This window comes from Citrus clementina, unplaced genomic scaffold (assembly GCF_000493195.1).
Source record: "Citrus clementina cultivar Clemenules unplaced genomic scaffold, Citrus_clementina_v1.0 scaffold_5, whole genome shotgun sequence".
Classification (NCBI taxonomy): Eukaryota; Viridiplantae; Streptophyta; class Magnoliopsida; order Sapindales; family Rutaceae; genus Citrus; species Citrus x clementina.
In genome coordinates this window covers 27,770,150-27,842,238 of record NW_006262201.1, presented here as the reverse complement: position 1 = coordinate 27,842,238, position 72,089 = coordinate 27,770,150, and the positions used below count along the sequence as shown (strand labels likewise).

The 72,089-nt window shown below is 34.6% G+C and overlaps 4 protein-coding genes, 1 long non-coding RNA gene and 1 pseudogene across 7 annotated transcripts; 4 read left to right on the top strand and 2 right to left on the bottom strand.

The window, feature by feature from the left end:
• The first annotated feature begins 5,229 nt into the window (after window positions 1-5,229).
• Window positions 5,230-6,957, top strand: LOC18042072. Its single transcript, XR_002905659.1, has 2 exons — window positions 5,230-5,407; window positions 6,737-6,957. It is a non-coding gene; the product is annotated as an uncharacterized LOC18042072 (long non-coding RNA).
• A 1,895-nt stretch (window positions 6,958-8,852) lies between these two features.
• LOC18042071 (trihelix transcription factor GT-3b) lies at window positions 8,853-11,346 on the bottom strand. Its single transcript, XM_006432764.2, has 2 exons — window positions 10,844-11,346; window positions 8,853-10,179 (listed from the first exon to the last, which is right to left on the bottom strand). Exons 1-2 carry the CDS (start codon window positions 11,069-11,071, stop codon window positions 9,595-9,597), a joined length of 813 nt encoding a protein of 270 aa, XP_006432827.1. The 5' UTR covers window positions 11,072-11,346; the 3' UTR covers window positions 8,853-9,594.
• Window positions 11,347-21,915: 10,569 nt separating this feature from the next.
• LOC18042116 (F-box/kelch-repeat protein SKIP25) lies at window positions 21,916-23,567 on the top strand. Its single transcript, XM_006432763.2, has one exon. The coding sequence runs from the start codon at window positions 22,049-22,051 to the stop codon at window positions 23,210-23,212; it is 1,164 nt and encodes a 387-aa protein (XP_006432826.1). The 5' UTR covers window positions 21,916-22,048; the 3' UTR covers window positions 23,213-23,567.
• Window positions 23,568-24,543: 976 nt separating this feature from the next.
• On the bottom strand, window positions 24,544-27,988 carry LOC18042115 (phytochrome-interacting ankyrin-repeat protein 2). Its single transcript, XM_006432762.2, has 3 exons — window positions 27,252-27,988; window positions 25,196-25,367; window positions 24,544-25,064 (listed from the first exon to the last, which is right to left on the bottom strand). Exons 1-3 carry the CDS (start codon window positions 27,399-27,401, stop codon window positions 24,850-24,852), a joined length of 537 nt encoding a protein of 178 aa, XP_006432825.1. The 5' UTR covers window positions 27,402-27,988; the 3' UTR covers window positions 24,544-24,849.
• Window positions 27,989-29,796: 1,808 nt separating this feature from the next.
• Window positions 29,797-44,064, top strand: LOC18042145 (mediator of RNA polymerase II transcription subunit 34). Of its 3 annotated transcripts, none has more exons than XM_024184466.1 (20): window positions 29,797-29,948; window positions 30,024-30,253; window positions 30,492-30,638; window positions 30,717-30,932; window positions 31,564-31,668; window positions 31,767-31,871; window positions 31,950-32,072; window positions 33,588-33,676; window positions 33,864-33,900; window positions 33,978-34,011; window positions 35,096-35,148; window positions 35,245-35,322; window positions 35,410-35,475; window positions 39,081-39,147; window positions 39,247-39,300; window positions 40,294-40,401; window positions 41,416-41,480; window positions 41,998-42,076; window positions 43,129-43,349; window positions 43,611-44,064. In XM_024184466.1, the coding sequence occupies exons 1-20, from the start codon at window positions 29,885-29,887 to the stop codon at window positions 43,815-43,817; spliced, it is 2,148 nt and encodes a 715-aa protein (XP_024040234.1). In that variant the 5' UTR covers window positions 29,797-29,884; the 3' UTR covers window positions 43,818-44,064. The 3 variants fall into 3 exon arrangements, with proteins under 3 accessions (XP_024040234.1, XP_024040235.1, XP_024040236.1); XM_024184468.1 differs by having other exon boundaries at window positions 29,917-29,948; window positions 30,029-30,253; XM_024184467.1 differs by lacking the exon at window positions 39,247-39,300.
• Window positions 44,065-49,270: 5,206 nt separating this feature from the next.
• LOC112098102 lies at window positions 49,271-54,399 on the top strand (annotated as a pseudogene).
• Window positions 54,400-72,089: the final 17,690 nt, after the last annotated feature.

Genomic DNA, 72,089 nt, shown 5'->3' with positions numbered 1-72,089 from the left:
ATTTATTTAAGGATAAAATTAATATAGATGGATGAGTAATCAAATTATAGATATTAAGATTTTATTAAAAAAATTTACACCCTAATTATGAAATTCCAAAATTACATTTTAAAAAGTTTTTTGAAGCTATTTTTATAACGATAAAATTAGAAAGTTACAAGCAACTAAGCAAGTATACAATAGTATGTAGATTCACTGTTTTTTTTTCCTAGAAGGATAATATATTTTTGAAGTGAAGGTATGATTGATAATGGCTAACGGGAATGCCCATGATGAGTGGGACCCACGCCACCGATTGCAGAAATTCTGGTCTACTCGTCACTGAATTTCCTACAAACAAATTTTTTTTGGGCGGACAGTAATATCCTTGACTGAGTGGGGCTTACAAGTTACGTCATCTTGCATCTGAAAAGAGATTTTAATTATACAAGGACAAAAGCGTCATAGAAATGTTATTGACCGAGCAGTAGTGGCTAAATGGCTAGTGGCTGCCACTACCCGCTACTATAATCCAAGCAGAGAGCAATAATCCTGTGCAACTTACCCGTTGATTTACTTTACATCACATCACTCGTGGCTTGGGCTTTCAGGCTTTCTGATGATTGAAAACGAACGATGCCCATTGCAGATGTTAGTGTGATACTGTGATATGATTTGCATTTTTGCAAACGTCGCGTTGCTTGTTCTTTCTTTTTAAAGAAACGGGGCGTTTTGGGTGTACCTTTTCGCTTCATCAACCTAGTGCAAGGTAAATAGGGATGGCAAAAATTCCTACGGGGACGGGTACTCACGGAGATTTTTCCCATTTGGGGAGAGTATGGGGATAATTTCATACCCAATTTCTTATTCGGGGAGGGGATGGGGAAATTTTTTTACCCAATTTCTTATTCGGGGAGGGGACGAGGATGAGGTGGAATCCCCATCCCCTACCCATTTCCCCATTTTAATTTTTAATTTTATTTTAATTTTTTGAAAATTACTAGTAAATAAATAATAAAATTTAAATTATAAAATTATAAATATTGGTAAAAATAAAAAATATCAAAATATTTATATTATTAAAATTTTAGGCCTAATTAATTAATTAAAGTCCTAAATTTTTATTTAGGACATTAAAAAAACCGAGTAGATTCTATTAGCCAAATATTTTTTTATTTTAATATTCTTTAAATATTTTAAACTTAAATCTATTTTTTTATTTATTTTTAGATGTTATAATTGCCCACAGCGAATCACAATTTTAATATCTAATCTAATCTAATCTAATCTAATCTAATCTAATCTAATATTTGCTTTTGATTTGCTCCAATTTAACTATTGTGTTGTAAAGGGAATAGTTCACATTTATAAAGTGCCCACGCCACCATTGAAAAAGTTAATTTTGAATCTAAATTTGATTTTATTTGTAACAATTTTGTATTAAACTATTAATTTGTTCATGATAGTTTGTAAAAGAAGTTTGTATTCCTTGCATGTTGCGTTACTTACTAATTTAATGTATGTGACTTTTGTAATAGATATTAATGTAAGATATATTTCGAACTTTACTTTTATTTGAATTTTTTATTTTAATATGATTAATTCAAAATTAAAAAAAAATGTATTAGTTATTCGGGGATAGGGGACCCTCGGAGATCCCCTATTATTATTCGGGGAGGGGATGGAGATTCTCTCAAATAATTCTGACGGAGATGGGGAGGGAACGGGGACATACGCAAAATATCGGGGATGGGTACGGGGAGATCGGTCCCCTCCCCTCCCCTCCCCTCCCCATTGCCATCCCTAAAGGTAAACAAAATAGCATACTCTCAAAAAGGGGAAAAAAATTATATTGAAGAAAAATAATTATTATCAATAGAATTTACTAGTATTACCAGTGACTATAGGCATGATAATTATTTAATTTTTTTATTTTTAAAAATATTGGGGCAAACAAAGTCTAAATTTGACTTTTTTAATTACTTATTTTTCCTGAAAACTTGAATTCATGAATCACGTAGTCAATCAAATAAAACTACTTGAAAATCAATAAAAAAAAATAACCATCATTAAATGTTATTTTGACTTTCAATATTTATTGGATCGCTTGAAATCAATAACTCAAGATTTGTGTTAAAAATTTAAGTTAAAACAATCCCACCAAATACAAATATAATATAGTCAACTCCAACTTATTCAATTTTAAATAATCAAGTGCAACAGAGCAAATGTACCTTACAAATCTACTCAAATTATTTTTCCCTTTTTTTCCTAAAAGGTTTGGATTTGGATAAAAAAATCTTACTCATTAAACATCAACTCGACGACCCCTACCTCTAAAAAAACAAAAAAAAAACTTGTATTAGAAATAAAATAATTAAATAATTTTATCAAAATACACAAACTATTAATTACTATTTCTTTTTCAAGATTGAGGTGGAGATGAGAAACTTCATCCACTAAATTTAAACTCTTATCCCTATGATTACTCTAATTTAGGTGACCATGAGCATAAAATGCATTTACAACCAGCTGAACCACTCTCAAGGGGTAAACTTTAATCATCATTATCACAGCTATATATTGCATTAGTAATAATAAACTTACAAGGTTGTTAAGCATGTAAATGTAATCAAATAATGTTTTTGGAATTTGGGATACGTCTGTCCTAGTAAAAACCCTTGCCAAAGCTACAACACATTGCCATTTATTGCTTTAAGATATGAATATGAAAAGCAAATAAGACACATATCATATATATTTCTAGAACTTCATACCAAGCATGCATGTTCCCAATCGAAACTCTAAATACCACCCCCCTTAATTGGCATTTGTTTCAGTTTACTCAAGTGCACCAACTTCGAAGCAAAAGAGGAAAACTCGTCGACTGAAATTGGCTTACTTGGCTGCTCTTCTATTACATATTAATTACTTCTTTTGGGGTGTGTGCATGTGTGTGTACATTTACACTAATATTAGAGTAATGATACAGCCACAAACTCTTGTACAAATTTATTTTGTACAAACTGACGTGGCATTAATTCATTGGTTGAATGAAAATATAAATTAATAAAAACAAATTATGTGGGCCAAGTGATATTTAATTCAACCAATCTTATCATGCCACATCAGTTTGTACAAAATAAGTTTGTACAAGAGTTTGTGGCTGTATCATTACTCATAATATTATCTCGTTTACTTGTTTCAAAATTTTTAAGAGCACGTGTTTTTTTTTCCAAAAATGCTTCTCGCAAATAATTTCAAAAACATTATTTGGTTATTTGGAGTTTCGAAAATTAAAAAGTCTATCTTTAGTCGTGGTTGATAAAAGTCATAGCTGTCGTTTAAAAAAATTATAATTATAAAATAAAAGTTGATAGTAAATATTATAATTTTTTTATCATACAAGTAAGAGATAAAATCAACTCAATTTTTAAATCAACGCGGTAAATATGTTTATTAAATATTTTGGTGTTATAATTTTTAAGCTATAAATATCAATCTCTGTACTAAATAGGACCTTAATTATGAGATGTCTAAACCAACGTGAAATCAAATATTTTTAATTTAGATTTAGTCAGAGGAGCAGCAAAAGGGCTTAGTCCTTGCATATTTATTTGATCAAGATTGCGTCATAAGATGTGGTGGAGTTCCTGGTAGTATGGCAGGTGCATCGACGGAATATGTAAATGTCCACGTGAAAAGTTACAAAACAAAAATTCTCTTATGATCGTCGCTCCAAAAAATGATAATGTTATATGTATTTGGTGTTATATGTTAAGTATCAACATGCCTTCATAAGGAATGTTAAATCCAAATTTGCATTAAATTTTTTTTCCATTGATTTAAGCATTGAGTAATGATAGATATCCCAAATTTTTTATCTCAAATTCCATCTTAAATGATATGTCACTCATTAATTGGTTGGTAATTCTTTATAAAATCTAAGTGAATTAATTATATTATCTTTACTAACCAATTGATGAATACTATGTCATTTGAGAAAATTTTTTAAAATAAATAACTTGAGATATGTAGCACTGCTCTTTCAGCGTTTCACTTTTTAATGCTGAAATGAATGACCTTTCAAAATCCTAAATAATTGTTATATATCAACTGATTGAGTTTAGAAATTACTTTATATAAAATTCATTAAATTTGCCTTCGTGTAATGTGAAAGTGTCAAGGAATTGGATGGTATCTGATCCCATATTATTTCACTAAGAAAATCGGAGTGTCATTGTGTTACGAGATAAGATAAATTGTTACAGCGAGTAATGACAGCTAATTAGATATTTGCATAACAGCAGAGTTTATGTAAGCGATTGTAGGTGTGATCAACGTGTGATCTCCATAATATATTTGTTTGTAATAGATACTTCTTCATTTACAGTAATCCTTAGAATGTTGGCTGATATAATTTGTGCCCCTTGTATATTTTGTCAATTTTTAGGATTAATTTGGTAAATTAATTTTTTTCGTCTCATTAGTGTTCCCAATATTGTTGCACCGGCTCACATCATCTATTAATCAACATGTAAAAGATATCATTGTAAAACTAGATAAATAAATGACTTTGGACTATAATACTACTAATAATAAGAGTGTCTCAGAATATTTTTGTTTCTTAAAATATAGAATTAGACCTACATTTAATTCAAAATATAAGAACTAAATGAATATTTATCTTTACTCTTTCATTCCTCACATATTGAACAAGTATAAACAAAACTACTAACAATTCCTTTAAAATCAATGGTTCAAGTCTCCTATGTAATTAATTCCCTTACATAAGAAAAACATTATACTTAGTTAAAATTCCTAAATTTATACTCTAATTGATGTGGTAAATGATGTGTCACTATTTAATTAGCTTAAATGATAGTTAATTATTAAAACTTATTATTTTTAATTTAAATAATAAATTTTTATTGATAACATATCAATTAAGATACAAACTAAGTATCTCAATTGAATAAGGATATCATTACTTCGTATATAATTGTGCAAGTTAATTTTCATTTTTTTAAAATTGGGCTTCATTTCTAATGGGCTTTGCACGTTCGGCTTCTATGGTGGGCTTTTACTTATTAATACCATGATGTATTATTGAACAAATACAACCAAAACGATCAAGCATCACGACATGCGGGGGCACGTGTCGAAAGGAGACGAGTCGTGATCCATCATCAGGGGGACCCGCCTTCATAAAACCCGCTCCAAAACATAACCCAAAACTTAAAGGCTGGATAATATTTAGGATTTGGCGTTGGATTTGGTTACGCAAATAGAGAGAGACAAAGAGATGACGAGAGGAAAGCAGAAGATTGAGGCGCAGAAGAGAAACGCAGAGAGGAATCAAAAGCCGAAGGGATCTCAGATCGAGGCCAGAGCTGTTGCCCTCAAAGTTAGCTGCCCCATCTGTAAGGTGCTGCTGTTGCTCCTGCTCCCTTTTTTAAATTTATTTATTTTCAATAGATTGATTGATTTGATCTGATTTTGATTTTGATTTTGATTTCGATTTTTTATTTTAATCATATCTTGATATTACATTGACAAACTCACAAATCTTGTGTTGCTTGTGTACACTTTTATCTTGATTCAGTGGGTATGCAAATTTTTTGTTTTTGAAACAATTATGCTGCAAATTATGGAGATTTAAGCGTATGTCTAAGGTTTCCTTATTTTCAAACTGAACCATTTTTCTTATTCCGCACTTGAAGTGAGTCGAAATTGAGTTCAGATCAATTACAAGAACTGACTCGAGGTTGAAGTTTCCTTGTGTTGTTGTGCAAGCTATTGAGTATATCATGTGTAACGAGCAAGGCTTGAGCACAAACTCAATCAATTTCAGCTTATTTGCAGTTCAAATTTTTCATTGGTTATCTTATTAATGTTCGTTGGTGGAAATAACATAATGACTCTTGGAATACGAGGAAATTTAGGACTGAGCTTATGTGTGACGTAATTTACAACGGGAGTTATGTTCTGCAAACTGTTGGTTTTCTCTAGTAGCTACTACCATAACCTCATGAACTAAACGGATACACACATTGTCTCAATATTGAGAGATATTTTGGCTTTCTTGGCTTCCCTGAAGTGGCCAACTTTGAAATGTCCACTGTGGGTGACACTTCAAACTATTGATTATAATATTTATTGAGGTTTCAGTACTTCTGTTAATTGTCTTTTTTGTTGCTGGTGTTGTTGTTTTATAGGATTAGAAACATGTTTAACAGGCATCAGAATAGTTAAAAGGAGGATTAAGGTGATGTTATATTTAAAAGAAAATCCAATTGGAGTACAATATGTGCTTCATCATCTTGGAAGAACTGTGTCTTGCCATATGTGTTTCATACCTTTCCATATGTAAGTAGTCTAGTCAAGATACACCTCTTGAATTTACGGATTTACATTCTGAGATGGTAATAATTGTGCTGAGTGGTCATACTTGGGAATCCCAGTGAAGGACTTTATTTTTTCACCCTGGCCAGATCAAACACACATATCACCAGTAATATTGCATTATTGGCCATTTTATGTGAAAAGTTTCTCATTCAGGGCTTTATACGTGCTTGTTATAATCTCTATTTCATATGCTATCATTTAGTTTGCCATTGTGATATAAATTTGCGTCATTTTTAAAACCAATCTGCTTGCTGTAGTATATGGTATATCAGTACTAATATGTAGCTTGGCTGATACAATTTTTGTATGTCCAATGGCATTCTAAACTTGAGGCAGTTTGCTGTTTCAGGCACAGCTAGCGAATCAGAATCAAATTGGTGATCATTATGCTTCCAAACATCCAAAGGAAAAGCCTCCTACCGAATCAAGTTGATGGACTTCCCATTGATGTAACATATGCCAAAAAAAATTAAAAAAAAATATGGAAGAAAAAGCTGCTGTTGTCTATTTTCTGAAAATCTAATGTGTGCCAACTTTTGTTATCTAAATAGAGGAATTTGTTTAGAATTATTTATGCCTCTATAAAGAAACCTTTGTATGACAAGATAGTTTCTCCTCTGAGTGCTGCTATTTACCCCGAATTTGCGCCCCGAAAAACAAAACACACCGTTTGGTTTTCCGTCTCCACACGTGTTGCTTCATTTGCTTTCCACTTAGCTTTCACTTTCCACTTCCTTCATTTGCTTTCACTTTCCCTTTTCCACTTAGCCCGAAAAGGTAAATACGAACGGGACCACACTCCGGCTCCGATTTTCTTCAGACCTTCCTTTTTCAGTTTCCAAACCAAATCGTAAACTTAGGGTTTTTCACTAGCGCTACAATGAACTCCGCTTAAATCTCCAGACCTTCCCGAAAAAGCAAAGGAAAAAGCAAAGGAAAGGAAATAAGTGCTGCACAGCTGGAACGCAACAAATGAAATAAGTGATGCGCGTTGACTGTCCTTCCCTTTTACATAAAGCAGCTAAAGAAACACGTGCTTCAAAAGCAAATGGCAATCAAATTACCAAACGGTGTGTTTTCTCTTTAGGGGAGCAAATTCGAGGTGCAAATTCGGAGTAAATAGCTTTTTCCTTCTCCAATCCTTTACTTGCTCTTCTGGTAGTTTCTTTTATGGAAAAAGCTATTTACCCTTAATTTGCACCTCGAATTTGCTCCCCGAAAGACAAAACGCACCGTTTGGTAATTTGACTGCCATTTGCTTTTGAAGCACGTGTTTCTTCAGTTGCTTTATGTAAAAGGGAAGGACAGTCAACGTGCAACACTTATTTCATTTGTTGCGTTCCAGCTGTGCAACACTTATTTCCTTTCCTTTGCTTTTTCGGGAAGGTCTGAAGATTTAAGCGGAGTTCATTGCAGCGCTAGTGAAAAATCCTAAGTTTACGATTTGGTTTGGAAACTGAAAAGGGAAGGTCTGAAGAAAATCGAAGCCGGAGTGTGGTCCCGTTCGTGTTTACCTTTTCGGGGCTAAGTGGAAAAGGGAGAGTGAAAGCAAATGAAGGAAGTGGAAAGTGAAAGCTAAGTGGAAAGCAAATGAAGTAACACGTGTGGAGAGGGAAAACCAAACGGTGCGTTTTATTTTTTGGGGCGCAAATTCAGGGTAAATAGCAGCACTCTTCTTTTATCCTTGTCACTTTCCTACTAATTTTTTATTCTTCTGCATAACCCAAATAGATGAAAGAAGTGCAGAAAAGGCTAATCGGTCCATGACCATGAGTGATTCACCGGTAATATGAAGCAGTTCAGGTAGCTTCTTGAGATGGAGCTACAGCTGGTTTTCAACATCAAGGTTCCTTTGCATGCATTGAGAGTAACAGAATATGTTCGTGTATTTATTATAACTCCTGGATTTATGCAGGCTGTCCTGAATAAATTTCACCATCTTCGACTTACCGTACACTTGTACATATCAATTAGGATTTAGGATCTGGTGCTTGAAGACAAGGGTTAATTCCTGTATAATAATTAAATTAAATTCTTGTGTTGGCAAACTAACCATTGGTATGTTAGATTCTAATCTCTAACTATATCCGCTTGCTAGAGAGAAAAATTGCAATCTTCCCCTGATGCGGAACCTTGTAGCAATATTTGATAAATGTTTGCATCCAGTGGCAGCGTTAATTCAATATTTACCATTGTTGTGGAAAAAGTTCCGTAATAAAGCATTGTCGTGGAAATTTTGAAAAGCATGAAAATTGAAAATTCTTATCGTCATCTTTTAATGCGCTTCTTAAGAACATAAATAGTTAATTGAAGGAGTCTATATCCAGTAACTGTTCTGAGCAATCCATTTTTGTTTTCTATCTCATCTGGTACGCATGCTCAAGTTAAATCAAAAGTTAATCAGGAGAACAAACTTTGGAATATTTCAACAATAAAACATCTAAATTTCAATTACCAGTCGCCGTGCATTTGAGCCACATCTTGGATTTATAATACATAATCTGGCAAATATAACATCATTTGCTAGAGGCAAACAACATCAATACAAGTCTGTCTGATTGATCCTCATAATTTGGTTCTAAAGTTTGACTAATATTCCACGACATTCCAAATCAAAATCTCTTCAGCAATTGCCAGTTCTAAAAATTTGCGACAAAGAAAACATCCCCACAACTGAGCAAAGTATCTGACATTTTCAATTGTCATTTCCATGTTTTGAATGAAATAAATTCAAGACCACATGCCAGAATCATCATAGGTGCAATAAAATATGAAAAGAAGACCGAATATTCTGATTTTCACTTTTCTTAGACCTGGCACAGTGGAACATACAACATCAGAAACCCACCAGACGCTCACAATCAACCTTCAATCTGGAATTTCTTTCAACCCACACTATAACTGCCTTCATGAAATAAGTTACAACATTTAAACCAAGACGACTATAAATAATGCAACCTCACAGCAATCTAAAGAATGCGGACTCCTTTTACTGTCTACATACATGAAAATGGAAATTTCACCTCTTCATCACAAAAGAATCTTTAGATGTTTAAGTCAAACTGAAAAATAGTTGACTTCTTTGTATGCCAATATACATAGCAACAATCCATATGTTAACCGTATATGTCTCTTCCTTTGTTTTCTTTGCAAGCAACAAACAACCTTTTTCTGGTAGTTAATGTCTGAAAAAGGAAATTTTTTACCTTAGGGATTATTTTGATTGATGAGTTTGGTCAAGAGAGTCGTTAAGAGGGCATCCCTCCTCTCAGCTCGGCTCTCTTCTCTGATCCTCCTCTGCTCCTCCTTCTCCCTCCAAGCCTGTTCTACCAATAGCCTCTCCCTCTCAAGCTTCTCCATTCTCTGCCTCCATTCCTCCTCAAACAATTGCCGCTCTTGAGCACGCCTCTCCATCATTTGCCTCCATTCCACCTCCATCCTCTGTTGCTGGTCAAAGAATGCCTTAAGCATTTCGTGAATACCAGCAGTACCACTAGTTGCTCTAGGGGATTTGTCTGAGACATTTCTTTCAATCTTCCTCTTCCTAGAATTACCTCGAGCAGGCCTCTCCTCCTCCTCCTCCTCCTCCTCACTTTGTTCTTCATCATCATCTTCTTCATCGGACAACTCATCTGCATTCAATCTCTTAAACCTTTTCTTTGCCTGCATAGAACCAGCCTCAGATTCAGCAAGTAATCTCTGCATATTCTTCGCTCTTTCAGTGAAGACAGCATGCAATTCATTAAAGAATGGGCATTGCCTCCCACTATCTGGATCAGATGTCTCCTTCCCCTGCACAGATATCACCAAATCTATCACCACCTCTTATCAAGTACAACAAAGAAATCACAGGCATACATGCTAAAATCTCCTAACCACTTAGGGTACATATTGTCTCACTCATGCTTAACTTTAAAAGCGCAACGGCTAAATTATTTTATCAATAACTACTTCTGTTTGGCCATTAAGGCTCCATTTGGTGTTGTTATCTAGCAGTAGTGTTGCCAAAGACAAATTGCTAACTGTTTTGATAAACACTAACCACTATGGTTTTTGAAATTATAATGTAATTTAACAAAATACAAATGAATTTTTATTCAACATAATATCAAAATAAACTCTTTCCAGCTTCAAAAGTATTCAACTTGTACTTGAAAGCTAGATTTTCTATTTCACAACCACAGCACTATGATTACTAATCATTCGCTCAGTTGACAATAACTGACTCCATACTCCAAGCATCTCAACCAAATAACCTCTTCGCCCATACAAGTGAGTTGCGAACCCAGATTCATTAACTCCAAGATATATTACCAATTGAATTAATACACCCCCCCCCCCCCCCACAAGCTTCTCAATTTCACTGACATTAATGAAGTTTTTAACGATTAAAAAAAAAGAAATTGGTAAAAATAAAATAAAATAAAATTTGGAAGCTGGGTAATTTCGAGTTTACCTTGTAGCGATTAACGAGATTTTTCCATTTGCATTTACATTGATCGGGTGTCCTTGAATAGCCCCTCTCTCTCAATTTAACACTAACAATTTCCCAAATCGTCTTGTTGCGTTTGATTCCGACCAAGTCCCTCTCTGTTTCCCCCCGAATTACAATCAAATCCCGAGTCTCTTCATTACCCCACTGCACAGCCTGTGCATGTGCTGACGACGACGAAGATGTCATCATTTCTGGTTACAAAGCACAATCTAAATACGATTTCCTTCTTACCAGGGTTTTATGAGGTGGAAGAAGATAGGGCCCCCGCTAAAACGACAGCGTTTTCACCTAATTTTGTACGCTGTGATTGCTCTCGTGGTTTGCCTTTACCAAAAAGCCATTGATTTCGACAAAGACAAGACAAATGACGAGCCCGTTACTCGTTATTTGCATTTCATGGAAACCGGGAAGATAGCTTTGCTTCGTCAACTTTACTTCCCAATTTTAAGTTTTTATCCTTGAACTTTCTGGCCTTCACTTTGAAAATTTGAACCTCATCAGCCCTCACTAATAACTTTTATATTAATATTTATTTTATTTTTATATAAAATAACTTAAAAAATAAATAACTTTTAAATACATTCACATAATAACTTTTATTAATACCTAACTTAATTAATCTAATTTCTCAAATCCTAATTTTTTTAAATTTTAAATTATTATCTCTTCTCAAATATTGTATACTATTTTTTAATCATAGAAGAAATTAATTTACAATACTAAATAGAGGATATGAATAGGTATCAAATCTTTTTTTATAGTTATGATAGCAGTAAATAAAATATTTAAAAGAAAGAAAAGATATTATAGCGATTATGAAATTTTTTTTTTTAAATAGATTTTATAAGTTTGATATGGTGAATGCCTAGAAAAAAGATAAAAATTATAATAAGGGTAAATTTGAGATTAAGTGGGGTATCTTAAGAAATAAAAATTAGTTTAAAATTTTTAATGTGATTAACTGAGAGAAGTAAGACTTATGAGATATAACGAGGGGTCTAATATTATCGCCCTACATTATAATATAGACCAATAATAATCTCCCTTTTTCGTTTGGAAGAAAATTGGGCCAGGCTACCTCTGGTGTAGTACTACAACTTAGCTCTCAACATTAAAAGACGTAATTCGAGTCCTGTCAAAGACCATTCTACTACCAAATATTTAGATTAGATAGATATTATTGGGAGCAGATTTTTAAATTATTGTTCAATAGATTTTTAGGTTATACCATACTATACATTTATATATAGGCAGATTTCAGATTATACTCCTTGTAAATGGCCTACTTTCAAATCCCTTCATTTACTTTTGAAAATCTCAAATTATCCATACTTTTAATCAAAGGACAAGAAAAAATGGCGATGGAATGATAAAACCTTTTTAGCTCTTTTTAACAAAAATGAGAGTAAATTGAAATTTTTAAAAATGAAGAGAGCGATTTTGAAGATAATTGATTCACAAGGGTAATTTGAAATTAACCCTATGTGTGTGTCCTAAGAAATATTATATTATAAAAAAATCATTATCCGACCTGCCTAATTGTGATCTATGTTCCCAATTTATTTGGAAGAAAGCCTCCTTCCATATTACAAATGGAGGGAGACTTTAACATCACTTCCCCTAGGATGGAGTAAGCCACCAAGATTATTGGTCGCAATTCTTTATGGCAATAGTAGCGCTACTTATGGTGAATGTATGGTATAAATTGTTCTTGTAGTCTTATTTTTTAATATCAAATTTTCTATTACAAATTAAAAAAAAAAAAATTGGACAGCAAAGAAGACAAACTTCGTAACACAAAAAACTCCAATCAAGAGATTGGGCAACGGATGGCTATAACTTATCAGTTATCACTAATAAGTTCAGTACCATGCATTCAGCCGTACCATAGCATGACCCAAAAGCAAGGGTCACATAAATAAGGAACCGTCCATATCTGCTCAACCACGGCCTCATAAATGCAAAGCATTTAAAACTCAATAAAACTTGGCTTTCAATTTTTAAAGGCACGTGGTGTGAGAATGGGTCCGGGTTAGCGTTTGCTTGCCATTAATTCCCAAAAGCTGGTGCCTGGTAGTTGCTGTATCAAATCACTGCCTTTGCTTGAACAGCTTGACCATTCTCGTCACTTGAGTGTGTTTTTGCGGATCATATTCATTGTTCAAGTTGGTTTAGTTGGCTCTTGCCCACTTTTCTCCCTACTGCAATGCTACTTTTGGCCCAAGGAGACTAGACTACTGCTTGATTACACCAAGGAGTTAATTAGTCGTTCACAATTTTCAAAAGCGGCGTGAAAGAGGGTAAAATAAATAATACAAAAAGCATGCCAATTTATGAAACACATAATTGTTGGGTTACCAAACACCAACCGACGAAGAAAGACTTCTCTATCAATCAAGTGACTATTTCCCCAAATAAAAAAAAAAAAAAAGTTGTAACACATGTACATTAGAGTTTTCTAACACTGTTTATATGCCATGTTTTGACTATTTTCTTCGAAAGTATCTAACTAGGATTAAAGATTATGTCTCTTCGGATTTTCAATTGGGAGAACTCTCAAGATGCAGGACTTTGCCGCTAAGGGTATAGTCGGGTTGGTAACAGATGAAGTTTGTAGCAAATGACCACATGAAATTGAGTCTTAGGAGAGGTAAGGAAAAAATAAAAATTATTTAGATATGACTCACTCTTATCTTTAAAAGAAAAAAAAAAAAAGCAGGACTTTTGTGTCGGGATGCCTAAGGCTCGAGATATTTAGAATCCCAGAGCTAGAATGTGAAAGCTCGGTGAATATATGTGTGTGTTGCACTTTTTAAGTAGATTTTTTGTACTGTTGTATGTGTGATTATGTGTAGATCGTAACGATTAGAAAAGAAATGTTCGATAAGTCTTGTCGTTAGGACAGGGAATCGGATCAGATTCGGATACTCCAATATCCGATCGGATATAATTTGAGAAAATAGCATAGCATCTCTCTTTTTGACAAAAAGAAGATGGCAGCATTAACGAAAGCTCGGGCTTGCTTGGCAAAATTGGCCAGCCGTTCAGCTTTTGGCAGCTGGAACCTTTTCGAGCAAAATGACAAAATTACCTTTTTCCGGCTTGCTTACGTGTCATTGTTTATGTGCTAAGATTCCTGAATGTGTTGTGTCCCCACCACCACCATACCGCCAGACCGTGCCCACTCATTTTCTCTTAATCACGACATGAATGTTCGATATTTTTAGCCAGTTCATATCACGATATATAACGATGGTTTGTGCCTTTCGTGGGTTGGATGGCACTGTCATAGCCGGACCCAACATTTAAATTATTAGGGTATATATTATATTACTAAGTTTTAAATTATTCTCATTTAAATTTTTCACTTAAAAGTTTGAGTCATGATTTAAAGAACTCCGGTGGTAGATAGAATAGTTATCATTAAATATTATCTTGACTTTTAGTATTTATTCTAGTATTAGACTGTTTGAAATTAATAATTCAAAATTTATGTCAATTTTTTAAGTTAAAAATTTAAGTTGAACAACCTTATCTTGTTATTAATTTGTAAGGCTATTAAACTATTTAGACCATTGGTTGTGTTAAAAACTATTTTCTTATTATGCAAGAACTAAATTCTGAGTGCGAGTTCAATTACTTATAACCAACTCATTTATCTCTTATAAAAATTGTTATACTCGTATTTTTATTAAATTCGACCCAATGACATAAACAAATAGACCCTTTGAGTCCGAAGACCAAAATCCAATGACATATCTTAATCTAAATATAATAAAATAATACGACATCGTTTTACCTAATTTTGTGTGTCTTGATTGCTTTCATAGTTTGTCTTTGCCAAAAAGCCATTGATTTGGGCAATGGAAAATAACTTAGCTTGACCAAATCAATGTCTTAACTTTGTCTACTTTCGATTTCATGGAAAGATAACTTAGCTTGGTCTACTTTTACTTTCCATGTTGATATTTCTGACTTTCACTTTGAAAAATAGAACATTGTTATGTTACGTTACATTATAATGTAGCCAAATTATAATCTCTGCTCCCTTTACGTTTGGAAGAAAGTTGGGCCAGCCCATCGCTCGCCCAGAGGCCCAGAGGTAGAACTCCCTTGGAAGAAGATTTTTAAATTACTCGGACAGATTTTTAACGTACTATAAATTTGTGTATCTAATATCCGAAGAAATATCGTATTACAAAGAGTTGTGATATTTGACTCTCTCAGTATATTTTATCAGCCCCTGCTAACTATTTTTATGCTAAAATCTACTTTATCCTCATAGTAAATGACTTTAAAGGGTAAATAACTTTTAAGTGCACCTACATGATAATTTCTATTAATATCTAATTTAGCTAATCTATTTTTTTAAACCCCAATTTCTTTTAACATTTTAAATTATTATCTTTTCTCAAGTATTATATATTCTATTTTTTTAATTATGTAAGAAATTAATTTACAATACCGAATAGAGGATGATGAAGAAGTATCTAATCTTTTTTTTATTGTTATGGTAATAGTGGATAAAGTCTTTTGAAAAAAGAGAGAGATTATAGTGATTATGAATTTTTTTTTTATTTCTAAGATATATTTTATAAGTTTTATGTGATGGGTGATTGCAAAGAAGATAAAAAATATAATTAGGGTAAACTCGGGATTAGATAGAATATGTCGATAGAAAAAGATTAGTTTAAATTTTTTAATGGGGTTAACTGAAAAATGTGGGCTAGTGAAATATGATGAGGAGTTCAAATATCACCACTTTGTAATAAAAATATCTATAAATTATAAAATTGTGGTAACATTATATATCACCAATCCTTATTTTTTAGTTAACCCTATTAAAAATTTTAAATTAATTCTTATCTGAGCATACTCACCAAATCTCGAATTTACCCTTATTAGAATTTTTATCTTTTTTCCTAAGCACCTATCATATAAAATTTATAAAGTCTATTTTAAAAAGGAAAAAAAAACTCTTATAATTACTATAATCTTTCTCTTTCTTTTTAAAGGTTTTATCCATTATTACCATAATTATAACAAAAGATTTGATACTTCTTTATTATCCTCTATTGAGTATTGTAACTTAATTTCTTAAATGATTACAAAAGTAGAGTATATAATATTTGAAAAGAGAAAATAATTTAAAAAGTTAAAAAGAAATTAGGGTTTAAAAAATTAGATTAACTAAATTAAATATTAATAGAAATTATCACGGTGATGCATTTAAAAACTATTTACCCTTTTAAAATATTTTATAAAAAGGATAAAAAAGATATTAGTATAAAATTTATTAATGGGGGCTGATGAGATATAATGCGGGAGTTAAATACCATAACTCGTCATAAAAACCATTACCCTACAAGCCCAATTTTGATGTATATTCCCAATTTGTTTGGAAGTGAGCCTTCTTCAACATTTACAAATGGAGAGAGGCTTGACATCCCTTGCCCTAAGTTGGAGTGAGCCAGCAACAAATTATTATTGATAGCAATTCTTAACGGCAATAACAGCGATACTTATGGTCAACGTATGGTGTAAATTGTTCTTATAATCTCATTTTTAAATATCAAAATTTTCGTTATAGATAGCAAATAAAACAAGCTTTGTAACAGAAAAAGCCCCAAGCAAGAGATAATTAGCAAATGAAAATTTATAAGTTCAGCATGATGCATTTGACTCCCTAGCTGTACCATAGCATGACCCAACAAGCGAAAGGCAAAACCTGGGGTCAGCCTTTCTGTAAAAGTAAAGAGTAAAACTGGTGACTTTTGAGGAGAACACATAAATAGGGAACCGTCCATGTCTGCTCTACCACGGGCTCATAAATGAAAAGCATTTAAAACTAAATAAAACTAGGCTTTCAATTACTTAGGGTTAGGGTTTGTCTTTACATTAACTCCCAAAAGCTGGTAGCTGTCATTAGTAATGGCTGCCTCGCCTGCTTATACTTTGTCACATGACATGAGTCAGCTGAGTGAGCTTTTGCGGATAGCAGCAATGCATCTTCATAATTCATTCTCCCAGTTGGTTTGGTTGGCTCTCGCCTCTCGCCCACTTTCCTCCACTACTTCAAGGGCTCAAGGCCGCTTTTGGTCAAAGGAGACTAAAGTTAATCAGTCATTCACAAATTTCAAAAGTGGCATTAAAGAGGGAAAAATTAATAATACAAAGAGCATGCGAATTTATGAAACATATAATTGCTGGGTTACCAGACACCAACCGAAGAGAGACTTTCTATCAAACAAGTGCATCAAGCACATTTTTAGATTGAAAAATACTAGGTAGAGAGAAAGTTGAGAAAACACTGAAAGAAATAATTAAAAAAATGATAGAGAGAGAGAGAACAAATTTTTCTCACCGTTCTCTCAGCTCTCTCTCTCTACTTAGCACCACTCTTTTGATTTTTTTTAAATGTGATTATGTGTAGACTGTAACGATTGAACAAAAAAAATCCAAAAACTTGTGTGCTGGGGCCGTATTACGATTTACAAGGCAAATGTGTCTAGACACTCGAGATCAAAGCTTAATGGGAAGACTAACAAGTTTTAAAACTTAAGACTTGGACCGTACACAAAAGAGTTGAATTGTGTGTGGGTAGAAATAAAATTTTCTCCTAATTTGAATTTTATTAATCACTTTTTACGTGTCTTTTCATGATAGTATATTGGTAATATTTAATTTTTTATTTTTTATTTACTAATTATTAACTAACACTTGAATTATTTATTCAGTGCATGACCGTATTAGAATTCGTTAGTAAATATTGTATTCAATTCAAAATCATTCAACACTAAAAGATTCATATTCGCAGTGTGTTGCATTGCACTTGACAATAGCATAATTATTATCTTATTATGATAATTAATTACAATTTGTATTATACATTTATAAATGTATTATTAATTTATGGGGATTATAAATATAACAAAAATAAATGGTAATAAAATAATAATAAAAAGACAAGATTAAAAAAACAAATCAATAAGAGCCGACAAGAAAACACCAACGGAGTTCAAAGGCATGGGCATGGCACCGCATCGGTTGTCATGGACCACACGTGCCAAAAAAGGCCAACCTTACGGCTTTTGGCAGATTCAGCCTTTTACGAGCAAGATGACAAAATTACCTTTTCCGCTTCACACGCTAGCTTAGGTGTCATCGTTTACGTAGTAAGATTCGTGAATGTGTTCTGTCCCCACCACCACCGCACCACCAGACCGCGCCCACTCATTTGCTCTAAATCACGATATGAATGTTCGATATTTTGACCATTTCATTACACGATAAATACGCTAACATAAAATTGGTCTGCGCCTTTTGTGGGTTGGAATTCGATAAAAAAAATTAGAATATGTATATTTAAAATTACATTATTGGCTTTAAGAAATTTAATAGCCGGTGAATAGTCATCATTCGATACTATTTTGACTTTTAATATTTATTATTAAATAACTTAAAATTAAAGTTAGGATAACCCTTAACCCTACGCTATTAGTAAACTACAAAGATAAATTAACTAGTTAGACTATTGGTTGGGTGAAAAAAAACTTTTATCTTAAAGAATCTGAGTTTGAGTACTTATTACAGATTCATTATTTTTTTTTTATAAAAAATATCTATAAGTGTGATGGAGATTACATACCTGTTTGGGCCAGCTGCACTGCCACCGCGCAGCTGCTCCCTAAGCCAATTCTAGGGGAATACATCTATATTAGTTATAAATTTTTAAAACATGCTAATTAACTTTGGACTATGTTCTAAATGTATTTGTTAATCTTATTATAATATCAATAGAGTATAATGTGATATTAAAGATGATTAAAATAAGGGTTTGATTATGTTGGAGTTCACTTACAATGGAGCACGAATTTTGACCACACACGTAAAGTGATAAATAATAAATAATGACTTATAATGAATTTTTTACTATTTATCACTTTGAGTGTGTGACTGAGATTCGTACTCTACCATAAATAAATTCTAACGTAATCATAACCTTAAAATAAAAAAGGCGTCTGAGTAATATGCACTAAAATGGACACTTTCAACGAGAAATTTGTCACATTTAATTCATTCTAACCTACAAGCTTTTGTAATTCAAATCTTGCTCTCTGCTCCATCCACACACCCACAAACGTTGACTCCTAAAGTCGACCAAAACGTCTCCGTTGGCCTCTTGGCCTGTGATCCTCGCGCATGCCACGTGCTGTTGCTTATGAGCCAACTCTTATATGACTGGAACCGCAATGTCATTATTTGTTGATCAAAGATATTTAGTGTGCACTTCAGGAATTGTCTGCATAAGCCATAAATGACCACATTTATACCAATTTAGGATTAAGATTCAGAATCTTTGAAGGATATGCTTGAGCTTGTTGTAAAGTCACGATTATGATTCAGAAAAAAATTGACTTTACAAAATAAAAAGATGATTACAAAACATGCACTACATGCATATCGGTTCTAAAGTATTAGTGACTTTAGGTAAATTTTTTTTGTGAGATCGTTTTAAATTTAACAAAAATTCAAAAAATTCAAAATTTAATCAGTTTTTAATTATATCTTAAATCTTAGTAATAATCAATAAGATATGAGAAATTTCAAAAAAGAAAAATAATTAAAAGATATCCTTTTTACTTTCTTTAGAATCATTATTTTAAGAAATTTTTTTTTTTACTTCAAAAGTTAGCCAATAAATGTAACAAACTAATAATTTATTTCTAGATAAAAGTGCAAGAAATTCTTTAATATTAAATAATTAAGTTTGTTTTAAAAACTTAGAAAGATAAATAATTTAATTTTTTATTGGAAAAACTAATAATAAATGAATTAATAATTAGACAATATAATTAATTATAACTCTTTAACATTAGACTTACGGACTATAAAATTTGCATACAAAATCTTAATTTTATAATAATTATTAATTAGATAGAGACTTAGGAATAAGCATTTTATTATATGTAACTTATAAAATATATCAACTTTGAGTATTATTAGGAAAAAAATAGGACCTTCCTAAAATATGAGTCTTAGACAACCACCTAGTTCACTTATGTTTAAAATATGGGTTTTATATAGCTAAGAACCATATCTTAGAAAGACCCTATTTTTTCCCCAACTAATACTAAGAATTAATATATTTTTTGATACAAATTTTAGATATATGGCTACCTTAAGTCAGTAATTCTTCATAATGCTTATACAAATATTTTTCCTTAGTAATACTTAGAATTAATATATTGTTTTTATACAAATTTTAGAGATATGGCTACCTGAAATTAATAATTCTTCTGAAAAGCTTGCAGCAAGTGAAATCAATTTCGACTACAAGATTTCAAGTTAATCAATCATTAAAACTCTGCGCTTGACAAAATCGCAACACTTTTGAAGATATGTGGAAAGAAAATCACCAATGAAGATGTGTTCAAGAAAACATGCTCAACATTTCATGCTTCAAACACGATTCTGCTGTAAGTATATTGAGCTCGTTAACTTGATTGGCACCGGTTTCTAAAGCAAAATGCTTTTAGACAGAAGCGTGGCGAGAATCACTGACATGGCAAGGTTACAGTCATGCTAAAGATCACGGTTAAAATCATAATTGTGATCACGTTCTTCAAGAAATCATTATTGATATCGCGGTGATGAGAAATTCTTGAATACACTTTTTGTTCATCATCATTGCAATTGATAACGGTTCATCAACCTAATATTTTTCATTTACACACTTTTTGTTGCGATATATAAGTGCCGGTTGCACTCTTGCAGTACAATGAGATAGAATCTAGTATCGTTTGAGAAATTTATCCGAGTTTTATTAACTCACCATATATCATCCAGTATCTTGGGCGCATAACTAGTGATCTGTTCACCATACGTCTCATTCAATGAGACAAAGGTCTTCATCAAGAGTGAGAAAAAGCGGCCTCATGATGTTAGGTGAGAACATTCATGGCATGTGATGTATATGACCCGTCTTGATTCCTGCACCACTCGGATTAAATATAAAGTTTTGAGGATCATTTGTGGAGAATTACAAACACTGGCTAGATGCAGCTACAGTTGCATTTAGAGAACCCAAGTCCATGTATGCCAATTGCGAAATAAACTCTAACCGAGTAGTTGCTCTTATTGAACAATCTATTTAAATGGCAGGCGATGAATTGTCTATTAGCGGGGTAGAGATATCGGTTTACTGATATTGTTTTCTCGAAAGGAAATATATCATTCTCCTGAATTTACTTAGGACAACAATAAAATGTTTCTGGTCTTTGATGAGACCGAAAAGTTTTGAAAGACCTCATGTGGAGGTATATACCTTAAATATGGCATAAGTCCTTTGAAGCGGTTCAAAATCAGATACTTCTATTTAGTTTTTACTAATAAAGATTTTTATTAAGACAGTTTTTAAGCATGTTCAACATCTCTTATGTATTACTTTATTTTTGTTTTCGTCCCACTAGATTTTTCCTTAACAAAATATAAAATACTTATAGCTTAACCAAGGTTCTCGATTTGAGGTTTGGAAATGCAGCTGCATTAAATATTTGTTGGAAGAGTTTTGCCGCCCTAATGGTCCTACCCAGCTCGAATTTGAATTAGTCAGGGTCCAATATAATTTTCGAATACCAGATAATTTAATATAAAAAAAATACAGTTAAGATGGTGGATATATTTATTTATTTTATTTTATTTAGAAAATGTGAAATAATAACTTTATAACAAAAGCTTGATACAATTCCTCCATTTATTATATATTTATTTTACTTATTCTTTACTTCTTGTTATAATTCTACATTTACATTACTACATATATACATATGGTTCAAATGGATTCTCAAGAAATAGTGGTAGCACCGGCTCCTCGACAAAAGTAACCAAACTTCAACTTTTGCCTTTTTAAGTTCTAATTATGGACCACACACTCCACACTCCACCTCACATTCTGAATGACCTCTGCAAATGAGAATTTCCCTTTATCTTCCAGAGAAAGCAAAAAAAAAAAAAAAAAAAAACAACAACAACAACAAAAGCAGACAAAAATATGGATAACCAAATCAACTAACGACCCTTTTAAATTCCCCCCAATCCCACATTCCCAGTTCTCAAATTCAGTAAACCCCCCCCGCCCCTCTTCCCCAACCCTTTCCCCTTGCCATGTCCAAATACCGGCTCACCATTTCTTCTAAACGCCAAAAACTAACACAAACACTGACAACGCAACCTCAAGCTCAGGATCAAGATAAAGCTCAAGATGATGATGGCGATGATCATCAGCCACTGCTTCCGGGCTTACCCGATCACATAGCTCACCTCTGCCTCTCCCACGTCCACCCCTCAATCCTCCACAACGTCTGCCACTCCTGGCGTCGCCTCATTTACTCCCCTTCTTTCCCTCCTTTCCTCTCCCTGTACGCCCTCTTCTCTCCTAAATCGAACTCTTCTTCTACCCCAATCCATTTATTCACTTTCGATCCCGTCTCCTCTACCTGGGACCCGCTCCCTCCTCCGCCTCCGGACCCGCCTCTCCACCTCATTCTCCACCACCCTTCTTTCCTCTCCCGCAACCTACCCGTCCAGTTAGTCTCCCTCTCCGGCAAGCTCATCCTCCTCGCCGCCACCACCCACAACTTCAACCCGGCACTGACCCGCCCTCTCATCTTCGACCCCATTTGCCGGACCTGGACGTTCGGCCCCGAACTCGTCACCCCGCGCCGGTGGTGCGCGGCGGGGTACTCTCGTGGCGCGGTGTATGTTGCCAGCGGGATTGGATCCCAGTTCTCTAGCGACGTGGCGAAGTCCGTGGAGAAATGGGACTTGATGAACGGGGAAAAAAACTCGAGGTGGGAGAAGACGGGGGAGCTGAAAGACGGGAGGTTCAGCAGGGAGGCGATAGACGCGGTGGGGTGGAAGGGGAAGCTGTGCTTGGTCAATGTGAAGGGTGCTGAAGGTGCCGTCTACGACGTTGTCGCGAACACGTGGGACGACATGCGGGAGGGGATGGTTAGAGGGTGGAGGGGGCCGGTGGCGGCGATGGACGAGGAGGTGCTGTACGGTATTGACGAGAATAGTTGCACGTTGAGCAAGTACGATGAAGTAATGGACGATTGGAAGGAGGTTGTTAAGTCGGACCTCCTTAAAGGAGCGCGGCACGCGGCTGCCGGCGGCGGTAGAGTCTGTGCTGTTTGCGAAAACGGCGGCGGCATTGTGGTGGTGGATGTGAAGGCGGCGGCGGCGCCGACGATTTTCGTGGTGGATACGCCACTTGGGTTCGAAGCTTTATCTGTTCACATACTGCCACGGATGAGCAAACTAGGGTAGACTCGAATGTTTGATACGGTGGTTTTCATCTCCTCGTCTTATTATTTTTACGTAAACACAATTTTCTTAGGATTGATTCACGAATTAAATTTTAATTATATACATCATGTTAGGTTTTAGTTTTCAGTTAGGCCTTTGTTACCTTTAGACAATAAGGTAACAAGGTCCTTTTAATTAAAACATTATAATTCTGTTCATATGTATCATTCTGCTCGTATGTTTCAATATTTTTGTCACCACAGTATCACCCGAGAGCTCCTTGTCATTTTTTCTGGTAGATAAGTGTCAAGTACAGATCAATTCATTCTTGTTTTGATACAACTGGTTCAATCAAATGGGCGGACGGTTAGCTTTTGTTTTTTCTTTCTGTTGAGGTTGAATGAGATTTTTTTTTTCCCCCCAATATCATATGTTGAATTTTGAAAGTGAAAATTTGTCTTTTTAGCACACTGTGTGTACAACTCTACATGACGTGGATGTTGATCCCTAACCGTGTTTGAAAGGTCAAGGAAGAGAAAAAAAAGGATTTGATGATCCATATTAGTTGCTTCGAGTTAAAGGCACAGACAAGACGTTAAAGCCACCACTAAAACTGTGCCGATATCTCGTGAGAAAATACTTGTATCTAATCAAGGAGCGGACCCCAGAGCATTGGTTGCTTTGCGCGTCGTGACAATGCCATATTTGCCAATTCTACTAGATTTTAATTTAATTTAATTTAATTTTTTTCCGTTTTAATTCTCAAACAACTTAGCTGGTCACCCCTGCTCAAATCTAAAGACGAGATAAGGGGCTGTTCAAATCCTAAAACAAGGTAAGAGATTTAATCGAGTTTTATTTATCCACATTCCACCTTTGAAAAGGACACCGAATATTTTTGTCACCATAAGCTTGAGTGTATAAATAATTTTTGTTTTTTTAGATTAATCATTCCAATTTCAATCCTGGGAAAGTTTAAGTCCTTCAGATTGCTAATACTACTAACTGCTGTCCAAGTCAACTTCAGAAAGGTCAACAAGGTAATTATAACTTGTACATATCCTAAATTTTTATCATCCCAAATAACATCTTAAATAATGCAGGATTCATCCATTAATTAATGACATAATATAATTAATTTATAAAAAATTATCAATTAATTAATAAATATCACATCATTTAAAATAATTATTTAGGATAAAAAAATTTAAAATGTCTCTCTACCGTTTAGCCAAAAATTTAGTCAATGAATATTGCAGTACGAAATGGTTGGCAATGAGTGTGATCGCCGAAGGGCGTTAGCAGTTATTCTTCTTTTTTCTTTTTTTTTTCTCCTTTCCAGGTCCTGCATATACAATAATATATAGAACCAATTAAGTAAACAAAACCCAACAAGAATTCAAAACCACAAGTTCACACCGCACATTGTATATATGTCAACAGATGCGAAGCCAAGTGACAAACAATACAACAGACACTTTGGATACAGGACCAGCCTGGTTTATTATTATTATTATTTATAGTGGTGGTCAACTGATAAAACAGCATCAGATGCCAAATCCAACCAAAGCAGTGGCATCATGTGAACCAGCAGGCGGGAGAGAGCATTTAACTCTCAGAGCTGTAAGCGGTCTCGCCTGCTGAAAAGCTCTCTGCATTTAACTCTCAGAGCTGTAAGAGGTCTCGCCTGCTGAAAAGCTCTCTCTTTGAAAACGCATCATCTCCTCATAGGCCCATTCAAGACTAGGGCAATAATGAAGTGGCGGATTGAACCTGCTATCGTTGATGTCATCTGGCAGAAAAGCTCCATTCTCAATCAGGAATCTAACAGCTTCCTTCTTTCTTTCCTTGGCTGCAGTGTGAAGCGGGGTCCCTGCATTTACATGAGGAAGACAATAACAGTTGAGTAGCAATAAAAAGAGTAATTCCTTTTAGTATGTCAGAAGAGAAAAGAGTGTGAGGTGAGAGGTGCCAATAATATGGTTTCTTATAGGAGATACTTACAGCCGCAAGCACCCTTGGTTCTAGCATCAATGTCAGCGCCTCGCTCAAGCAAAACATCCATGACTTCAAGGTGCCCACCCTGAGCAGCAAGGTGGAGTGGAGTCACCCCTTTTGATTTGGGGCCCCATGCTGCCACATTCACATCCATTCCTTCATCAAGAAGTTGCTTTACCTATACAAAAAATCCATGCTTAACTGCTATTTCCCATAATGAAATGCTTAACAAAATTATCCACAATGAGTAGTTGCAGCTATCTTCAGTCATAACAAACTTAAGAACTTCCTCTTCCAAGAATATAATGATGTTATAATAATGTAGCACAAAAAGGAAACAAAATGTTTCCTGCAGCCCACGGTGAAACCATCTTACTTCATAATGAGCTAGACAAAGACCTTTAACATCATCTGAGTTCCAATAACAAAAATAATGAAATACTAACATTCTGTTGAGTCAAATGATTGAAGGGAAATGAGGGAGGAACACCTAAACACAGCCCCTTCCATTCACTTGAGTGGAAAGAAGAAAGCAGAAGGAAAGGAATAAGAGCAAGAATATTTATCTTCCTAACTCTCCATTTTCGTCCACGTCTGGCATGTAGAAATGTTGTGCTATGTTGGTGGATTCAGAACGGATCCTAATCCTTCCAAAATCATTCTCTCAACCCAAACAATGGATGTACACTTTGTGAATCAATACATATTTTACAGTTGTCATCATGGTCACACAAGCATTCCTAGTAAGTTCATCAGAACATGTAGGGTAATGCCCTTACAATTTCTATTAGTGGTAACAATTCATCAACATACCAGAAATGGATATCTCCTAAAATAAGGTGTATCTGCAAAAGTTACATTGTCAATCAAAAGCATACAAAGCATTTCGAACACAAAAAGATACTAACAAATTTGTCCGACTAAGAAACAAGCTCCAACAGGGTTATAATACAGCATGTGGAGACAAGTGGAAATTACATTTAAAATTTTATCAGAGGCGCATAAGAAAGTATTCACATGTCCATGTACCTCCATTATACACAAGTATGGACAATAATTTTAGCCCAACAGTCCATTGATACGCTAGGCATCAGAGCATACAACAATTGTTTCAAGAAAAACATGTATATGGTATATCCCAAATGATTGAAAACAAAATACTTCTGTGGAACAATTTTGAAACAACATATTCTATTGTCAAAAAACAAGGTGCCAAACCCATTATCCACTTTGTGCCCCCCCCCCCCCCCGGGACAACAACAAAAAAAGAAAAAAACCCAAACCAAATGGGCATGTACTTCTGTCATATGAATGAACGAACGAACGAAAACCCAAAAGCTACTATCTTTAACTGAGTAATGCAAACCGATCCAGCATTTATTTGATTGTTTGATGGAATCTACCGGCGGTGTTTTGCCTGACAATTATTGGTCTTTGTTAATACACATTGTTACAACCCTTAGAACAGCAGGTGATCGTAAATGAAACTAGTGAATGTTCATAATTTTCCCTCAAACACAGTACCCCAACCCTGAATCCTCCCATTAACCTTACCCCTAAAAAACAGTCCAGAAAAAAAGGCAGATAACAGCCCGGCAATCTATATCATAATACATAGATGCATTCGCACTCTGCCACATTCCCATCATGCACAAGAACCACAATATGCTAGCAGAACTGTATGCACGGAAAAACTAAATTTAGCAATATGGATGACTAAAAAACAATTTGTTTTTCAAACTGTACATATAAATACATTTATTTAACTATTTCCTATGTGTTAGGAAGACCTAGACAAAATACTAGCAATAACGTCAGATAAAATGACAATCACCAAACGAACAATAAACAACTAAAATAAATAGGCCAAACACCAAGTGCAGGGTAAACAAATTCTATAAACAACTATCAGCAGCTCCAAGTGAACCATATACAAATTCAGAAACTGAGGGTGATTGTTGGCACACATATAAAGATAAATTTTAGGTCTTCATTCAAACTAATAACTATATCAAACGAAATGGAGAAGAGTAAATTAGGATGAAACATAACAATAACCTACCAGTTTGATATCACCTTTACGGGCACCGATATGAAGAGGAGTCCAGCCCCTATCGTCAGTATCGATCACTGACCTAAAGAACCGCTTCCTAGAAGCCTTACGCTGCAGCGAAAATGGACCCAGTTGCTCATGCACCATGCTTTCTATCATCCTTCCTTCTTTCTTTTTCTCTTAGTTAGTTAATTAATTACTTATATATCAAATTTAAGCAAACAAAGAAAGTCTTGATTGATTAATTTTTGCTTACGATTTAGAAGCAAAACGAGAAAAAAGAAAACACGAAACGACACCGTGAGATTGGCTTACATGATAAAGAAGAAATACGCAATTAAAAAAAGGAAAAAGATTTAGCGGGAGTGATTGGCAATGCAATAGGGAGAGAAAGGATTCAGGCCAGGACCGAACACGCGAAGATTCTGGCGGATTGTAATTGAGGAAGTAGCAGATGAAGATAATATAAACATAGTAATTGATTCAAAACCCTAACGAATTTTAAAATTTATGTCGAGATTAAGTGAAACGCACAGAGAGAAAGAGGGAAATCGATTTCGAATTCGAAGAGAATAAGGTGAGAAATTAGACGAATCCCGGGTTGATTTGGAGAGAAATTGGAGGAAACATCAATAAATTTGTTGTGGTTTTCTGGCTTTTCTTCGCTGTTCTTTTGCCCTAGACGGCGAGGAAAGAGATGATCAGAAAGAGAGATTTGAGAGAGCGACTTGAGGTTATGAAATTTTATAAAGGGCCAGAAGATATTTATTTATTTATTTTAATTACCATTTTGTATTCTTCTCATCCTAGTAAATATTTTGATGTCTTTTTTTTTTTATATAAATATTTTGGTAATATATTTTTGTTGTCATTAAGGTACAGCTTAGTTGTAATTAGAATTCTATTTATATTTTTAGGTTTTAACTCCAGGTACTAATAATTGTTAAGATGTTATAACTTTTAAGTTTAAAAATTATAAATAAAATAAAAGTTAGTGGTGTGTATAAATATGACTTTTAAATAATAATTTTAATAAAAATATTATAAATTTTTATGATTTTGGTAATAGATCAAATTCAGTTAGGTTATGTTTAGTATAGTTTTTTAAATAGAGTTTATTTAATTAGAATTTTTATTTGTAGAGCTTATATAGGTATAGTTTTTACTGAAAATATTTTAGCTATTTAGTTATCAATGAAAATCTTTATTAAATGTTATAAAGTTACTTATTAGACAATGTTTTTTAAAGTTATGTTATGAAATAAATAAAATAAGATTGTGAAATAAATTAAGAACATTACAATTTAATTTTTTTTAAAAATACTCTACAATCTCTAGGCCAAAAAATCTAAAATTTGAGTATTTTAATAGAGCCAAAATATCTTATTTTATCTCTAAAAACTTAATTCAAAATACAACCAAACAATACTAAATTTTTTTTTAAAAGAAGTTATAAAATTAAGGGTTATTATCATTTCACTACTTCAAAATTTGACAAATATCAAATAACTACAAGAAATATTATCCTCTATCATTTTCCTACTGGCTACTATATCTTTACAAAAAAATCATTTTACTATTTTTTCGTTACAACCATTAGTTGACTAACAAAATACTAATTTTACCCTTCATGATTTAAAAAAACACTTAAAACTTATTTACAAAATCAGCTCTTCCACATTTATTTGATTATCTAAGTTTCATTTTCAACATTAGGAAATAAATATGGAATCATTAATAAGACAATTTTGTAATCCATTTATCATAATTCCATAAAAAAAAATGTTGATATTTTTTATCCATTTTTATAAATAGATTACAAATTCGTCTTATTAATGATTCCATTTTTATATCCTAATATTGGAAATGAAACTTAAATGATCGAATAAATGTAAAAGAGCTGATTTTGTAAATAAGCTTCCAGTATTTTTTTTAATCATGAAGGGTAAATTTAATATTTTGTTAGTCAACTAACTGGTCAACTAACAGTTGTAATGGAAAAGTAATAAAATAATTTTTTTTGTAAAGATATAGTAGAAAAATGATAGGGAACAATACTTCTTTTAATCATTTGATATTTGTCAAGTTTTGAAGTAGTAAAATGATAATAACCCTAAAATTAAATAAATACTTTTAACCATTAGATAAGCCATGCTAAATATGCATATAGTTTTCAAACTATAATAATTAATATTTATTAAATACTTTAAATATTATATCTTTTAAATTACATCTATTCCATTTTAATATTAAATAGAACCTTAAATTATTTTCATTCTAAAGGTTATTACTTTTATTATTAGGGGTAACAGATTTGTCACTTATAATAAAGTTTAATTAAACTATATCGTTTAAGGAACGACTTTATTAAAATTTACAAAAATCTTAAAGCAATAACAGATAAAATATATTCGTTCGAGCCCATTATGTCTATTGATGTAATTGGGCCACTTCGGCCCTTTCATTGGAATTTACTAATTTTTAAAAAGAAGTTAACTATTTTTTATTAAATAAAATATAAATCTCAAAATAAATGAACGACCAAAATCCCATCTCTCTTGTTAGGCCTGAGAAGGTGCGACTGATAGACAGACCTTTGTGTTTCCACTGATGAAGGGGAAAAAAGGGGGGAAAAAAACGAAATGGAAACTGAAGAGATTTTACAAGAATTAGAAAACGTGGAGGCTGAGGTGCGACTTGTACAAGGTACATTGATAATAGATTTCTATTAGCAAATACTTATTCTATAGCTTTAATCATCTCTTAACTTAACATTTACAGAGCAGATAAAGCAACTGGTTGATAGACAAGATCAGTTGTATGAGAGGCAATCAGAGTTAAAGTCTTTGTTAGAAGCATTTGAGGCATCACGTGGAAGCCCTATTCAGTATGGTGGCTCAAGTTCAACTGCTGTTGAGAATTGGTCCGGGACATTTGAGTGGGATTCTCGAGCTGATGATGTTAGGCTTAATGTATTTGGCATTCCAGCGTATCGGGCAAATCAGCAAGAGGTGATTGCTTTGCCCTTTTTTTTTTTTTTTTTTTTTCTTTTGCTTGCGGCATTGAAATCTTAGCTATTGTATGCATCATGGGTTTCTGAGTTGGGAGTTGATTGTTAGTTTTAGAATCGGAGTATAGATGCTTGTAGCTTGAATGCAAAACTTTCGCGGGTGGTCTGGGTTCGTTTAGTATTTTGCTCCGTAACAATGATTTAGAGAATTACTGATTAATTGTCGGTCTTGATATCAGATTATAAATGCTGTCTTGAGTGGAAGAGATGTTCTGGTGATTATGGCTGCAGGTGGTGGCAAGAGCCTCTGTTATCAACTCCCAGCTGTCCTTCGTGAGGGAATTGCTCTTGTTGTCAGTCCATTGCTTTCTTTGATTCAGGATCAGGTGTTGCTATTATTATAGACACTATCATCATTGTTTAGGTATAAAACAAAGCGCTCTAATGACCACCTATTTGTTTAGGTAATGTGCCTGGCTGCTTTGGGCATTCCAGCCCACATGTTGACATCAACAACTTCTAAGGAAGATGAGAAGTTCATATACAAGGCCCTTGAGAAAGGTGAAGGGGAGCTCAAAATGCTTTACGTCACACCAGAAAAGATATCAAAGAGCAAGAGATTCATGTCAAAACTCGAAAAGTGCCATCATGCCGGTCGTTTGTCTTTAATTTCTATTGATGTGAGCATATAGTTCAACATGCTACTCATGATTTTGAAGTTAATATACTCTGCTTTCATCGTTGATTTTATAGTCAATGGCTGTTCATCCTGTTATGTTTCTAAATCCTTGCTCAGTAGTCGCATTTTTGTGATAATTCTAGGAAAGTATTGACAGTCAGAAAGTTCATACGAGGATGAGTATGCATTTGGTCAATGTTTTCCGCATTCATCTTACACAATAAGGTTGTCACGATAGTAAATAGAAGGTTGCCAGACATGGTATGGAGAAATGGGTGAGAGCTGTTAAAGAAGCTTGGCATACAGCAGAAGATGTTAAAATCTTTTATTAAAATAAAATTAATGTTATACCTGTTCATCATTATGTGTCATTACAAAGGGACTTACCTGAAGTGTACTTTGTTGATTAAAAAGTGGAACTGGCCTTTTTACATGTAGACCTAGCTGGAGGGGTGCTTTCTGATTTTTACTCGAAATACTTTCCAACCTATTATATGATACCAATGAACTTAAATGTCATATAGGGCAGCATGCTAGGTATTCTTGATGTCAGTCTTCAAAAAATGATGATCTTTATAACATGTATATGGTAAATGTCATCACAGCTGTGTGTATGATTCATTGGTCTGCAGGAGGCACATTGTTGTAGTCAGTGGGGTCATGATTTTCGCCCTGATTACAAGAACCTTGGCATTCTCAAGACTCAGTTTCCCGATGTTCCTATGATGGCTTTGACTGTATGTCATTAATTTTTAATCCTTTATTTTTTATTTTTTGCTTTAGTTGCAATTTTGGGCCAATTTAAAAAATTTTACTTTCTAAAAATATATTGCAGGCAACTGCCACCCAGAAAGTCCAAAATGATCTGATGGAAATGTTGCACATTCGAAAATGCATTAAATTTGTCAGCACAATCAATAGGCCAAATCTCTTTTATATGGTATAGTTTTGATTCTCAGGAATTTTGAACTTGAACCTAACAGTTTAAGTGCTAATATGATGATTTCTTGAGTTACAGGTAAGAGAAAAGTCATCTGTTGGTAAGGTGGTTATTGATGAAATTGCGAAATACATACAGGAATCTTATCCAAATAGCGAGTCGGGGATAGTATATTGCTTCTCCAGAAAGGAATGTGAACAGGTTTGTGTCTGCTGTTATTTTCAACCTTCCTGTCTTGTCTTGTCCTGTACCATCCTTTCCTTTTATTTTTATTTTTTTCGAGTTTTTATCCTTCTGGAGATCAGTATATCTTGATTGTAAAGTTTTCATTGCTTTTATTATGTGCATGGTATTTATGTATAAATGACTTGCTCTGGTTTTGTCTACTCAAGTGGACATTTAAACCATTCATTTTGAACCGTTGATTAAGATAAAATTAAATGTCAAATCTTATGAAGCATGGGTTACTCCTGATGTTTTGAATCTTTCAGGACTTGCTATAACTTCATCTATGGTTCTTGTCAGTCTTCCAAGGGATTAAGTGACTAACTAGATGCTTGGTGCTCCAAACGTATTTCACTAGGGACACGCTTAGAAAAATTTGTGTGGTGAGTTGATACTTCTCGAGTTTATTCCTACTGAAAATCTGACATGACCTCTTGTGAAATTTGGACCTTTAACATATAAATACGAAAGAAGTCATTTTCAGTACATGATTCCAAAAATGACCTTACCGCATGGGATCTACCATCCCCAATTGCAGTCAGACAACCTCATTTAGATTACAGCAAGTATTGAACATCAGTAGAGCCTTAGTCCCATGGTATTCACACATCTTAAGCTACTTGTGATCCAAATTTTGTTGCAAAAGATGACATATCCTCCTAATTGGTTAACATTAGATAGCTCAGTTTTTTTGATAAGAGACAGAAAGAATAATAATATATTAGATGAAGATGTACAAAAAGGAAACAAGTTATGCATATTGTGCCTATAAGCTATAGGCCAAGATAGCTCAAAAGTTGATCAGGACACATTAAAAGTTTCTGAAATCATCAAAATACAGCAAAAACAAACAGCCTTTAGATCAAGTCATCACTGCATCCCAATTGTGATAAATAAGGAAAAAAGGTAGTTCTTGGAATTCAGAGAACCTGGAAGCACCTGATTCCTTAGGTTTGAGTTTGAGCTGTCTTTGACTTCAATTTTGTTAACTAGTGTGCATTAGGAAACTTTCATTCTTCATACTTTGGTTGCTGTCATTCAAGTGTTAAAATTGTTTATAGTTATTTCTAAGGACACACACAGATATATGTGGAAAGTTCTGAGCATAGTGTTGTTTAGAATTTTTTGACATTCAATCATCACATTTTTCTGGATAACGATGAACTAATTCTTCAAGAAGTTTAGTTTGTTTTCTTATTTGTTATCTGCATCGGTTAGTCATTATTGACTTTATCTTGTTGCTAACTGTACTTGTCATTAAGAAAACTGATAAATGCCTCAGGAAATGTTTGGCTCCTCGGGCTTTTAGATGTTGAACTTGTTTAAAAGACTTTATGAGGCTAATTTTATTTTTCCGATGAAACTTGAGATATCTTCATTTGTTTCGTTTCTAACAGATCCAGATTCCTGGTGTTTTGGATCTTAGATAATAGTATATAGCTTCTGGATGGAGTGATATTTATTTCTGTCTCATACTTTCAAGAGTTGTAGGTTGCACAAGAGTTACGACAGAGAGGAATTTCAGCTGATTATTATCATGCAGACATGGATATAAATGCTCGTGAAAAGGTTCATATGAGGTGAGTGCAAAAGTTGGATTGCTGCTGAATTTACGTACATCATATTACTTGAGTGAAATGTTTTCCTAGAAAAATAATAGCTATAATATCCAAACATTTTGAAGCCTTATACAGTGAGCAATAATGAAATTGTTATTTTGGTTTCACAGTTAAGAGTCTTATGTATGTTCCTTTTTTCATGACATAGGTGGAGCAAAAATAAGCTGCAAGTCATTGTTGGCACGGTATGCATATTGCAATGGTCAAACTCTTTATAGGTATTAATAATCATTTTTTGTTCTGATTCATTTGCTTGTATCAGGTGGCATTTGGTATGGGGATCAACAAACCAGATGGTTAGTATTGCAAATTTGCTTCTGCCGATGGTTATGACCAGTTACGAACTAGAATGTTCCTGTTTAACAGATTGTAATGGAAATATTAGTAATGTTTTTGTTTAGCTTTAGGTTTGCTTCTTTAGGGTCAACTTGTGCACACACTGTCTTTAATTGCTAATATTAAATCTATGAAGTATTAGCGTTCTACAAGTTATAGAGAAGCTAAAGCAACCATAGGTCATAACTTCTGAACTTTGGCTAAAAGTTGACATTTGCAATTTAATGTTGTAGTAGAAAAGTACAGAATTAGTTCGTAGATTTGGCTTGATATGGTTTAGATTTGAGTGCCCAAAGTGGCTGGACTAAAAGAGTGAAAAAGAGCACAGAAAGATTGCTGAAATTTCTAGGACAACAGTGTAAATAATGATGAAAGACTTCAGATATGTATTTGAATTGGTAATTAAGGGATTGCGATCATGGAAATATTGTTTTAAGGATATGGAAATCAGAGAAGCAGGGCTGATTGCTAATTATGTGATGGTAATCGGTGCAAGTTTTCTAACAACTTCCTTCTATCAAATCATCTGTTAATTAATCCTTATTGCTCTCATAATTGTCTGATCATGGAAGTTCTCTTGGAAAACTGGGATACACCTTGTTATTTCATCAGGATTGCAAATTTGTTTATCTTTATTCCCTTGAATTTGGACATTAACTTTCTCTTTTTGATGCGTGCATGAGAAAAAAAACCTGCTTGCAATTGATGAATGAAAATGCCCATTGAAGTTTGCCCCACTTCTAGAACCAATTTATTGATATGTTTTCCTTACCATTTATAACTTTATCTACATACTAAAACAAACACGTGCATGCATGCAGATGCGTACATAGATATATGATGTCTTTTAGGTATTCTTGTATTTTATCTCCATGCTTTTGTACTAAGAGGCATTCTTGTATTTTTTTTCCTCCATAATTTTTTGAACTAAGAGAATAATTCCTTAGTAATAGGTGCACTTTTGTTCTCTTTTGTCTTCTGATAGTTCTCCGTCTATCAGATAATACATATACATGTATTCCTAATATCATTACCTGCTTGTAGTCAGGTTTGTCATCCATCACAGTCTGAGTAAATCGGTGGAAACATATTACCAGGTTTTTTACTCTTTCCTAACAAGCTTTTTATTAAGCCTTTTATTTTTTTTATTTTTTCCTATATATGTTTGTTTTTACGATTGAATTTTGGTACAGGAAAGTGGTCGTGCAGGAAGAGATGGGCTACCTTCTGAGTGCCTTCTCTTTTTTAGGCCTGCTGATGTTCCCAGGCAGGTAAGACTTTCATTGACGCCACAAAATTTTATTATATATGCTCAAGTATTCTTGTATTTGTTAGTAGTGACACTTGTCTCTGAGCAGAGTTCAATGGTCTTCTATGAGAACTCTGGATTGCAGAATCTCTACGACATTGTACGGTATAGTCAGGTACTGCTGCTGTTATTTATTTATTTTGGTAATCCTATGTGCTATTGCCCTAGTCATAACTCCACATATCATTAGTTGTACACACACATTGATATTATGTACATACATTGTTGGAAGCTTTTTAACTTACATTATAAATTAAGAATAATTCGTTAAGCTGCTTGAGCCACCTTCTTAATCAGGAAAAATAATCTGTATGGTGGCTTAGGCTTCTGTTGGTCTATAATGAGGAAACTTGCATTCCCTATGGGCACATTCTTGCGGACAGCTTGTCCCTTTTCCCCTTTTGTTCTTTTCCTAATGAATATTTTGTGTTATTAGAAATAAAAATGAGACAACTTTAGTGCTTGCTGAGACTAATGGTATGTTTGGTTTAAAGAAATATAAGGAGAGGAGAGGAGAGGAAAGGAGGAAAGGGGAAAGAAATAAGGGGAGAAAGATGAATTCTATATCCAACGAAATAATGAAAAATAGATTGACCATCTTTTTCACTCATTTTCTCTCCCCCTCTTTCCTTTCCATTCATCTCCTCTCCTTCCCAAACGTGGGCTTGGCATAAATCTTGGATTTTTTCCTTTATGTTTAAATTGACATCTTATTTGTGACGCTTCTCATTTGAAGAGCCTTTTTCTGGGGATGCTCATACGATCCTCTGTATTTGAATTTTTTTTAATCATGCCTTAAACATAAATCTTGTTATGAGCAATTCTTCGAATGCCATTGTGACTTTCTAACGCAAAAAAATAGAGTGTGTGTGTGTGTTTGAGTAATCTTTCAATAAGGGATCAAAGACAAGATAAGCAAGCACTTTAATGTAGTGTATCGGAAATTGTGTTTTTCTGTCTTTTAGTATGTCCCTTACCATATTAAAGTAAGAGATCCCTTACTAGATAACAACCGTATATATTATATATATATATATATCTATCTTTGTTACAAATTATAAAAGTCAAAATATTTTTTTTTGATAAGAAAGTCAAAATATTATTGAATATACATTGTTGCTCCTAAATTGAAAAACTTTTACTGGAATATCTGTTCTTTTGTCGTGATTTGAAATACTCCACTTTTGCCATGTGACTCTTTCAGGAGTTACCATTGCAGAAAATAATTTAAGTATTCCATAACAATCATCTTCATTACTTTGTAATTGACTCTTTAGTGTTTTTTGAATCATTTTCATAGTCGAAAAACTGTGCAAGATTTCTTTCAAATATATTTTGTACTCATTTTTGGTTTTTGCTGAAACCAGCTTTGGACTGAAAATGGCTTTTTGCTGGATAAATTGGGTGATCACTGGCTGCGTAGTTTTTTTTTTTTTTTAACTGATTGAATTTGTCAAGAAATTTGAGAACATTGAATTGGGCACTGAGTTTCTCCCACCACATCACTCTAAAACTCCTAACCAAGGATGGGATTTTTGGGCAATATTGACATAAACATATTCCCATCCGCAATCTCTTTTTGACAAAAGGAAATTGTTCACTTCAAATGAAAGGATTTCTCGAATAGGACTTAAGAAATTCCACTATTCAATGAACCAATATAGGAATGTAAAATTGGTTCCCCTTTCGAAGTAGATTGTTATCCTTTTTGAAACTAAAAGGCATTATGCCGAGCTTGATGGTAATCCTAGTATTTGTAACCTGGAGGGTCAAAACTTTGGGAAAATATTTTCTTTCAACAAAAACATTTGAAAGTAACTTTGTCATAGTTTTCCAATGATGAAGAAGATTCAAAAACCATTGGAGAGTCAATTGTTGATTTAGCATAAAGTAATGAAAATAATTTTTATGAAATACTGTAAAAGATTGCGTAATAGTATCTCCTGCAAAAGTGGAAAGTAGATATTCCTGTAAAAGACCACATGGCAAGTTTTTCAATTCAGAAGCAATAATGTTTTAATAAATTTGTAATAAAGATAACGCATGTGGAAAAAGTAAGAACAGATGCAATGGATGGGAGAACAAATAACAAAAGGAAAAAACATCAAAGTATTTGAAAAGAGGGGGAAAAAATGGAAAATTCAAATGAGTAGAACACATGTTTATGGAATATTTCAGGATGAAAAACAAGCATTATCAAGACAGATATTCCTGTGAAGACCATTAATATTTGCTTTTATACAAATAGAAGGATCAAGTAATAAATATTTTAACAAGCTAATTTTTAAAGTTGTTCTTTGGATTGTTTGAGTTGATTTTGTAAGCTTGTATGCTTTTTGACATATAAAGTAGACGGTCAAAAGGTCTATCTTCTAGTACAAATTCAATTAATATATCTTGGTTGTTTTCAGTCGTATGTTTAACAAAAGCTATATCATATTTCAAATTCAATAATATGCATGCAAAATTTAAGGCATAAAAAAAATAAATAAATAAATTGAAAGCAAGAAATTGAAATAAAATCGATAGATTGATTGTAAATAAAACTTACAAGTTTTGATGCTCCTAAATCTTTGAAGACTGGATACAAGTTCAGAAGTGAATACACCGGATTGGATACGGTGACACTAAAATTTTGAGATAAAGAGTATTTTGATGTTAAGGAGTAGTCTGAAGCCTGCCTTTATTGCCTTCTAACTAGCTTTCATAAACTTTTGAGTAACGGTTTCCCATTCTTGTCTTCTTGATAGTGCTAGTCTTTTATCTTGAAATATTCTCTAAGCATCTTTCCACAGCGAATCATGCATTTGAATTATGCGTTTGTTGTTTCCACTTTTCATCTCGAAAAATTCCTTGAGCATGTTTCCACCATACATCATGCATTTGAATTATGCATTTGTTTTTTCCTCTTTTCACATGCTTTTTCCTTTTGCTATTTGCTTTCCCAACCATTGCTCTTGTTCTTGCTTTCTTAGCATACATTATTTTTGTTTCAAGTTATTTAATTCAAAATAATTATTGCATACACATTATTGCTTCTGAATTTAAAAACTTGTGTTTTGTGATCTTTTACAGGAATATCTGTTTTTTATCGTATAATTTGCGGAACTCCACTTTTGCCATTTGACTTTTACAGAACATACTGTTATGGAATATTTTTACAGGATTCCATAACAATTATCTTCATTACTTTGTGCTAGATTACTTATTGTCTCTTCAGTGATTTTTGAATCTTCTTCATCGTCAAATATATATATATATATATATATATAGAGAGAGAGAGAGAGAGAGAGAGAGAGAGAGAGAGAGAGAGAGAGAGAGAGAGAACTTCTTAGGTGTGGACTTCCACATTTTAAAACTGTGTGGACGTCTGCACTTGAGAAGATATATATGTGAGTTAGGTTCCAATCTAAGAATCCCTGATTTTATTAAAATTCGGGACGAGTTTACAACGTTGTAAACCTCTTTTTGCATTGTTTTACAACGTCGTAAACTCGTCTCGTACTTTAATACAATCTGGGATTTCCCAAATTGGAAAATTATATATATATATATATATGTATGTATGTATATCCCTTCTTGTCCCCGTTGTCTTTCCAGAGGCTCCGCAAAAAATAGACCGCTGGACTTGCAATGCATTTAAAAATTAAGCCACATTGACCAGTAAAATGCTATGCAGGTATTTTGTTTCTAGATTTTGATTAAAATCTCTTTTTTCAGTCAAAGAAACAATGCCGACGAAGTACATTTTTCAGGCATTTTGCAGAGCCATTACAAGACTGCAATGGTACTATTTGTTGTTAAACATAGTATTATTAAATTACACTTTTGTCTCTTCGGTTACGTTTATTTGGAATAACACAATTGTAACTTTGTGTTCTCTTAGGGATGTGTGACATTTGTGCATTCTCATATGAGGTTAACGAAGTTGATGTAACTCGTATGTTTCTTTCTCTCCTATTTGACATACATACACTCGTACACATGCCATGCATTTTAGTTCTTCAGTCATTTTCTGATTCTGTTTTGCTCATTGATTACAGTCTAGTTCTGTGGTTAAACACTGGTTTTATGCTGGATGAATGAGTTGAATTACTTATCCCTCGGTCTATTAGTGAACTATCTCTCTAGGGATTGTGAAAGATGTTCCACTAGAAATATTCTTGTTATTGCTTCGACTCATATTCCACAAAAAGTGGATCCCACTTAATCCCCTTCTTTACACGATTTCTTTTTCATATAGATAGATATAGGATTTATGGGGCAATTACTTACAAGTACATTTTGTGTGTTTTTTTTTTTGCGTTTATTTATTATCTCTTTTACTTTACTTTGTATTTTGTGCCTGAGGTATAAGTCAATTTTTTCCATCATAATCGCATACATTCTGGAACTCCATTTTTTTGGTTAAAGGTTCAAATTTGTCTGTATATGACAATTCTTGCTTGTTTAATTCCAGGAGATTATTTGTACACTGCTGTTTTTCTTGTTTCTTTCATTTTAAGTATCCGTTACACTGGAACATTGAGAAAGTGCGTCTAGTAATTTTTGAAAAGCTCCAGCAAGTTAATCTCTTCTGCATGGTGGTCCTGGCTGGTCCCTTGGTCCCAGCAAATCATGATTTCATTGAAAACCATATCTTTGGTTCATACTCAGTGAAATACTTTCGAGCATAATTCCACTTTGCCAATTACTTTTAAAAACATTATAAGTGTTGTTTCTTCCAGTTGCCAGTTTTTCTCATTGATTAAATTTTTTTGCTTTGACTGTAGAAAACGTCGAGATGGGTTATATTGAAATTTCCCAGTTGTTTCAAGTTTTCTCTACTGATTTATGTTCTTTTAAATTTTTCTACACATACATAGCTTGATGGATAAACCACTACATAATTTTCTTAGTTTTACTTGATAAGTTGATTTGCTATGCTTTGCAGGTCATGCACAGTGTATCATTTCTTTGCTGCAAGATATTCAAGATAATAATCAGAGATTGACGATGTTACAGTTGGTAGATAAAATGAAAATTAAGCTCAAGGAAATAGGTTGGTTATGGTTATTGGCTTCGTATTTCTTCACCATGTCCAAGATGAATGATCTGGATATTCCTACATCATAAAAAAATAGAATGATGCGAACACATATTTCATAAGTCTATGTAGTACTGGGCAAAAACAAAAAATTAATTTGTTCTCTTTCATTCTGTTTTGTAAGATGGGAGGATTAGGTAATGGAAATATCAGTTTGGAGGTAAACTTTTGGAAAGAGAGTAAATATATTCTCTTAATTGGAGCTTTTTAGCTATAAGGTTCTGTAAAAAGTGAGTTTTAAATTTTTAATCCTTGAGCCTTGAGGTGTAGAGGCATTAACTTTTAGGATTCTCTTTTTACATTTGATAAATACGAGTAATTCCCAAAATCTAGTTCATTCAATGGTTACATAAAAAGGGATAGAAAACTATGATGAAATGAGAGAGCGAGGTACTGTCCTTTCACTTCGACATGGAAATATGTTCTCTAGGTGTTGGGAATAATGGCATTAGGCAATCATATTCCTGTATCTGAGACTGAAAAGAAGTATGACTAATTAAGGGAGGAAAAAAAGCATCTCTTCAACAACAAACTGAGATGTATGTGGTACATAAGCAAATGAGAGAGAGAGTTCCGCCCCATTTGAAGGCAATGCCTAAATGTTTATGTTGTGCTCTGTGCTATAAATGTACCTTTCTACTGGCGGTGAAATAAATTACAACTTCAAAATATTGCTTGTTACTATTAGAATTTTTTCGCTCACCTGATAAGTACTATTAGAAATTTTTGGTTGATATGTATGGTAGTCTTAGCTATTTTTCAAATTCATGAACTATATCTTTTCTTACTGCAATCACTTGTTCACAATAACATAATAATTTTGTAGACCTGGATTTTCATATTTAATAATGTGATAACTCGCGGGCACAGCCGCGTCCAGAAATAAGCGCCCGAAGGTCGTGGTGCCAAAACCCCCCATCGGAAAAATGGCCAAAACCCTTTAATTTTTTTTTTTTTTTATTAATGCAGATTCTGACCTGAAACGAGAGGAAATAGAACAGCTTGTATTGCAGCTTATAATAGACCGTGTTTTGGTGAGAATTGGACCCTTTAGCCCTGGTGCATTTTTATTAATTTGCTGCTTAAAATAGATCGTTTTATGGCGAGAATCAGACCCTTTAGACCTGTAACTGTTTCTATTAACTCCCTTGTGCTTATTTACTTATCCAATCCTGTTACTGACATAAAAGGATAATACATAATTTTGAAAAGTCAATTGAGTTCAAAGGTGCCTGTAGTACGTACAAATATCATGTGAAGTTTTGTTTGAAGGACATAATTGCAACTAAATTTTTGAAAGATACTTACTCTTGTTCATATTGTGCATAACACAGAGGAGAAAAGATATTAAAAAGAAATTTAAGCTCAGCCATTTATAAATTTGAGAGAGTATCTGTAGCAGATGATAAGACCAATTTTATTCCTTTTTTTTCCCCCAGGATGGTGCCCAACCTTCTTGGATATGTTTTTTTTTTTCATAATTTCTTTTTCTGCTGATGCAATTTATATATAATTCTGTCTGACTGTAATCGAAATATGTTTATGATGTAGAGTGAAGAATTTCAGCATACAGCTTATTCAACAAATGCATATGTAACAATCGGACCACTAGCGAAACTAGTATTACAAGGTGATGCTTTCATTTACAAAGAAGATGCCAGGTTACAAATCTTGATCATCAGATTTCTAGGATTAGAATTTTTGCACACTCATTTCGGTATTGTTGAATTCTAATTTTACAATCTGCATGATCGACATGAATTTTTTGTCCATTTGTGCATATAACGATCTTAGTTTATTCATATCTCATCTTAATATCCTGATATGATTTATTTTTACATTACTTCAATTTGTGTAAATTTTGGAGAGAATAAACTAACATTTATTTTAGGATAATCTAGTAATCAGGATATTAAGATGAATTGAAAATCTAGTTTTAATACCTCCTTTCAGGCTTGAACATTCCAGTAGCGGCTCAACTCTTAGCTAAGTTAGGCAATTGCCTAGGGTCCCATCTAAAATTAAGGCCCCAATTTAGGATAAATTATTATTTTTTATATATTAATTTATGCTTTAAAAGTAAATTTTTCAAGTGAAATAAGTTTTATTTTCTTTTCCAATATATCATCAAGGCCCATTTGAATCCCTTCTAAATATATTTTAATGACCCATTAAAATCTAAAAGATAGGAGCGAATCTATTTCAATGTATTAAAATCCAAAAGATATTTAAAAAGCAAAAAAGTAATTAATAGTGAATCTTTGTCCAATTTCATCAACCATTCATTTTCTTTTTCATTTTTGTAAGTTGTTACAATTCAAGAATATAGTATAATCTAAAATCTACTGGAATTTTAAATCCATACGCTCGTAATATAATCTAAAGAGCAGTTCAGTAATAACATGAAAGTATACTCACAAATAATTGAAAAAAAAAATTACTCCAAATCTACAATTTTTTTAAAGCAATACTTATAAAATTTTACATACACTTATTTTTTTTTTATCCATTTAACATAGAGATTAGTTTTTAGTTTTAAATAAATTTTAATTGCAATATTTATTTGAAATTTTTGCCTAAGGCCGTACATTGTCTTGAGACGGCCCTGGAACATTCACTAAGGTATCATGCAAGTATTTCATATAATTGCCAATATACTGACTTATATCCCTCCACAAACAGGGAAGAAGATCATTAAACTCGAGATTTCTAGTGTACAGAAGAATACAGCCGACAACAAGAAATCAACCAAACGTAGTTTAACATCATCTGCTTTGGAGTTTGAACTTGATGAACTGCGAAAGGAACTTGCTTCAATTAGTGGAGGAATACTCCCTCATTCTGTTTTGTCTAGTCAACTGATCAGATTGATAAGTGCCCGGAAACCGAGTACAATGGAAGAGGCAAGTTCCAATCATGTCAATTGTCCCTTTAAAGATGCTTGACATTAGAGCACCAATCTTTCTATGCTTGTTTGAATGAAATTCTATTTCATCCTTGGGGCCGCCTCTTTAAATATTAACTCATTGAAGGCTAGCAAAGCTGATAGAACTCCTAAACATGCATGTATGCATATAAGCATGCTCAAATACGTGCATAAGAAATTTTTTAAAATTTTTTTATTCTGTAGAATTTATAAAATATGTGTTTATTTAATGTTGCAGCTGGAGAAGATAATTGGAAAGTTGAAGACGGGAAAGTATGGGAGTAGAATTCTTGAAGTAATCAGTAAGTGTGGCAACTCCGAGCAACAGCATGATAATAATGCAGTCTCGAAGGAAGAGCAAGGAAGGGGTGCGAGAGCTTCAAAGAGAACTAAAAAGGAAAAGGCAGTTGTTGTAGTTGACAGTAGTGACGATAGTGAAGTGTGATTCTTGAAGAAGAATCAGAAAGTTCTTGTCTTACCATTCATTAGAAGCTAAGAACAATCATCGACGGCTAGTTTGACATAGGACTAGATGTGACCGGAGTGATTTAGGTTATACAACTCTGATGGATGTCTTGGTGCTCAGTTCTGAACTGTTACTGTGGGAAACTTTGCAACGATTTTCAACTTTTTTCTTACTTTGTTGGCTCTCGAGTCTGGATTTAACTCAACTGATTATGGATCTCAATAATAAACCCTATTATGTTATGTATGTTTAGAATGTATTTTCTGATATTTTCTTAAATAATTTTAGGTTTAAAACAAATCCACCCGACGATACAAATAAATTTACCTTTAGAATTGGTGCGAAGATGATGATTTCTTATTTTAATTGAATTATTGAATGAGCATTAATAATTGATTCTTTTAAAATATTTAGATCATTTTTTTCTTTGGAGAAAAAAATGAAAATTTTTTGCAAGCACTCAATTTTCGGTGGGTCAAAATTTTTTCTCAATCTGTAGGCAAATATTAAAGTTATGCTTAAATGGATAAATTGTAGTATTATGGGTTATAATTTATTTGAATTAGCTTAATGCGTATTTGCTATGATTTCATTTTTGGCCAAAAGTTTTTTTTTTGGTTGTTTGACTGGATATTTTTTAATTTAAAAAAAAAAAGTTTTTGAAATAAAAAAATCACTGTACCAGACTTTCGAAATTTGCACTTTTGAAAGGAGGGGATTAAACCTTTTTAGAACACATGTAATGTCAAAACCACTGTAATAACTATTAATATTTTGAAAATTATTTAATTAAATGTAAAAGTTTTATCGTGAACTACATTGAGTAACGTCGCATGCCAATGAGCACTACTATTGATCATCATCACTCGATCTTTCCGCAAAAGAATTAAATTTCTTGGCAATGGATTTACTATTTTATATTTATATTATTAGTGTTTGAGTTTTTGTTAACTAGAAAATTAGAAAGAATGACTGAATTTGTTGTAATTAACTTTATGATGAATGATACAATTATACGATATTTTTATTGTTAAGATGGTACAATTTAAAAATTATTCACATGAATTTGCGTATGTATTGGGCAAATAATTACGTACCTAAACATGATTAGAAGTCGATTAAAATCCGAGTATTATAATATTAATTGAGTTGGGCCGGATAATTAATTGGACGAAAAAGAATCCGGACTTTTGTAAATTGAATGTAATTGGGCTGGGCCGAATATTAGTGTGATGAGTTTTTCCACCCAATGGGAGAAAAAGAATACAAATAAGTAAAGTCGATGAGGAATTCTAGACATTTCAACATTTGCTGACATTCATTTGTTAAATAATAAAGATATAATTTTTAAAATCATGAAATTTATCATATGAAATGACATATTGCATTAATAATCAAGTTAAGACTTTAATATTAAAAATTTCTATCAATATTGATAAGTAAAAGACACTTCATTTTTTTTTTTCATTCTCTTACACTAATTAAAGGAAACTCCTTTCATTGTTTTAGGAGAAAATTACTGTATTTTTCTTAAGATAGGAGGACTTGAACTTGTTTCCTTCCAGTAATGCTACATTTACTTTCCGAATCAAAGAATCTAAATCGGAATCAAATTCAAGTTTACAAATTTCAGCTAAGAGAAAGCTGCTTTCATTATTTTAGGAGGAAGTTGCTCTTATTTTTCTGGGATTTCTGGGCTCCTACTCATACCCTCCCACTTTCATTATTTTATGTTAAGTGAGGTTTAATTGTAATTTTAATCGATACATTCATTATTTTATTTTCTAATTCTTTTCTGGGACATTTAAAGTTTCTTAAGTTGATATTTTAATCTATGATCCTTGACCTTGTGAAGTTAAAGGTGTTTGCTCCTGAAAGAACTGTGCTACAGATAATTAAATTGCTTGAAAACAGTTGTTGGCATTGAGGTCCAGTTAAAAAAAAAAAAAAAAAAAAAAAAAGATTCCCGAATTTTCAGCGAATGCATGTAAGTACAGCAGCTGGATGTACCTGATAGTGCTGTATGTTAAGTTTTAGTAGCTAGTAACATTTCGTTCGTATAGTTTTCTGCTGCACACACATTATATGTTGCCGCTTTAAGGATGCATTTAGAACGCGGTTTTGTTTTGATATTAATCGATGTCAGGCTATTTGATGTTGGAGGGTGGCAGAAAGAAAGAGACTCCTATAGAAATGGAAAGAAGAGTAGGAATTAGAGATTATAGAATTACAGTGGAGAAATAGTTTGAGAGGGCAAAAGATGCATTTTCTGGAGAAAACCACACGTTCATCCAGATTTCCAATAAGCGGACAGAATTGTGTGGATTATTGAATTTTTTTGCAGCACTATAAACCTTGTATATCCATTCTTGGCATGTTTGATAAGATTAGTCCATTCTACTGAAAGTTTGAAGTTCCAAGTTAAATTGACTTGTTACCGTCAGTAGTTTCGCTGGATCTTATTTGTTGTATGCAGCAATGCTCATACTTGTCGAGCTACAGTCAGATTTGTTGCGGGTTGTCTAGGCAATGTGCTTGGATATTGCGTATCCATAGGGACTTGCTTCATGTTCTTGTTTTATTGACAACGGCATAAAGTTTCCCCTTCCAGCTCAAAGTTACGGGGAGTAAGTCCCATGCCTGTACATTGCTTATGGACACTGGACAGTGTGAGAATGCGGCATTGATTACCCGTGTGAGCACCAACGTGTAAACTGGTGCATTAGCTGTCCGTGCACTGTTCAAAGTCACTGTGGCTCATTGTACCGGGGAGCTTGAGCATCAGAGCTTATAGCAGTCAATTGATGCAAAAGAATCAAAGAAAGATGATATCAATATTAAAGACAAGTACCATATTCCAATTACTCTTGCTAAGACACGGCTTGTAATGAGTTTTGAGACCTATAACATTAGAGGTGATGATCTTGCTAATTTTCTGTTATTCTGCAGTATTATAAATTTAAATTCCCCAAGACAGATTATGCGTGTCAGTAAATGTAGCGTAATAATTGCCGTGTTTCTTTCTTAGGCTTTGTCTGTCAATTCCCCAGATTCTTGAAATGTTTGATTTCAGTCTATCGATATCGTTATTTATAACAATAAGTTTGTTGGGAGCTTGAATATCTACTTTGATACAAGAGAAATTTAATCCAACAAATCATATGGGTTGTGCTACTAGTGAGAACTGAAATCTCTTCCAAATACGGGGATGGAAATTGAGATTCTGATGCTTAACAAAAACATACAATTGATGGTATCCAGTTGCCACTCGTACAAAAACTCTCCCAATATTTCAATCTTTTTAGTAGTACATCTATAATGTTCAGGGGCAACAAAATATCATTTAACAAACCAAATAATAACCACCATCTTTCATAAGATATTAGTTCTTGTTATTAGTATGTAAGATTTTCTGTTGCCAGAGTTTAAGATATTTTCGAGCACAAGCTGTAGGGTTAAGGAGTGGCCTGAGCTTCTTGTAATTTTAAAAAATGAGTGTATCTAAGAATACGAGCTCTTATTATCCAATTACTCTATGACTGATTTATTTTCATCTATCAATACTTTCATCATGCCACGGTAATAATACCGCAACTAAAGAGGTTGTCATCGGGGACGATGCTTGCTGCCCTCCTTAACTGCAGTTGCTATCAAAATGGCTCATAAGAGCTTCAATGAGAGTTAAACAGCTGAAATATGCTGGTTCATCAAGTGATTGATAGAAGCAGGAAGGTGTTTGATGAAAGTCCTGAAGCACATTTTGGAAATAAAACATTACACCTCAAACCTTGTGTTGTGAAAATTTTAATGTACTCGCAAGCACACGAATCTAGAGATAGAATAGTGGTAACGAGGTCGATCCCACATGGATTGTTATAAATTGAAAAGTCTAATTTAAATCTAAAATTAATATTAATTCTAACCTAGTTGAGAAAATTGAGATTTTAAGGGAAATTAAACTAATTAAACTAATAAAGGAGAATTCAATAAGATAAGAATTACCAAGGTTTCAGAATCCACCACTATTCAACTAGTAATTATCTAATTATTAATTAATCCCCAATTTTAGGGTGACAACTCGAAATCAATCTATGTCATCTCATAAATATAACAATTAAGCCCAAGTAATTAAATCTAATGTAGGTTCTTTTTCTACTTGATAATATGACATCTAAGAATCTCATGTAAACATATTGAATAACAAAGAGTCAAAGTTTCCTAAGCACTCTATGTAAACAATTTAATGAAAGACATAGAATCAAAGATAATCATGTATAAACTTTATAAATCCAAGCATAGATTTAATCGAATATAAATCCTAACAATCAATAATGCATGACAGAATTGATGAAAAAATTTTATTTAACATCCAATTAGTCATGTGAAATAAAAACCATAATCATCAAAGAACATATATAGGGAATTAATTAAATAAAAAGATGATTATTTCATTAAATAGGGTTTCATCCTTAACCTCAGTATAAGAAAATTAGCTAGACATACTTGAATTGAGAGCAACACAAGAAATAAAATCAGCCATGGAAGCCGAATTGCTGCTGCTGCCGAATACTCTCTCCCAACCTTGCGTCTGCACCCTTTTGTTTCTGTCCAGCCGCTCCCTCTTCTCCAAAAGCCAAAACTCCCTTTTATAATCTTTGAAATGGGCCCCACCTCTTAAATCCTAAAGCCAAAAGGCTTGGCCTTTTATTTTTCTTTGCTCTCACTCACGTGCTCACCAATTAAGCTTGCACTAGGATTCCTTTTTCCACTTGTGAGAGCCAAGTGTGGGTCCCATTTAAATTGCTTTCCACTTTTGCAATGCCATGCACGTGCAACTCAATTGGAGAATTGAAATTCAATGCAAATTGCTCTTGGCTCTTAACTCTGTCACGGCTTCAACTAATATTCTCCCAAATTGTTATTCTTTTTGCACTTTTTATTTCCAATCTCCAATTAATTCCCTATGCAATAAAATAATTCAATTAATTAAAAATAACAAATAAAAATAACTAGTGATTAGATAATAAACGGTAAAATATGTATATAAATTATGCTCATCACCTTGACAACAAGCCGTGCCTCTAATGCTATACGCATTTGGAACAGCTCAACACAAGAGTATTATTTATAGCGAGAATTTACTCAGAAGTGATGGTTCAAATACGATGCAGAGTCCCAAAGCAATACTTTTACAATTGATGTACAATAAAATAATACATTAATATAATGATCTAAAACCTTGATAGCTCAGGAAAATTCAGTTGAGGAGAGGTAAAGGCCCAATGATTTGATTTCCTAAATCAGAAAGGATTTCTTATTCCTCATTGGATTTGGTAAAAAAATACTCTCTCCTATTCGCTATAAAATCCAGCTCTCTCCATTTCTCTCTTGATTCAACTTATAACAATTTCACAACAGTTAAATGAGAATAAATGGCTTCTCAGGAAAAAAAAAAAAAGAGAAGAACAAATTATTTTCCAGACACCGCGCATAAAGGTGATGTTGGAGTTGGCAAAGGAAAATATTATTCACTAAATGTTCCACTTCAAGACGGGATCAATGATGAGTTTGTTCCAATTGTGAGAGAAGTTATGCAAGTGTACAAGCCTGGTGCCGTTGTGTTACAATGCGGTGCTGATTCTTTGGGTGGAGATAGACTAGGTTGCTTTAATCTTTCAATTAAAGGCCATGCTGAATGTGTAAGGTACATGAGATCTTTCAATGTGCCGCTATTGATGTTGGGTGGTGGTGGCTATACGATTCGGAATGTTGCACGGTGCTGGTGCTATTAGACCGGTGTGGCGCTATTAAGATAATAGAATTAGTTAAGATGGTTTAGTTAGTTAAGCTTAGTTAATTTGATTAAACAAGTTTGTTATGACTGCTGACTTGGCAGCTGAGCTGGAGGAAGGTTGTTATGTTGTTAGTTCAAACTCAAGCAACATGTAGAAGATTCGAGATACTTGTATAAATACATTCTTGTAAACCGTTCGAATTAATTCAATGATTCAGATTCATTTTCTCTTGTTATTTTCCTTCTGTTTCTCTGTAACTTTCTTAGAAACCAAACAAATAGTTTACAATCTAACATGGTATCAGAGCCTCACTAAAAACAAAAATGGTGTCTCTAAGCTCAAATCCAAACGCAGTAACCTCTGTTTCTTCATTTACTTTCACTTCTCCTATTAAGCTTGATCAATCGAACTACACAATCTGGAAATCTCATATTCTCTCTTCAGTACGTGCAAATGGTCTTGAAGATCATCTTGATAGCTCCAAATCATGTCCAGATCAATTTCTTCAAAGTGAATATGAAAACTCTGAAGTTGAAACTCAAACAAATCCAGCGTTCACTACTTGGAAAAGGAAGGATCAAATGCTGCTGAGCTGGATGCTGTCTTCCATAAATCTCGAGATTCTCAGTCTTGTGGTAAACTCTAAAACTTCACTTGAACTCTGGACTAGTCTCGAGCAACAATTTGGATTTGAAACTTTTGCTAAAAAGGTTCATCTCAAGATGATGCTTAATAATCTTAGAAAAGGTTCAATGTCAATGACTGAATTCTTTGGAAAGCTGAAAACAATAACTGATGATTTAGCAATTGCTGGAAGCCCTGTTAGCTCTCTGGATTTTATTACACATCTGATCTCTGGGCTAGGCCAACCATACTATCCAGTGGTTGTGTATATTGAAGCAAATCTTGCAAAAATGACTGTTAATGAAGCTTACTCCATGCTTTTGACTCATGAAGCTAGATTAGAAGCACATCAGTCAAGTGCTAGCAAGGAAACTAAATTGAACTATGCGGCCAATGTTGCTCAAACTGGAACCAATACTAAATTTGGAGGACAAAATAATGCTAACTGGATTAAGAATGTCAATAATAATAATGGTGGCAGAGGAGCTTTTGGTAGAGGCTTTCCACAAGGCCGAGGAAGAGGAAATTGGAATGATGTTTGGAATAATAATGCACAATCTGGAAATTATCAAGGCAGAGGTGGATATGGTGTTAACAATGCCAATAACTTTAGTGCTAATAATGGAAATTTTGGTGGCTTCACTAATGGAAAAGGTGCTTTAGATCCAAATGGAGCTGCTGTAATCTATCAAATATGCTTTAAGCCAAAGCATACTGCAGCTGAATGCATGAACAGGTTCAACAAAGAATTTGTGCCTTATTATAATCTATATTAAGGCTATAATTCATATCAGAATCTTGGACCAAGAGCTTTCTATCCAAATTCAGCACCAAGAGCTGCTTTCTTGGCAACTTCTGAAGGTGACATGGCTGATCAAGGCTGGTATTTTGACAGTGGGGCAACACATCATCTCACCAACAATTTGCAGAACTTGAATCTTGGAAGGGAATATTCAGGTAATCAGTTACTGCATGTTGGTAATGGCCAAGGTTTGAATATTACACACATTGGATATACTTGTCTTCCCACTTCCTGTGATTCCTTTATGCATTTACAAGATATCTTGTGTGTGCCTCATCTCACTAAAAATCTCATAAGCATTTCCAAATTACTTGAAGATACCAATTTAATCATTGAGTTTGTTGCCAATATGTGTTTTATTAAGGACAAGAAGAAGGGAGTGCATCTGGCTCAAGGGATTGGTAGAGGAGGACTGTATAAGTTGCTGTCTAAGGATGACTTTCTCTCCAGTTCATGTGTCACCAATCATAATCCTAGTTCTATGCTTTCTGTTTTTAACCAGTCAGTTTGTAAATTTTCTGGATTGTCTTTGAATAAAGATTGTACTCAAATAAGTAATCCTCGGAGTCATTTGAACACTGTTAACCCAGTGATGTTTGCTAATGTGTTACACCAAAGATTTGGTCATCCTATTAAACATGCATTGAAAAGCATATTATCTTCCCTTGCACTTCATTATCCTACATGTGTTCTTGATTTTTGTGATGCTTTTCTCTTCTCAGACCCTATAATAAACATAAACTCAATTTTCATACACAAAAATGCCTAATGATTGGCTATAGTCCTATACACAAGGGATATAAATGCCCAGATTCCACTGGTAAAACATACATTGCTAGACATGTTTAGTTCAATGAATCAGAATTTCCTTATTCTGAACTCTTTCCTACAAAGTCTGATTCACAAATATCCTTTGTCCAACCAAGTCAAGTTTCCTTTTCAAATATTCCAATTACAGAAGTCATTCAAGACAGCAACAATGCACAATCCTCTGTTATTCCCTCATCTCCAGATGCAGGACCTGATTCAAGTCATTCCCACACACCTTCAGCACATCCATCTCCAAGACATTCATCTCAAAATTCATTACCACACATCCAAGATCATCAGCCAGTACAAACATCTCCAGTTCAGAATATTCATCTCATGACTACCAGATCAAAAGCTGGTGTGTTTAAGCCCAAGATATATTTAACAGTAGCTCAAGAAATTGAAACTTCATCTGTTAAAGCAGCTCTAGCAGACCCCAAATGGAAACAGGCTATGCAAGAAGAATTTGATGCACTACAAAAGAATAAAACCTGGGTTCTTATTCCTCCAGAAACAGCCGGGAAGATTGTTGGAAACAAATGGGTATTCAGAATTAAACATAACCCTGATGGCAGCATATCAAAATATAAAGTGAGATTAGTTGTAAAGGGGTTTCATCAGACACAAGGTGTGGATTTTTTTGAAAATTTTAGTCCAATTGTAAAGCCCTGCACAATCAGAATAATCTAGAGTCTTGCTGTCATGAATCACTGGAGAATTAGGCAGCTAGATGTCAATAATGCCTTCTTTAATGGCATTCTTACAGAAGATGTTTTTATGCATCAACCTGAGGGTTTTGTTCATCCTCAGTTTCCAACTCATGTCTGCAAACTTACCAAGGCACTTTATGGACTCAAACAGGCACCAAGAGCCTGGTATGACAGGTTGAAAGCTTCCTTAATTCAATAGAGTTTTGTGACATCCAAATCGGATACCTCATTGTTTATTCATCATGTGGTAGAGGAAATTATTGTAGCACTAATCTATATAGATGATATCTTGATCACTGGCTCAAATTCTCATTTGGTAGAGAAGGTTATACATCAGTTGGGTGCAAAGTTTGCCTTGAAAGATCTTGGGGAATTCAATTACTTTCTTGGTCTTGAGGTAACTCCAACTGTTGATGGTTTGCACCTATCACAAACTAAGTACATTGGTGATCTGCTCAAGAAAGCCCAAATGGTGAACTGCAAGGGTTGTCCAACGCCAATGAGCTCAACAGAAAAGTTAGTCAAAGACAAGGGTGCAGTTTTTTAGAATCCCTCTTTATATAGAAGTCTGGTTGGCTCATTACAATATGTTACACTAACAAGGCCTGAAATTGCCTTTACAGTGAATAAACTCAGCCAATATCTTTCTAATCCATCAGTACTTAATTGGCAAGCTTGCAAAAGGGTGCTGAGGTATCTACAGTATACAATAGATTATGGTTTGCAATTTTACTCATCAGGATAACTTAATCTTATAGCTTTCTCAGATGCTGATTGGGGATCTGATCTGGATGATAGGAAGTCAGTAGGGGGATATTGTGTTTACTTAGGCAACAACTTGGTATTATGGTCTTCTAAGAAACAACATATAGTATCTAAAAGCACAGTTGAATCCGATACAGAGCTTTGGTTTTAACAACAGCTGAGGTATTGTGGATCACTTATCTTTTCAAAGAATTGAAAGTGTCTTTGCTGCAGTCTCCAGTTCTCTACTGTGATAACAAAAGTGCAGAAGCCCTTGCTAACAATCCTAAGTATCATTCTAAAACTAAACACATTGAACTTGATCTACATTTCATTCGAGAGCATGTATCTAGAATGGAACTACAGATTAATCATGTTCCAAGTTGTGATCAGGTAGCAGATATTCTTACTAAACCATTATCATTTGATCAATTTCATTATCTACGGTCCAAGCTCAATGTTCTTCCCAGATCTTGAGCTTGAGAGGGGCTGTTAAGATAATAGAATTAGTTAAGATGGTTTAGTTAGTTAAGCTTAGTTAATTTGATTAAGCAAGTTTGTTATGACTGCTGACTTGGCAGCTGAGCTGGAGGAAGGTTGTTATGCTGTTAGCTCAAACTCAAGCAGCATGTAGAAGATTCGAGATACTTGTATAAATACATTCTTGTAAACCGTTCGAATTAATTCAATGATTCAGATTCATTTTCTCTTGTTATTTTCCTTCTGTTTCTCTATGTAACTTTCTTAGAAACCAAACAAATAGTTTACAATTTAATAGGCGCTTGGGGTGGAGCTTCAAGACGAGACGCCGACACATTAATATTTGCTATATTATGGTCCTGAGTATACACTTCATGTGCCTCCAATCAGTAATATGAAGAACAAAATCAAGCATAGGCACTGGGATGAAACAAGAGCTCATCTCCTCGGTAATCTATCAAGGTTGCAGAATGCACCAAGTGTCCTGTTTCAAGAGACCACTTGATACAGAGTTTCAAGAAGAGAATCATGAAGATGATGGAAATGGAAGATGGGATTCTGATGACGTGGATGCAGACTCTGGACCGGAGTGCTAAGAACAGATTCTTTTCATGGTCTTATTAGGAGGATTGTAAAGCATTTGTGCGATTGATTCTGAAGGGCAACGATGTATGTGCATTAATTTAAGAGAATGATATAGTCAAACTTTTGTACAAACTTATCTTGTTCAAATTGATGTGGCATGATAAAATTGGTTGAATTAAATATCTTTTTGGACCACATGATTTATTTTCATTATTTTGTATTTTCATTCAACCAATGAGTTAATGCCACATCAGTTTGTACAAAATAAATTTGTACAAGAGTTTGTGGCTGTATCATCACTCTTAATTTAATTTAAGATTCACACTTCCAATGCTGATGATAATTAAGTTAAATTCTTGTCAAATATTTGTGTGTTTGAAATTTCAATTATAAGTTTATTCCAATTTTTATTCTTAGGCTATAAGGACAATGGCTTTGAGATTCTGTCTGTTATACCTCAAAATAGCATTTGAACTTATTGTCTAGCACTACTAGGAAACTTTAGTAACTTTTAACATTCATTTTTCGAAATTCTCTATTGATATGTATAGTGCTCTTAGCTATTTTTGTAATTCATGAACTAGTTTTCTTCTTACTAACTGCAATCACTCGTTCACAACAAAATTATAATGTTGTAGGCCCCGATTTTCATATTTAGTAACGTGACAAGTTTTTGGAGGTGACTCACTGTCCATTCTAATTAGACTTATCTAGGTTATTTACCCTTATTCTCTCTCTACTTTCATTTTTTTCCCTTCTAATTTTATTTTATTTGGTTAGTGCAGATTCTGACCTGAAACGAGAGGAAACAGAACAGCTTGTATTGCAGCTTATAATAGATCGTGCATTGGTGAGGACCCTTTAGCCCTGTTACATTTTTGTTAACTCGTTGCTTATAATAGATCGTTTTATAGTGAGAATCAGACCCTTTGGTCCTCCAACCGTTTCTATCAACTCACTTGTGCAGGTGTGCAGAGTGAAGAAACAGCCATAAATCATTCTACAAATTTAGTTTGTACAAATTGATTTGACATTAATTCATTGATTTACAAGGAAGATGCCACGTTACAAATTTTGGTCATCAGATTTCTAGGATTAGATTTCGTGCACATTCATTTTTGGTATTGTTTCAAGTCTAAATACTATCCTAGATTGAAAATCTATTTGTAGTGATGACAACGAAGTGTGATTTGTGAAGAAGAATCAGAAAGTTCCTGTCTTGCCATTCATTGGAAGGTACTAATAGTCATCGACGGTTACTTTGTCGCAGAGTTAAAGAAAATATTGTGTTTGGTTGAAGAGAAAATTTCTAAAGCTTTAGAGAGAAAATCAATAGACTGAAAACATTCTTATTAATCTGAGTTAATAAACTAAAGGATTACAGAGCTTTATATACATGCATCCAGAAGATTCTACAGCAACAAGAGCATGTGAATAATCTCAACAACTTGTAACAAACTATTGGCGGGAAAGATATAACAAACTCTCAAGAACTAATTTGCCTATATAAGTAATTGCTGACGTGGCCAATGACTCAGCAAACTTGCTGACTCAGCTGCTGACATAGTCTTCAGAATTCATTCTTAACACACAGGACTAGATATGATGATTTAGGTTATACAACTCCAGTAGATGTCTTAGTTCTCAGGTTTTGTAGTGTTACAAGGAGAAGCTTCCTTGTGATTATTAACCTTTGTCTTAACTTTTCGGGCCCTGGAGTCTGGATTTAACTTAATATGGATCTCAATAATAAACCTTACAAGATTTACGTATGTTTAGCATGTAATTTTTTAAATGAAAATGCACTTCCATTTATTGTCGTAAGTTATTTTTAGGTTTAACAGACACCAACCAAACAATCACAAATAAACTTTCCCTCAAAATTGGTGCAAGAATGATGATTTCTTATTTTAATTGAATGATTGAGCATTAATAATATTTTTAAAATATTTAACTCATCTTTTCTTGAAAAAAAAAAAAAATTAACCTTGTTTCCGAGCACTCAATTTTCAGTGCGTTAAAAATAGTTTCTCAATTATGCCTAAATGGATAAATTGTAGTAATGTGGGCTATAATTTATTTGATTAGCTTAATGCATATTTGTTAATTGACTAAAGGCTTTTTTTTTTTTTTAAATATTCATGTGTTGTTTGGTTGTATTTTTTTTTATTATTGAAAAAATTAAAGGGTTTTTTTTTTTTTTTTCAATGTTGTTTGGTTTTATTTAGAGTTGAGTTTTGAAATTTAAAAAAAAAAATAGTTTTGAACCTATTAATGTAGGTACAATTCAAAATAATTATATATTTTCTCTATATCCGCTACAAGAAGACCCTTCTTTGAACGCCTAAAAAATTATTTTCCTTCTCATATTTCATCATTTCATTTCAATGGATCAATAGAAGCTTTATAATTTATTGGTTAAAAAGCAAGAAGAAGAAGAAGAAGCAGGAGAAGAAGAAGAAGACGGAGACGAAGAAGAAGCAAAAGAAGAAGAAGAAGAATTTTTATCCTTAAAATCACATAATAAGATAATTTCTAATTAAACCCCACTCAAAAGTCAAATAATTTTTTATCCTTAAAAATTCTTTACAGATTAAGGAAGACGAAGGCAAGCAGCAAATTAAGCTTGAAACTCCTGAATTTGAAACTTGTTTACTGCTCAAGTTCTTATACTCAAATAAAATATATAATAAATCAAACGTTTAACAGATCAAAAGTTTTGCAAATTATAACAATTATATAATAAAACCAAGTAATATTATCCATAAAATATATGAAAAGTACTACATATTACAGCTACTATTTAATCCTCCAAATGACGTTGCATGAACAGGATTAGGAAATTGATTCCTCAATCATATTTGTACAAACAGAACTTTGAAATTATGCCTAACCTACTCAATTGCATTAGAACCATTCTCCAAAGACAATGGCTAATGGTGTTGGTATGCACTTGACCAAGAATTCTATGCATAATATAGGGTAAAAGCTTGTTTAGTCCCTATATTATGAGCTTAGTGCCCATTTGATCCCTATATTTTTAAGAATACCTCAAAACGTCCTTACTATTAAATATTGACACTTATGCCATTATTTTTTTAGCATGCTTTTATAATTTTACACTCTTACAGTAATGTTTCTTTTTTAGATATTAATAAAAAATTGGATTATCAAATTAAACCCAAAAATAAAATAAAAAACAAAAAAGATATATATTAATTTTTGTGGAAGCTCATGTGTGTCCAAAAAAAATTAATTTTGTAAAAAATTAAGTTATCAATTTTTTTTTAAAAATTAATTTTTTAACTTCTCAGCAGAGTGTTCCACAAAAATTAATATATATATTGTTTTTGTTTTATTTTTTGGTGTTAAACTGGTAATTTAATTTTTCTTTTTAATAATGTTTAAAAAAAGGAACATTATTGTAATAGGGTAATATTGTAAAAATAAGTCAAAATGAACAAAAGGTAATGGTAAGAATGTCAATAATTTAATGATAGGGATGCTTTGAGGTATTTTTAAAAATATAGGGACTAAACGGACACTAACCTCAAAGTATAGGGACTAAACGAGCTTTTACCCCATAATATAAAACAAATAACATGAGTAAATTACAGAATGCTGAAGAAAATATTTGTATATATATTTTTAATATCTTGTTATTTTTCTTCAATATTTTATGTTTCATTAGTTTTAAAAATCATAATCAAAGCACTTTTTTTTTTTTTATGTACCATGAATGACATTAGTTGTTGGTTCTTCATATTGAAACCTCAAGCTTCATTTGAAAGCAATGCATATTCCAAAACAACATGTCTGCAACTAACTAGTTAGACAAACTTGAGTCAAGTTTTTATACTAACATTATATACCTGTTGAAACTTTTGAGATAAAAATGAAAAAGCTCAAGAAATATTTGAAGAACTTGTAGCAATTATATATACTGCATATATAAAACAAATAATGTGGTGCTTTTTTATAAACCTTATTTAGTGCTTTCTCGTGTAGCATTTGAAAATTAAAATAATTTTTTTAATTCGTAATATATCTGTATTAAAATTTAAAAGTTACAATTTATAACTATTATATTTTGAAAATTATTTAATTAAATATGATTAATTTTGAAATGTAAAAGTACTATCGTCAACTACAATGACTCGTTGAGTAATGTTGCGTGCCAATGAGCACTATTGTTGATAATCATCATTCGAGTTTTCCATAAAATAATTAAATTTCTCGGCTATAGATTTACTATTTTATTCTTGTACTATTGGTGTTTGAGCTTTTGTTAGCTAGAAAATTGGAAAGAAAGACCGATTTTTTTTGTAACTAATTAGGTAATTAACTTTAGACGCAATCATATGATATTTAATTGTCAAGATGGTACGGTCTAAAAATTATTCACATGAATTTGCGTATGTATTGGGCAAATAATTATGTACCAAAATATGATTAATGTCTTGTTGCTAAAACATTTTTCTAATAATAAAAGACGAGTGTCTGAAATTCTCGCAGTGCTTGAGTCGGTGGTATTAAATGCCCACCGATTTCGCAATTTTATGATTGGATCATTGTCCCGCAGCAACAGCAACTTGACACATTCTGGATTTAGAGTTAGACTATTGGCACCCCTCTAAAATTTTTTTAAAATCCTTTTTTTAATAGTGTTAAGTTTAATGTAAAAAATACTCTTATTTTTAAATAAACACATTTAATTTGTGAATTTTTTAATTTTTTATTATTTTTTAGCTTCTCACAAACAAATTTTTATGGGTGATAAACTTCTTTATAAAAATCAATTAATTAAATAAAATATTTGTAAGATTACTATGTAAAAATTTTTATTATGAGCCTTAAAAAAAGTAGATAATTTTGTCAGAATGTGTTTTGTTTATTATCAATAGATTATTTTAGTAATTGAAGAAAAATTTATAGAGATTTTGAGAAAAAAAATTATATGTGTGAGTTTGATAGTAGAGAAAATATAAGAATTTTAATTTTTTTTAAAGAGAGAAAATACAAGTCTGAAGTGAAATAAAATAAATGTGAAATATATTAGAGTATTTGTTATTAAATATAATTGTAACAGAAGAGGGATTTTAAAAGGATTTTGGAGGGGTGCCAATAGTCCAACTCTTGGATTTAACCTCCTGCGATCCAACAAGGGATTTCGCCATTGATAATGGAGTTACGTAGTGCTCAAGCAACTTCACATCACAGTTTTAATTTTACTGCTGCCAACTACGCACTACCGCATTTTTTAGATACGTGTTCGTCACATAACACATAATAAATTAAGTACTTTGCATGAGCCGCATTTTATTTTATTTCATCACATCCAAAAATTAAAACTGTAGCAGAGGCGTTTATTATTTCAACTAGGATGTACTAGTGCTTAAATCAAAAAATTAAAACGTTAATTTACTGTGAAAAGTATATGCTTAGCCATGGAAAATGAATTCGAGACTATTTGGTTACCAAAAGCTATAAAAGTCCAATAACAGTTGATTAATTAGTTAATTTGTGATCAACCTTTCAAATCTTGTACCATATAGGGAATATGGTAATTGATCACTAGAAAGAAACCTATAAAGCTATATTTTATGATGTTAATTAACATGTAATTAAGCATTTGTTATTATATAACTGGTTCATAGCATGAAAGTGAAATAAATTTAACTAAATGATTGATTGATTAATCAATTCATTTTCATGAGCTTTAACAGAGTCAAAACCAAGCACAAACATCGTTAACAAATGCTCAAATTGTCTAAATTAGAAAAAAAATTCTAATTCGTGTAATATGTAGTTCTTACATCTAAAGCATTACCTCACAAGGTTTAATGAGAAACGAAAGATGAGTGTTTGCTTTGAACAATTAAAAGTTGCTGCTACCAACCTCGGCAAAGATCAAGAAGACAGAACAGGAAGCTAATGCCATCAATGTCTTCTTCATTATAGCTGCTGTGCATATAGGTGTAATTTCTTCATTTGAAGCTGTTTATGTAACATCCCAAAAATTACCCATGAAAACATAAGGGTAAAATTAGAATAAAACCTCACACCATTTATACTTCTTAATAAATCTCAAGATGGACAATCATTATTCATTCTCCAACTGAATCCTTACATAAACATATGAAATAAAGTCTCTAATCCAAAATAAAAAGTCTAGCCAAATTTAATCTTTAAAGCAACTCCAAAGATCCACTAAGAAAAATTCTCCATCTAAGAACCCAAGCCACATCTCTAATCAATCTACAAAATATTGGAGACGAGGGGTGAGCCGTCAACTCGGTAAGCAAATCCATGCACAATATTTGAAAACCTTTGTTATATACCTTTAAACATTTTATAATATCTTCATTTAGCATAAGGGGTGGATTCATATAAACGCATTAAAAACATTAGAACATTCATAAAAGCATTTAAACATAAATATTTGGTAGCTCATGCCTTGTAGTCATCATCATTCATCATTCATCATTCATCATTCATCATTCATCATTCATCATTCATCATTTAGGGTGTTATACCCCGCATTGTTCCTCATTCAGGGTACTATACCCCGCATTGTTCGTAACATCCTTGTGCACAAGATCATCATCATACCAGCAAGCTGGCCATAACATTACATAACATCATAACATTTGCATTATATACATTACTACGGACTATGAGCCAAAACATTTTTGAATCCACCTTACATCCTTTCGTAAATAGCATTTAAAGTCTTCTAAAACATTTAAGAACATTTCTTTGATCATTTAATTCTTTTAGAAAATTCTTTAAGAAAACACTTTGTTTAAGAAAACTAGTTTCTTAAGAAAAATTCATTTTAAAACACATTTTTATAAATTCATTTAAAAGTGTCTTTATTTTGCAAAATTCATTTAAATCTTTTAGAAATCAATTTTGTAAAAATCTCCATTTAAACATAATTCTTATAACATAAATCGCATTTATTATAAAGCACATCATGCATGAATCTACTTACCTCGATCCGCAGCAATCAACTCAATACCTCAGAAACAACCAACGAGCTCACCCACGTCCTATAATCATCATAAAAATATCCTTATCAATATCATCTCTAACCTTAAACATAATCCCAATCATAAACCCTAATGTCCTCAAATATCTCATTTCAAACAACTCCTAAACTCAACCTGAAATGTCCTCATTATTTAGCCCTCAAAACAGAACAGTTCATGTTCTCATTATTTAGCCCTCAAAACAGAACAGTTCATGTTCTCTGATTTTTAATAAATTATTCCCTTATTGGAAAAATCTCAAATTTTACAGAACATATGCTAACATATTGAAAGTTCATTGATAAAAATTTCATAACTTAATTCATTCAAAAAAACTATTGAAAGTAATTTACGTTTCAAACATCATCAATACTGTCAAACAATTTTCTGTTTTGAACATACTTGTTTTAAAAATACAAAACAATTTATTGGTTTATCATAAAATCATGAAAATTTACAGAATCATACTAGACATATGTTTAGGAAGGAAATATGAGGCCAATGATGAAGCGCCACGTGTCGATATTTAAGAAATTAGCTTACCTGGGGTACCTAGGGTACCCCGGCTATCCTAGGTACTATGGGGGTACCTCAGGTACACCATGTAAGGATACAGAAAGTCTTCATTAAAATGTGAAGGGATATGCGGGCCCCGAATCTCAAAAAGATCGGTTTAATACGTGTCAAAAAATAAGGAATCGGTGAGGAAATCTGGTGCCACAAAAAAGGAGACAGCCGCTTGTCCGCCAAAAGTTTGATATTATCACAATAGGGACCACCAGCTTTTCCTGCTACGCCTGTAAAATTACAACGGAATTGCAGGGGTACGCGGGACTACTCCAGTACGCCCAGTGTTGTGCAAATTTTATTGAACTCGCAAGCACACGAATCTATTGTAGAATAGACTAATGGTGACGAGTGTCGATCCCATGAGGAGGTGGATTTTAATTGTGTGTAGAATTAATTTTTCTAAATGGATGTTTGGATTTGTGGTGAAAATGATTTGGATTATCCTAAAATTGGAATTGAAATGGCAAGAATAAATTCTAAAATTGGAATTGAAATTGCAAGAATAAATTCTAAAATTGGAATTGAAATGACGAGAATAAATTGAAGAGAAATCTATTGAAATGACGTACTTGGGTATCTGGATCCGTATCAACATGCATCATGGGCTAAATATTCCTTATTAATACCAATTAAATCATGAGGGGGAATCCACACCTCATGAACCACACTCTAATTAATAAGGTGCTAAGGGCTTATCGTGCCAAATAATAATAACCTTGTACTAGGGAGCCGGTATAACCAGGGCGGTATCTAGACAAGCTTATTATTATTTGTCGACGAGAAGTCAAAACATCCACAAAAACTAGAGGGGAAGAGAAAATAAATTTACCAAATAAAGCCCATGACACATGTTGAGACTTCACCTTCAACCTAAGCTTGAAAGAAAATTAGCTATTCATAATTGAACTAAGGGAAAAATGAGAATTTATTAAAATACGTAGAAAATACAAGATGGAGAAGGAATTACATAAAATGGATCCCAAAAATGGATTCAAAGATATCAAATTAGGGGGGGAAAGCCCCATTTTTATAGATACATTGAGTAAATCATGGCCATCGGATTAAAAACAGTTTGGACGCTCAGGATTGCGCCACGTCATCAGTCAATAGTACGCGGTTTGACCACGCGGATAAACAGTAACACGGTTTGACCCGGGTTGAACCGTGACGCGGTTTGGTTGAAAATAATCCTGTGTGATGCATGTACCGTACGCGAGATTTTTGGTCCACTGATATGCTGCCACATCACCATCAACAATACATAAGAATTTTAGTCCAACATGATCGTGACACCTCATCAGTCAATGCCACATCATCGGTCAATGCCACATCATCATTCCGTCTATATGAACAATGTCGTGAACAGTAACGTAGACAGTACCGTACATGTGAATAGTACCGTACATGTGAACAATGCCATTTTTCCTTTTATGTTCCTCCTAAGGTTTTCGACCGTCCTGAGTTCAAAAGTGATGTTCATTTTGCCGTCTGATCTCTCGTTCATTGTGAAATAACTATGATGCCCCTAAAACACATAAAATACTTAATTAAAATAAAACACACGGAATTAAATCAAAAGAATGTTAAATACATAAAAGTAAGGGTGTTAGTAAAACTTGAAGTGTAAAATGACGATTTTCTCCTTTATAAATATACATTTTCTAACACTCAACACCCAGCACGTGAATACGCCACAAACTTGCTCTCCACGCATATTTTTGAAACGCCTAAGCTGCCATACGCATGAAAATAAGAATATTCATGACATGACAGCAGGAAACGCCACTAAAATAGCGCCAGATAGCACGGCGACCGGGGTACACCATATAAATACTCAGGTTTAATTTTTATCAAGTAAGTTAACACACACGCTACGAAAAACTAAGGTTTCTTCAACCTCAAAACCTCCATTACCGAGAGATTGCAAGCTCTCTAACCTGAGATAACCCAACTCTGACTTGAGCGTCGGAGTGTGGTCACCGGCCACCCTTAGCTCCACCTCTTACCTCTTTTTCGGTTGTTTTGCAGGTTTAAGATGATTTTTACCAGCCCTCCGCACCTGAAGTCAGACCCCTTCCATATCCACTGCCATTTAAATCCTCCTCCATTCCACAAAAAACCTAAATAGCCCGCACGTGCCGAACAAGCGAGGCACCCCGCTCCCCAATAAATTTATTGTTCTTAGCTTAGTTTTGTGGTTTTTTATTCATTGACCCAAAATCAGCCGCAAACAATTGGCGCCGTCTGTGCGGGAGCGAGCAAAAAGCCTTCACACGGTGCTAAGCTTGTCGGTACGTGTACTTGCGCAACTATGGCACCCGACGCACCCGCTGATAACCAAATGCTAGGTCATGATAGAGCGGAGGACCACGACAGTGATGAGAGGGGTGACTCGACTAGAAGGGCATCCCACCTAGAGAAAGGCAAATATGTTAAGCAATTAGCTGGTATTCAACCCGATGAGGAGCCCGTTACTCATAAACACTTTGAGAATTTAGCTCATGCGATTCTCAGAGCAGTAGGATCTCGGGTACCCGAAGCAGCCACTTCCCCGGTAACTCAAGATGTTCCGCCTCCACATGGTGAGAAGCAGATCATACTAAGATCTGAAATACTAGAGGGAAGTAGACTAAAGCACAGGCCATTGGGCACCCGTTCAAAGTTTTAAATTGGCGGCTCTCTTGAAGAACGCTCCACTGCTTCTTGTTATTCCCGTAGCAGCCAGGGTACCGAACGTAAACAAAAAGTTCATGATGATCTCCGGCATAAGTTGAACACCAAAAGAGCTTCCTTAACAACTGCGGCATCCTCAGGTGCACCTAGGGTATCCCGTGAGTTCCTGAAAAAAATGGAGTACCTCGAAGCTCAAGTGAAGCTCCGTTATGAAAAACAAAACCCCACCAATGCTCTAGCGCCAGCAGCGTATAACTTGCCATTTACCATGGAGATTCGGACAACGGTTCTCCCCGAAGCGTTCACAATGCCTCAAATACAACAATACTCGGGTACCTCGGATCCCGTGGAACATGCTAAGTTGTATCGTGACCAGATGATGATTAAAGGAGTGGGCGACAGTGCTATGTGCCAGATGTTCCCACATACCTTCACCAGACTAGCCAAATCATGGTTCCGATCGTTGAAGGCAGGTAGTGTATCCTCCTTAGACCAGCTCCTAAAAGATTTTGTTCATGAGTTTGGTTATGCATCCGCCCAGGATATAACATCTTCCAAGCTTGCTTTCATCAAATAAGGGGATTCAAAATCTTTAGCCGAGTACGTAACCCGCTTCCACCAAGAGGTGTTGCATATCGGTACGTTTGGTCACCAACATACTCTCGCTCATTTTGAAAAGAATTTGCATTTGGGCAAATTATAGCGGTCATATCAAAAGCACTGCCCTCTTTCATATGGGGAAGCTTGTTCTCGAGCTCTGCAACAAATAGAAATGGACGAGAAGTGTTACCTAAAGCGGGAGGAAGACAAAGCCGAAGTCGTGAAAAACAAGAGGTCCTACCTCGTAGGGGAATCTAGACGGGCCATCAAATGTTACAGCAAGTCGTCAATTTTGGATCGCCCTAGAAAAGACGTGAACTTCGCTTGTCAAAATCACTTTAGGATACCTTGGGTACCCGACCATCCCGTCCCTATTCTCTTTACAAAGAAAGATGCGGAAGGTGTCTCATACCCCCATGACGATACTCTGGTTATAACACTAAAAGTCGCCACCGGTAAGGTCGCAAGGACTCTAGTGGACACCGGCAGTTCCGTGGACATCATCTTTAAAAGCGCCCTAGACTAGCTGCTAATCGAATCACCAAGGATCACTCCATGTGACACGTCACTCGTTGATTTTGCAGGAGACATGGTTATTCCCAAGGGTATCATCACTTTGCCCGTTACAATCGGCAAGGTACCCCACCGGGTGGTCCATATAATCGACTTCCTTATTGTTGATCATCCCGGTACCTATAATATCATCTTGGGAAGACTATTTTTAGCAACAACTAAAGCGGCAATATCCATGCACTACCTCACCATGAAGATTCCAACCACCGGGGAAATTATCACAATCAAAGGGGATCAGCAATTGGCTCGAGGGTGTTATTCCGTCGCTTTGAAAGTGAGTTATCAAATCGCCACCAATATGTTCCTGGAGCGGTACCCCGTCAGCACAAGGCCACTTATCAGCCTATCCAAGCGGGCACTGGCTAGACGCTGGAGAGTTGCACGTAAGAAAGCTCAACGGTCCACGTTTTCCCAGGTACCCTAAGCGCCATATGAAGCTGGGCCAATGGAAGTGGACGTAGTAGCTCCTGGGGCACCACAAGTACCCCAAAGTCCCAATTAAGCATCAATGGGAGAAGTCGAGGTACCCTTGGATCCCCAGATACTGAAAGATGAAAAGCGAGGAGCATCGGTTGAGGATCTTGTGTCTGTTTTGATTTGCAATAATGACCCAACCAAGATGGTCAAGGTAGGCTCCAACCTCCCTCACCAACACCGAGAGCAATTTATTGAGTTTTTAAAGGAAAACTTTGATGTATTCACTTGGTCTCACGCGGACATGCTAGGTATCCCGCCTTCTATCGCTTGTCACAAGCTCAATGTCGATCCATATCATAGACATGTCAAGCAGAAATGTCGAACTTTCAACCAGGAACGCTATGACGCTATTGAACAATAAGTGGACCGATTACTAGCTGCGAGGTTTATTAGGGAGGCAGTGTACCCCGACTGGGTGTCAAATGTTGTCTTGGTTAAGAAGTCCAATGGGAAATGACGCATGTGTGTAGATTTCACAGATTTAAACAAGTCCTGCCCTAAGGATAGCTTCCCGCTTCCCCGGGTAGACCAGCTAGTCGATGCTACGGCGGGACATGAGATGCTTAGTTTCATGGATGCTTTCTCCGGGTACAACCAAATTCCAATGTACGAGCCTGATCAAGATAAAACGACCTTCATCACCAACCGTGGGTTGTACTGCTACAAGGTTATGCCTTTTGGTTTGAAGAATGCGGGCGCCACCTATCAGCGTTTGGTAAACAAGGTCTTCAAACAGCAAATCGGTCGTACCATGGAGGTGTATATCGATGATATGATAACAAAATCGGTGTATGCCAGCGATCACGCTGGACACTTCAGAGTCGCTTTTAATATTTTGAGAAAGCATCAGATGCGCCTAAATCTTGAGAAATGTGCATTCGGGGTGACTTCGAATAAATTCCTTGGATTTATGGTGCAATAGCCGGGAATTGAGGCTAAACCTAAGCCCAATGAAGTGCTTCTGTTGTACCTCGCCGTTTCCGAGCACGCCACTAGCTCAGTGTTGCTTAGAGAAGATGAAGATGGGGTACAACGACCTATTTACTACACTAGTAGGACAATGGTGGATGCGGAAAAGAGGTACCCCGCTACATAGAAGCTGGTTTTGGCTTTGATAATCTCTGCGAGAAAACTCCGGTCGTATTTTAAGGCCTACACCATTACTGTTGTAACAAACCTTCCCATTCGACAAATCCTCTAGAAATTGGACATGTCTGGAAGACTTCTTCGCTGGTCTCTTGAATTGAGTGAGTTCGACATCATCTTCAAGCCACGCTCAGCTATTAAAGCCCGAGTCATTGCGGATTTCATTGCAGAATTCGCTAATGACTCGAGGGTGAGGAGATCCCGAGGTACCTGAGCGAAACTACACCAGCTATTGAAGATGAACATATTTGGAAAATTTATGTGGATAGTTCCTCCAACTCGCACGGAAGTGGCGCGGGAGTAATAATCATCGATCCGAATAAAGTGAAGCTATGTTATGCCTTGCAATTCGAGTTCAAGGCCTCAAACAACAAGGCCGAGTACGAAGCTATAATAGCAGGGCTTAAGATGTCGAAGGCCTTGGGTGCAAAAATGGTCCACATCAAGAGTAACTCTCAATTGGTGGTCGGTCAGATCAATTCAGAATATTAGGCTAAGGAAAAAGATATGAATGGGTACCTCGGGAGAACCAGAGAATTAATGTCCCAGTTTGCTGAGGTCAAGGTGGAAAGAGTTCCACGATTAGAAAATTGTGAAGCTGACAACCTCGCCAAAATGGCTTCCTTCAGTGCAACTCAGTCGGCTGGTCCAATCACTACTGAGTATATACCTACACCCAATGTTAATCTACCTAAGCCAGAAGAAGTAGGGTCGGTAATTACTGGAGTGCCCTGAATGCAACTAATCATAAGGTACCTCAAGAGTGAGGATCTGCCCTCAAACAAGAGTGAAGTAAGGAGGCTAAAGTATAAAGCTGCACGATACTGTCTCATCGAGGATACCTTATACAGAAGAAGGTTTACCCTCCATTACTTAAAGTGCTTGGGAGATGAACATGCCGAATATGTTATGAGAGAGATACACGAAAGAATTTGCGGTAACCACTATGGAGCACAATCATTGGCACAAAAGGCCCTTCGTCAAGGATTTTATTGGCCTACGATGCGAGAGGATGCTAAAAACATGGTCAAGAGTTGTGACAAGTGCAAGAGATTTGCCAAGGTACCCCACATTCCACCAGAAAAGTTAACTGTCATGTCTTCTGTGTGGCCATTTGCTATTTGGGGTATAGATCTTATTGGCCCACTACCAACCGGGAGAGGGTAAGTTAAATATGCAGTTGTAGTCGTTAACTATTTCACAAAGTAGACAGAAGCAGAGCCGTTGGCGAGCATTACCGAGAGAAAAACCACTGATTTCGTTTGGAGGAACCTCATATGCAGATATGGTATCCCTAATGTAATTGTTATCGACAACGAGAAACAATTTGATAACGAAAAATTTCAGAGTTTCTGCTCAGAGCTTGGGATAGCCAACCGATTTGCTTCTCCAGCTCACCCGCAATCTAATGGATAGGTGGAAGCCATTAATAAAATCATCAAGGGTATCCTAAAGAAGAGGCTGGAGGAAAGGAAGGGGGCTTGGGTAGACGAGCTACCCGGCATTCTTTGGGCTTATCGGACAACTCAGAATACTTCAACTGGGGAAACCCCATTTTCTCTGGCTTTCAGGACTGATGCAGTCATTCTAGCTAAAATCGAGATACCCTCTCACAGGACCGCATACTTCAATGAACCCGAGAATGCCTCTTTGATTGCGTTCAATCTTGATCTTGTTGAAGAAAAAAGGGCCAAAGCAGAATTAAAGGTTGCAATATACTAACACCGCGTTTCAGATTTATATGATAAGAGGGTACGCCCCAGATCATTCAAGAAAGGGGATTTAATCCCGCGAAGGGTAACTCAGAACACCTGGGTACCCTCGGAGGGCTCTTTCGGAGCCAATTGAGAAGGCCCATCTCGCATAGACAAGCCAATAGGATCGGGGGCATATAAGCTACTCCACATGGATGGAACAATCGTCAAGCATCCCTGAAATGCCGTAATGCTGAGGAAGTACTACTAACATGAGGACAATGTCTTAAATCTTATCGTTCACTTTATCTATCTCCTATTTTCTTTACTATGTGTGTAATGTGGTAAAGCCATGAAAGGTACTTAGGGTACCCCACGTGTGCAAGTGAAATTTTTAATTCTCTAAGTCCCAGAGAGTGGGTATCTATGCAGTTTCCTATTCTCATTGGGACAATGAGTCAGTCTTATGTAATGTTCTGCTTTTGATTATCGTGATTATGGTTAAATTTTTTCCATTAATGTGACTCCATCTTATTACACCATGTCTTATTTAGCTATAATTGCTCCATTTCAAGATAATCACGGGAACCTGAGGTATCTGACTCGATTTGATCGTAAAGATCTGTTCGAGGTCAAAGCCAATAAGAAAGAATACAACAAATTTAAAAAGGGAGGGTCAGAGAAGACCCAAGGACGAGGTAAACCATCATACCCTAGTGCCATGAGACTCTGTTAAGGTATGCACACGCCCACACCTCCATTCTTTAACTTAAGCCAAGTAAAGCATAGACAAATGTCAATCACAAGAGTTGGATGCCTAAAATAAATGAGGTAAGCAAGCATGCACCTCTATTCGCATTATTTTATTAAATATTGACTAGAAGCGGATGGCAAAACAAGCATGTTTTTGACCATTTCTGCAAGAACGGGGGCCAATAAGGTCCTTGAACAAAAAACAAAGGTACCTGGGGTACCCGAGAAACTCCACAAGGCTATTTGAGATATGCCATAATCTTTATTTATATCCTAGTTACGCCAATTATGAATTTCATTTTATATTATGATGATACACGAATTATTAAATTATTTGTGATACGCCATAATCTTTATTAAGACGAGCATCGAGCATATCTATGGGAATCACTACACAAGCGCCAAAACTCATCAGGAGGTACCTAAAGTACCCAAGGAACCCCCACAAGTCTACACAAATCAATCATAAGCAAGGAATTCAATGTCATGCCAAATCAAGTCTATTACAGAAGTTTAATGCAAATAAGTAGCAAGATTGCCAAGGCAACCTTCCAAAAGACAACTAGCCCAACACACCAAAAGGATGATACTATACTACAAAGGGTACAGAAGCAAAGAAAGAAAGCTGCTGAAACATCCTGGGATAAAACTCTAAATAGTAAGCAAGATCACGCAGAAGGGGAGACATCCTCTCCACCGCTCCCCTCAACGGGGGCATCAACAGGAACACTCGCGGTCAAAGAGCTGCTACCCTCATGAACAGCGCTAACAGAAGGGAGATCCGCTTGGGGTAACTTGGGTACCCCCGAAGATTGCAGTGGACTGTGAGATGGTAGAGCCTGGGTTACCCTCTTGTCCTCTATCGCTTTTAGGATGGCCGACTTGTCCACCTATTTCTCCACCCGGGGTACCACCGGCTATGGATTGACGCTCCAGATCAGTTATGATAAGAGTAAAGGCCTTGTCCATCATCTCCGGTTGGCGAGATAGTAGCTCGCTGTGCTTAGACTCCACATCTTCTAACTTCCTGGACATTCAGCTGTTCTCCCGGGTGTGGTCGTCCAAGCGCCTCTGCATAGCCCTGACCTCCTCTCCAAGCTTCTCTTCCCGAGACTGGCCGAGTCTGACCTCACCTCACAGCTTCTCTACCTCGGTCTGTGTGGCTGAGACGCCACTAAAGTCGCGGAAACTGTGGCTGAGGTAGAAGGCCGCCTACAAAAAAAAAAAATAATAATAATAAAGAGAATGAGTGACACACACAAAAAAAAAAAAAGAGAAAGAGAGGCACTCACGTCATGACAAGCCTTGAGCGCTCGGCTATAGCGCTCATTTAAGTATAATTTATCCGCCTCCATGGCCTTGTCTGTAGAAATGCATTCGGAGGAATTAAGGAAGCAATCGGCCAAGTGAGATATCCACTTGTTTGCCACCAGGTCCAGCTCACCCTCCATAAGATCTACAGGAACCGTGAAAAGGGAGTCAAGTTTCCTCTTGTGGGTAGCCAAGGTACCCTGAGAACCCCCAAAGGAGGAGACGGGCAATTTGCCCTTGCCGCTTGGAACGATGGGAGGTCGATCGCCCTTTGCTGAGGTACCCAAAGTACCAGAGGAGCTGCCACTCATGCAAGTGAAAAAGTCGTCGAAATCTTTGGCAAAAGGGTCCATACCTGTCCAATATCAAACAAACAAAAAAAAGGGTGAGAAAGAGAGATGAATCAGAAAAATAAACATCAGAATCGTCACAGGCAAAAAGACACATTAAGAAAAAATAAGAGATAGTTGCCAAAACAAAAAAAGAGAAGAAGAAAAGTTTGTTCAAATGATGGGGGCACCCCACAGAACCAGTGAAGGCGGGGTACCCCAAAAACACCACATAGCCATACGTGAATCGCCCATCGAAGAAGACGAAAGACTCTCCTCAATCAAACCAGCTCTCACCAGCCGGGTAGTGCTCAGAATATCACCCTCACTTTGCAAAAACTGGAACTTCTCTATAACACCACTCACTTTCCTCCCCACTTCATGAACTGGGGATGTTTTCTTAGACCAAGTGATGTCTACAAAAATCTCAAGAAACAACGAATAAGGAGAAAGTTCATGCGAGAAATGTATATATACATAAAAATGGAGAGAGGATGAAAGAAACACATACTGTCTTCATTGAAGAAGTTCTGAACTTGCA

What these genes read in the sequence shown, in the direction of transcription:
- LOC18042116 (XM_006432763.2), top strand. Translation starts at nt 22,049, where the DNA reads ATGTCCAAATACCGGCTCACCATTTCTTCTAAACGCCAAAAACTAACA.
- LOC18042115 (XM_006432762.2), bottom strand. Translation starts at nt 27,401, where the DNA reads ATGATAGAAAGCATGGTGCATGAGCAACTGGGTCCATTTTCGCTGCAG. An exon ending in GTAAAGGTGATATCAAACTG is followed by an intron (nt 25,368 to 27,251) that starts GTAGGTTATTGT and finishes TTTTTTGTATAG; the next exon opens with GTAAAGCAACTTCTTGATGA. An exon ending in AACCAAGGGTGCTTGCGGCT is followed by an intron (nt 25,065 to 25,195) that starts GTAAGTATCTCC and finishes ATGTAAATGCAG; the next exon opens with GGACCCCGCTTCACACTGCA.
- LOC18042145 (XM_024184466.1), top strand. Translation starts at nt 29,885, where the DNA reads ATGGAAACTGAAGAGATTTTACAAGAATTAGAAAACGTGGAGGCTGAG. An exon ending in TGAGGTGCGACTTGTACAAG is followed by an intron (nt 29,949 to 30,023) that starts GTACATTGATAA and finishes TAACATTTACAG; the next exon opens with AGCAGATAAAGCAACTGGTT. An exon ending in ACATTGTACGGTATAGTCAG is followed by an intron (nt 35,476 to 39,080) that starts GTACTGCTGCTG and finishes CTCTTTTTTCAG; the next exon opens with TCAAAGAAACAATGCCGACG.
- LOC18042071 (XM_006432764.2), bottom strand. Translation starts at nt 11,071, where the DNA reads ATGATGACATCTTCGTCGTCGTCAGCACATGCACAGGCTGTGCAGTGG. An exon ending in ATCTCGTTAATCGCTACAAG is followed by an intron (nt 10,180 to 10,843) that starts GTAAACTCGAAA and finishes ATATCTGTGCAG; the next exon opens with GGGAAGGAGACATCTGATCC.